This window comes from Bidens hawaiensis, unplaced genomic scaffold, assembly GCF_021521415.1.
Source record: "Bidens hawaiensis isolate Kalapana, Puna unplaced genomic scaffold, B.hawaiensis_p1.1 tig00021522_1, whole genome shotgun sequence".
Taxonomy (NCBI): Eukaryota; Viridiplantae; Streptophyta; class Magnoliopsida; order Asterales; family Asteraceae; genus Bidens; species Bidens hawaiensis.
This window is the reverse complement of record NW_027493350.1, coordinates 1-72,089: the sequence shown is the minus strand read 5'-3', so window position 1 is coordinate 72,089 and position 72,089 is coordinate 1. Positions and strand designations below refer to the sequence as shown.

The 72,089-nt window shown below is 34.4% G+C and overlaps 1 protein-coding gene and 1 pseudogene across 1 annotated transcript; one reads left to right on the top strand and one right to left on the bottom strand.

The window, feature by feature from the left end:
• Window positions 1-27,593: 27,593 nt before the first annotated feature.
• LOC143563779 (glutamate decarboxylase-like) lies at window positions 27,594-35,760 on the bottom strand. Its single transcript, XM_077051243.1, has 7 exons — window positions 35,564-35,760; window positions 35,272-35,476; window positions 29,376-29,576; window positions 29,075-29,289; window positions 28,648-28,901; window positions 28,510-28,562; window positions 27,594-28,135 (listed from the first exon to the last, which is right to left on the bottom strand). Exons 1-7 carry the CDS (start codon window positions 35,650-35,652, stop codon window positions 27,665-27,667), a joined length of 1,488 nt encoding a protein of 495 aa, XP_076907358.1. The 5' UTR covers window positions 35,653-35,760; the 3' UTR covers window positions 27,594-27,664.
• Window positions 35,761-62,811: 27,051 nt separating this feature from the next.
• Window positions 62,812-65,887, top strand: LOC143563776 (protein FAR1-RELATED SEQUENCE 5-like; annotated as a pseudogene).
• Window positions 65,888-72,089: the final 6,202 nt, after the last annotated feature.

Sequence of the window (72,089 nt, the reverse complement as noted above, 5' to 3'; positions counted from 1 at the left end):
GAAGTTTTGCTCCGATAACAACAGATATGAGTTCCTTATCAGTGATCTCTCGGTAATTCACAAGTATAACATCTACTCTGTTATGTCTTTTGATATTCTCAAGAAATATCAAATATACGCAGCCGGGAATCGAAAAGGTGTTCTATCTGATGAAGAGAACTCACTGATGAATGCTATACGAGAGGATATTGTACAACATGATCAACAGGTTCTTCCGGTTGTCAATGTGAGTCAATGGTTTTTTTATCCTTTTCAGAATTTGGTTGTTATAAAGTATGTGAATGGGCAACAGAAGACTGTGAAGCCAAAATCAATATTGCAATCAAATGATCTTTATCTTTTAAGAGATTTGGATTAGTTGAAGCTTTCGAATGAGAGAAAACACAGGGCACATTTTGATTTGGAAGAGGAGGTCGGTGACAAGGTTAAATGGCTTTTAGAGTGTCAAAACTATGAATCCGATTTTGATGATCTTCATAGTTCTTTTGAATCTGATGTTGAAGTTTAAGGTAACAGTTATTCAATAATTTGTTTATTTACTTAATTAGTTTAATTCTTTAGTTTATTTATTGAAATGTTTGTTTGTTTATGTTATTACATTAATTTATAAAAACATACAATAAACTGGTAAAATCGTTTTTTTGGTGTCGTAGGTTGTGATGGCAGTTTGGTTTTTTGTTTGGATTGTTGATGAAGCTGATGGTTGGCAAGTTTACCTCACATGTGTATATCTTCTTTTGTTTTAGAGTTTATGGTTAGTATGATTGTTTCAATAATATGATAGTTTCAAAAGTCTTAAATTTTTATAAACAGTTTTATTCATTTTGTTATTTATATAAACTTGTGTTACATATAAACATTTTTTGTGTGTTACAACAAAAGTATCTACATATTTATGTTTACATAAAGTCTTTATGATATATGTTAGTAACATTTGAGTTAAATAGTTAATTGACTTCCATGTTTTGTTTTTCTTTTTCAGGTTTTAGGTACTGATGATTTTGTTTGAGGTTGCAAATTTTGACTATCATGCTTGTGTTGCAACGTTAACATCTAATTAGTTGTAATGACTTTTATTATAAACTTAAGTTTGTGTAATTATTAACTGTTTATGTAGACTATCTTATTATCTATATCTCCAATATAGATAAATATTATATCTTTTGGGTTGTAAATTTGATTTTATATTATGGTTGTTATATATATATATATATATTATGATATTGTATGGTAGTATTAGATACATTTTGTTACATATCTAATGTCAACCCGTGTGTAACTGATAATAAATGTACATATTATCTTTTATCTATAGGTTAATATTATACTGATTTACATATATATATATATATATATATAAATACATATATATCCGAAATATATGTTATATACATTTATATCTTATCAATTTACTACATTTAATAAATAGGAGAATAGGTTAAATGTTCATCAATAGTTTCTTGAATATAGGGATAATCATGAGTTTTATGGATTCAATAAACCGTCATTTTTATTATTAATTAAATAAAGACTATTTGGAAGATAATAACAATAACCATAAATTATACAATAATAAGTTTCTTAGAAATCTTCATCTCTTCCATCATCTCTTCCATCATCTAAAACAATGACAACAATTATTTCTTGGAAATTTTCATCCGAAACCAATAATTATCAGTTTATCATTAGTGATCGGTCTACAATCCATAAGCCCTATATCGAATCGGTTATGTCGTTTAGCATTCCGTTTAAGTACCAAATAATAGGATACGGAAACCGCAAACAAGTTATCAACGACGAAGAGAGAGAACTATTGAATGTTCTAAATGAAGAGAGTTTACAACATGAACAAGAACAACTTCCTTTTGTCAATGTTAGGGAGTGGTTTTATTATCCTATGCAAAATAATGTTGTTATCAAATATGTGAATGGTCAGCAAAAGACTGTTAATCCGAAGTCCATATTGCAATCGAATGACATTTTTCTTTTAAGAGATTTAGATTTCTTGAAGCTTTCCAACGTTTTTAAAGCAAGAGCACATTTGGATTTGGAGAATGAGGTTGCTGAGAAGGTTAAATGGCTGTTAGATTGTCAAAATTATGAATCCGATTTTGATGATCTTCAAAGCTATTTTGGTTCTTCTTCAGATGTTTAAGGTAAATCAGATCACATATGTAGTTAGATTTTTGATAAATATAATTTTTGACTTTATTTTTGACTTTGCTTTTTTCCTTTATGTTAGTAGTTTACTTCATATACATAGGCTTCTAAAAAAGTACAGTACACACTATAACAGTTTGTTTTTTGTTTTGTCAGGTTGTTATGACAGTTTGCGGTTTTTGGTGAGTTGTGATGTAAGTTCATTTTTGGTAAACTTAAAATCCACATGTTTATATTTTCTTTTAGATTATACCTTTTATGTTTATATTTAGTTTGTGTTAGCATGAAGATTGTATTAACGGTATTAGAATTTTAATTATTTGGTATTTGTGATTACTTTTTATATGTCTTGCTCTCTAATATTATATTTTCAATATACTTTGATTTGTCAAATTGATTAATTTTTTTTTATTTCTGGTTATAAACTTAGGTTATAAAATTGTTTTCTTTTCTTTTGACCTCAACATAGTAGCTACATATTGTAGATATCATCCATTCATTATAATATACATTAACTTTTTGGTTTAATACTTAATAACGTTCCATGGTTTGTTTATATTTTTCAAGTGGTTAAGGTGCATGGTTTTGTTTTGGACGGAAGTTTTCAAGGTCATCCTGTTCAAGTAATGTTAATATCTAATGGTTTAATGTGGTTGATAAGACAATGAATCGTTTGTTTCTATTAGGTGATTATGTAGACAATGGTTTGGTGTACTTCTTTTTGTGGATGTTTATGAATGTTTATATAGCATTATATGTTATTATATTTTGAATGTTTATATATCGTTATATATTATTATATTGTATGTTAGTTTATATACGTTGTTTTATATATCTAATATCAAACCGGTTTTAGGTACTGTTGATTTTGTTTTAGGTTGCAAATTTTAACTATCATTTGGTATAGCAACGTTAACATCTAATTAGTTGTAATGACTGTTATTATAAACTTAAGTTTGTGTAATTATTAACAGTTTATGTAGACTATCTTGTTATCTATATCTCCAATATAGATAAATATTATATCTTTTTAGGTTCTAAATTTAATGATATATTATTGTTGTTTATATATATATATATATATATTATGATATTGTATGGTAGTTTATATACATTTTGTTACATATATAATGTCAACCCGTGTGTAACACGGGTTCTATCCGGTACTATCCTAGTATTCATTATTTTAAGTTAACAAAAATTACAACCAAAAGTTTTATGGATAGCTATTGAGTTATATAAATGAAAAGTATGGTGAATAATTATAAATTTTAACCCATTTGAGAATATGTGAAAAAGGTAATTGATTAAATATTGATTACATAACATATATTTCATTTTAGTTATATTAGGAAGCAACGGGGGGGGGGGGGGGGGGGGGGTGGGGGGGGTTAATGAATGCATTAAACAAGTATCATTCTAAAACTCTAAAAAATTTAATTGGTAAGATAAGTATGCATTAAATATTCAATATATCTTATATAGCTAACATTTAGTATTTTTGTGTGTATATATAAGCATGTACCTTGAACGCATAAGAGAGAGAGAGAGAGAGAGAGAGAGAGATAGATAGAAGAATAAGAATGAAGAATACACAACAAGCTTTGATTTTACTCAAGGTGTTTGTCCTTATTTCATATGGTAACTAAAATCACTTACATTTTTCTTAAATTTCTATGCAAGTCTATCTTTTGTTGCGGTTTTCGCTCATGTTTGGTCTAGTATTTCTTTATTCAATTTATGTATAAATGTATGTGGCCAGGAACAATGGCGATTCAATCAAATGGTCTACGAAGACCATGCAAAGATAAATATCAGTGTGTACCATGGTGCGGAGATTGTGGATATTGTGGCTGTATAAACGGCCAGTGTGCAAGTGATAATTGCCCTCCAGCGTCAAGTACTCTTAATGGATAAAAGTTTGAAAGAGAGCTAATGTATTCAACCATCAATAAGGCTTTTATTTATTATTATATATGAGAATTTATATATTTGATGTTTTCAGACTGATTTATATGTGAAAAAGAATGTTTTGATTCGAGACGAGTAAAATAATATTCGTAATTCTCATTAAATATTTTCCAAACTTCAACATTAAGGCTACTATTAGGGGTGTTTATGGTTCGAATAGAAACCATCCAAACCGGTCATCGGTTTGGTTTCATGATCGGTTATCAAATTTTCAAATCTAACGAACGGTTTGGTTTGCAGTCTATGCCAAAATACCGGACCAGATCAGACCTTGAGATTTGTTTATATTTTAATTTTTAAAACATCCCATGCTAGATATATTTAATTCATTATACTAGACTTTATTAATACTGAGCTTCATTAGTTAACACCCAAATGAGCTAATGCCAATTCTTTTAATGTGACGTGAAGCTAAGTCATAATAGCATTGCATTATATATTTCTAATTGCTAATCTCAATTTTATTTCAATTCTTATTAGCCATGCGTGACTGTAATGCATATTTGGATTTTAATTTGTATGCAGAGTGTAATTTTACATTATGTTTAACTATTCCAAAATATTTTGTATGCATATATAATACACAAACATGCTCATACACATGCATACAAAAGCACACATACAATTGATAAATCCACAGATGTACAATTGTGTCCATTACACAGACGTATGGTTAAGCCATTAGTTTTTATGTTAAACTAGTATTTCACCCGCACGTGTTACGGCACGCTAAACGGTGAAGAAAATTACTTGTTGCAAGGGGATTCCAAAGCGAACTCGAGGCAAATAACAATAATGTTGTTTCAAATAATTGACATAAGCATTAATATACCTACATACATGTTATGTAGAAAATTTTCAAAATATACTTTTCATATAAGAAATATCATTCTTGGAAATCATCTGCTACATGTCTATGTGATGCCATGCGTTTAAACTTGAGACAAAATGTGGCTGAAACATCTACACCGGTGACCAGTAGGGTTGCCGTGGTTTATCCTCTGCTCAGATTCTAGTATTACATAAACGTTTGTCATGGTTCTACTCATTGTGGTGTGACATAAATAAAACATTGGTGCGTTATATCATTAAGATCCATTGCTCCAATAAGCATTCCAATTCTTGTGTAGAAGTAGATCTTCCTGTTTGTATTATACCCAAATCAAATAAAAGAAAAATGAAAGCATTTGCTAGACTTAAAAAGTCAAAATGGCCCACAAGTGAGGTTGAAAGACACTTAAATGACCTGTTAGGAATTTTTAATAGATCTTACATTTGAACATTTTGTTTGACACCTCTTTGTCTGTGGATACGTATCAAAGAGTTGTGTTTTGTACCTGGTGAGAATTAAAATGTACCATAACCTTTCATGGAATGTACTTGTCTGCATTAACTTAATTACGAAAGAACTAAAGTGCAGACAAGTTTTGGATCAACATACCTAATGTAAGCATTCCTAAAATAATTATAAGAGGAATAAGATTACCCTACAGAATGTCACATGCTATACATGAGTATATATAACCTAATTCTCATGCTATACATATGCAAATACAATGTAATTACATTCAACGGTATTTAATAGTCATAGGGTTAATTGTTATTCTATCATAAACTAATTCAGCAGAAAGCAATAAAATACCATTATTGTATTATTATTTCATTTTGAGATTCTGTTGAACACTTGCCGGGCACCAAATAAGCAAAGAAATTAAGTTAACAAAACCCTTTAGCAAACATTATTAAACACAAATACAAAATAAAAGCAGCAAACGAATGTGTGTGAAAGAAATAAAGAAACTACCCAATATATGCATTTGTCGCTAATTAATGGAAAGAAAAAAGTGAAGCATCAACGATTAGAATACGAGCAAAAGCAGAAACTTGAAATAGAAAAAAAGGAAGCGTTTTTTTGGTTTAAGTGTTGTCTAATTTCAGTACAATCGAAGCAACAAAATGAGATTTTAATTAATTGTGCAAGAAAGAAGACGTAGGGAATTGATTGTTTATCTGTAACGCCACAAAAAAGTTGGTATAATAATAATAATAATAATAATAATAATAATAATAATAATAATAATATGCAGTAAACAAACAAACAAATAAATAGTGGTCATTACTTCTTGGGTCTTACTGCTATAAATCATGATTGGGGAGTGGTAATGGTAAATTTAACTAAAACTTTGAAAGTGGTAGAACAATAATAACCAGGAGGTGGGTTTGTTGACAGGAACAAAGAGGGGAAGGAATGAGATCTCCTTTGGCCACCATTGTTGAACCTCCTTCCTTATAATTGTTTTTGGTATTTTGTTGGAAATTAGTCATCTAAAGATGTTAACTTGAGTAGAAAACCCATCATGTTCTATGTTTGCATGTATGTATTTGTTGTCAATTTTTTATTAATAACCCAAACTCATAATGATTTGAATTCTAGGGCTTGTATAAAACTTTGGGTATTTTATGAATATGAGTTACTCCTGTGTTAGATAAGACGAAATAAGAGATAAAGAAACGAGTAGAAAATGATCCACTTTTTAGCAATAAAATCTTTATGTCGTGATAACTTTCTGGACGCTAACAAGCGTCTAGGATCATTAATGATAATTTGTTATAAGTGGTCACTAAATAAATAAATGGTGCAATTGTATAGGAAATCAAGGAATCAAAAAAGTTTCACAACAAGTGGGTTCCTCGTTTACAAGAGGTAAGTTCTTTTACTGATGCAATTTTATAGTTTGAATATGTTATAAGTTATAAGTTGGTGAAAATATTTTGTTTAATTGTACTCCTTTTATGTTGCTTTAATATGATCATTTAGATCATCAAAATGGCAAGTAGGTAAAAGGATAAATAAAAGGGTTGAAAATTTGACTTCTTTTGTTCAACACCAGGGGCGGCGTATGCGACACCCGAACCGGCGTAAGCTTACGTCAACCGCCTAAACAAACTGTCCGGCTCTATGTGATGGCATAGGCTATGCTCACTAGAGCGTAGATGTAACAACTCGGATATTTTTTTTAAAATATTATATTTATCTGTTTACCTGACCCTATGTTGGTGAATAAGATGTCGCGTTATCAAATTTTTGTTTTAATAATATTTGACATTATATTATTATTTATTTAATTGTTTAATATAAAACTACTTTGAAATATATACGTTTTTAACCCAAAACTAAACTTAAACCCTATTTTGTTTCCACACCTAAACTAGAGGGACTAAACTTTAAACTTGCTATATTATAATCCAATAACCCATTACCAAAACCATCTATCCGACCCGTTTTGCAACTTGGATGCCCGTTTAAGTTTCTTGAACCATAATTTTCGTTGTAATTTTGGAATTGATCCGTGATTATTGTTTCTCATACTATATACGACCTCACCGACTGATTTAATTTGGTATCCAATATCTAAAATGATTCGTATTAACTTATTATAAACCCGTTTTAATCGTTTTTAGGGTTTTACTCTAAAGACCATTATAATCAAATTAAACCTACAGTTATCATCTCCCTAACGTCGCCTACCATAACCCTATATCCAATCGAATTATCGCTGTGGTGATATCGCATTCTTGTTAATGTTCTAGCCGGCCCTGTTCTATCTTGTTAACCCTCATCAAATCATCGTTAGAGGTAATATTTTATACCAATGAGTTCGTCGTTTGATCCTCGTCGTTAACCCTAACAGTAATTGAATCATATATTAACGGATTACGCGTTTAAGAATTTTAGGGTTTATATTCAAAGAGGATTTAAGATCTTCTTTTTTAAAAATTAACATTTTGATGTTGTTACAAATTGGTCTGGGGTGTTTGTGTTAATCGTAATGACAGCCATCTGCGCGGGTTCGAGTCCCGGCAGATCCGTTTTTGTTCTTTGTTTTTGATAAAAAATCCTTTAACCCCATATTTTATCATTTAAATCTTATTTTTAATATTATATATAATCGTAAATCAATATCTTTACAAACCCGACACATTTACTAGTTGTTTTTCGAATCTTGGTTATAGACTCTCTCTATATATATATATATATATGTATAATTGATTTCTAATTTTTGTTAAAGGCCTTATATAATGAAGATTTTAAAAAGGCTTATGATTATTATTATTATATATATTTAAAATTTACCATGCTAATTAACATATTAACATATAGTTTAAAGTTCAAGTATTTTATAACGGTATTATTTTATATATTATTTATTACTTATTTATTATTTACATTACTAATTTAAAAGAAATCTGCATACTAATAAAAATGTATATGAACACATTAAGTGCATTTTTCGTTTGAAATAAACAAATCTCTTATTGTAGATTATAAATATCTTTATATATATTTATTTATGTATTTTTAGGCATTCATATAATTAAATCATATTATGAATAATAAAGCTTTGCTAATAAAATTAATAATATATTTAAAGAAATAAGTATCTTTCGCGAGAACCCATTTAAGCATTAAATCCCGAACCTCATCGAATCTCGAACGTCTTTGATTAGCTTTTGTATATTAAGTTCATAGTTACTTCTCGTCATAATTCATACTTAGGATTTTCGTTAGAAAATCTCAAAGAAGTCAAGTTTCGTATCTTTGTTTATCTCGTTTGCTTTCTCGATCAGGTGAGTACCACATTCCCCTATTTTACTTCTTTTTTCACGTTTTGGGGACATGCGTAAATTATATTTCTTATACATACTTATACTCAAAACTGCAACTTTGTCTTATGTGTTAACAACTTATACTTTACTTGTTTATGTGCTTATTTGCTTTGTATGCTTCCGCATTCGGAGAGGTCCAACGTAATCTCATTCTAGTATGATCATCCGCATTCGTTAGCCTTTGTGCTTCTCGACATCTCAGTTATACTTGCTCATTTTGTTAATTTGTTATTCTCATATGACTTGTTGCAGCTACGTATTTTGTTATATATATATATATATATGTATGTATAATTGTTGACAAAATTCTATATGTACAACTAAACTGGTGTGTTGCTCACTCAACATGTGTTGTTGACAAAATTCTATTTTATACGCATATGCAGGTTATCGTAGACATTTAATGCAAGTTGGTGAAGACTTAGTGAAAAATTTAAGTTATGAAAGATACAAAGAATTTAAATTTGTAATTGTTGTTTGTTTAATAAGTTATATTTTGTACTTGAATTATTTGAATTATTGAATCGAATTAAATAGTATTGTCATTTTAATAATGCATGATAGTAACCTTTGAAAAGCTGTGAGCAATCAGTTCGCCCCGACAATTCCGCCGTATGGGTGTGACAGATTACGCCAAACCCAAATTTATGAAGAAAAGTTTTTCTACTTAATACGTTGGATATATATAATTCCTATTTCACATTTATACTAATGTTTTATGTTTTGGTGTTAGGTAAAACTCCGCAATGATCAATGGGCTCAGTATGCTCTCGTACTCGGTTCGGTGGCGAACATCTTTTGGGTTTATAAAGGCTTGTATTGAAATTATAAACCAAACTCTCATATTTTGATGTAATATATTTTGTTAGCATGTTTAAGTCAATGACACTATGTGCTAGTATTCTAGTTTAAATCTTGAATTTTTAAGTATAGTTAAATATCAAGAGTGTTTTTTCAAAGATTTAGTTTGGTCTAATTTGGGACCATGTTTCCACTACTTCTAAAAATACAAAAATATCATGTAAAACAATTATGGAAGCTTAATAACCGTACAAACACTTAACTAGCATGTACAAATCAAATAAGCACATAGCAAACCAACAGTAAAATTCATATACTTGCATTTATCGTTGTCAGTTGTGCATATAATTCAGTTGAAAAAACATGGACGCAAAATTGACAAACGAAGGCTCAAATCTATAGCAAGGTAACTTATTTTTGCCCCAATCGACCATGACTGCAATCGCAGTTGCATATCAATTGCCATTTGGATTGACAAGTCGAGATGCAGATTGGATCTTTAAAGTCTGATTTTACTCAGACTATATCCAATCATCACTGCCTCATAACTGGCAACCCTCTACCCTTAGTGGAATATCACTCGGTTAGCAATCGTCCCCGCCAACGCCGCCAAGGGTTCCCAAACTGAACAAGGAAACCCCAATTACGCCCATCGGGCCACCTCACAGTCACACCGCTGCCGGAAATCCACAATTAAGATCGCCAACAATCCAATTGATTTTTCTAAACCATGAACAACTCATTAGATAAAAAAAACTAATTACGAAAACACATCACCCTACCGGTCCATCGGCGTACAAACATCACCGTTGACATAAGCAATGTACAAACATCACAAAAGCATGGTACAACCCACACTGCACATGCTTAGACGAAAATGCTAATATATAAATGCTTAGATAAGGTTTCATACTTGTCATTAATAAAAGTGTGTGTATACATCTACATAGTGCATAACATCATATTGTGTTGGTGTAAAAAAACAAAAAAAAATCTGGAAGTCAAACTTAAAAGATTAACTCAAATAACTTATGTTACTGCACGGAAATTTAACAATGTGGATACGTTATCCTGACATATGTTCTTGGATCGGTTATCCTTAGACAGATCCTATAAGGATCAGTGGTCCTTAGTACTTGGTATTATTAACAATTGTTTCTTGTGTGTAGGTTGTTATTTAATAAGTATAACGGCTCCAAGACTTATTCCACCGGATATCTCGCTATTGAACTTGTCAAACACGTGGTCAAATGGCTGTAACACGTTTAGTGGGAGAAGTGGTGGATTTATAAGACTTCTTGTTGTGTCACAAATAACTGAGTACTGAGGATATGTTATTCTTGAAGACGTGTCTAGATCAATTATCCTTCTAAAGAGTTCTAGAGCTATGTCAGGATCATGGATCCTCGGTATTTGGTGTTGTTAACAGTTGTTTCTCATATGAATGTTGATATTTATCAACATTAACGGCTCCTAGACTTATTCTTCCACTTATTTCGCTACTGGACTTCTATGGCACGTGGTCAAAGTGATGGGAGTGGCTAGTGGAGGACTTGCGGATTTTTAGGAGTTATTGTTAGTTAGCTATTTTATTTTTCCTTTAAAAATATTTGAGTTGTGATCAACCCTAGGACACACACGGTTCACTAGCTTTACTACTGCAGATTTTAGCTCACAAATTCTCTGTAATCTCACACACACTTAGCTCGTTTGTAATCGTTGATCAACAACTCCACAACACTTGTAACCACCTTTTATTATTAATATAGTTGACGGTGATAGTTTTCACCGTCCGGGGGTTTTTTGTGCCGGAGTTTGCTATAATCACATACTATCCGACCAAAGGTTACCTCGTTGATCCTTGACCAAAGTGATTCGACCAAAGATTATCTTGTTAATCCTTGACCGAAGTCATTTTATAAAAGATTGCCTTGTTAAGTTTTGACCGAAGTAAGATTATCGTAATTAAGGGCTTTTTCCCTCGTGATCAAATCACGGTGTTCATATCTATTTCGTTCATACAATCGTTGTTATCATTTTAGCACTAAACTCACATAACAGATTTGGATACTTGATCCTTAGCAGATTTTTGTCCAAAACAATTTGGCGCCCACCGTGGGGCAATTGGTGCTAAAATCCATATTACTCCTATCAATTCTCATTTTTTCATACCCTATACACTTACAATGGCCTCTCAATCCACCTCTGCATCGTCAACTATGCCGTCTTTGGTTTCTCTCTCCTCAAGGACCTTGCCGCCGATGCCTCCGCCAATCACAGGAGCACAAAAGGCTGCTACTTCTGGAAGCAAGACACAAATACCAGTCTTCCAGAGCTCGAGAACAACCGCTGCTACTTCGGCGGTAAACTCTAACAATGACGTTTCCTCTATGTTTTTGCAGGTGAAAGCATATATGGAACAACAGAACAAGACCAACCAAAGGATCCTGCGTGAGATCGAAGACATCAAAAAGTCTAAGAGGCCAGCAGTGGATTTCACCCCCCTGATGCCTAGGATGCTGGATTTCACCAGTCTAGGGTCCCTAGCTCGGTTCCCGCAAGGATCACCCATCCTTCAACAGGGATCCATGGGTCCTCAGACTCAAGGATCCTCAACCTTTCAGCAAGGATCATCTATCCTTCACCACGGGTCCATGGGTCAACCAACTCAAGGACCCCCAACTTTTCAGCAAGGATCATCTATCCTTCAACAGAGGTCCATGGGTCAACAGACTCAAGGATTCTCGTTGGTTCAGCAAGGATCATCTATCCTTCAACAGAGGTCCATGGGTCAACAGACTTAAGAATTCTCGTTGGTTCAGCCAGGATCATCTATCCTCCAACAAGGGTTCATGGGTCAACAGACTCAAGAACACCCGATCTTCCACCCAGGATCATCTATCCTAGATCCGAGGTCCATGGGTCAGCAGATTCAAGGATCCTCGATCTATCAGCAAGGACCTTCAGTCCTTAATCCAGGATAGATGGGTCAGCAGGTTCAAGGATCCTCCATGTTCCAGGGAGGGTCATCAATCCTTTAACAAGGGTCCTCTGGGGTGTATCACCAAGGATCCTACAACTCTCAACCTCATGGATCCTTCTATCAGGGTCGAGGATCCCTAGGAGTTCAACATCAACGGTCTTCAGAAGTCCATGAAGGAGATATAATCCCCATGCAGACCACAGCTTCTGGTGGACCAACGCCTGTAGCATATGCTTCTTACATCGGCCACTCTTCTGGAATGCTGACGTTCACGCAACAAAAAGGTAACTTGTATGATCCTATATCCTTACATGCTAACCGTGGTTCCATGCAGGATGCAGGTATCAACCAAGCTATGGCTAAGGAACTACAGAAACTAAAGGATATGATATCCAGCGTACCAGGGGTGATTCGTCCAATTCCTGAGATACCAGAAGGAAGCCACAAACTGTCCAGATTTGCTCCACCAATCTGTGACGCAGAGATCCCAAAACGCTTTCGAACCCCCAACATGAAAGTGTACGATGGTACCACTGATCCTGAAGAGCATGTAGCCCAATACAGGGAAAGAATGGAGATCAATCCAATTCCTGTGAGACTCAAGGAGGCTTGTCTATGCAAGGGTTTCGGATCCACACTAACAGGATCTGCACTTAAATGGCTGCTAAGTCTTCCTCCCTATTCTGTTATTTCTTTTTCACATTTAGTTAACTTGTTCAACAACCAGTTTTCTTGTAGTAGGAAATTTGAAAAGTTAACTAGTGATTTATATAGAGTTACCCAACCTTATGATGAGTCCCTTAGGGATTTTGTTACAAGGTTTGGCAGGGAGGCCCTAGAGATTTTTAATCTTGATGTAGCTACAGCTGTTGAAGCATTCAAGATGGGACTTCAAAGGGGCTCCCCATTTTATGACGATCTTGTGATGACTCCATGCAGGACTTTAGATGAAGTCAGAAACAGGGCACTCAGATTTATAAGACTAGAGGATGATAAAAGGATCTAGGAAAGATTGGGTACTTCAACAAAATAGGAGTCACCCGGTAAGAAAACAAGGATCCAGGATCCTGAAGAAGACCCTTAGAAAGCAGCACCACCACCACCAGATGCGCACGTGATCAACTTCGTCTCCAGAGGCGCAGATATATTTCGAAGTTCCTCTCCGACAGCAGAGACCCTCGTTGAGAAGACCGAATTGAATAATGGGGAAAGACCGCTTATCCCCACTACATCAATAACTGACAAAAGAATATTTTTTGATGAAGAAGACAAATCAAGCATCCAGGATCCTCACCAGGACGGTTTATTTATTACTTTATTTATAGCTAACTATTATGTTCGCAGGATCCTAGTTGACGGTGGTAGCTCGGTCAATATCATCCAACATGATGTACTTCAGAAGATGAAGATACCAGATTTAAAAATCATCCCAAGAACATCGGTGCTATTTGGTTTTAGTGGAGAAACCAAGAAAACATTGGGGGACATCAACCTCCCGATATACATCGAAAGGTTAAATTCTTATCAAATATTTTGTGTAATTGGTAACCTTTCTTGTTGCAATGTTATTTTAGACAGGCCTTGGCTACATGGAATGAAAGCAGTGGCTTCTACATACCATCAGTGCATCAAGCTTCCTACCCCATGGGGAGTAATAAGGATAGATGGCGATCAAGTGGAAGCCAAGAACTATTATTCATCATCGATGAAGCCAACAACCAAGCAAACTGTAGCATAGCAACCACAACAACATCTTGGGGACTTTCTGGAAGCTCGGTAGAAAGACGTTAAAAAAAAGTATCCTTGGATCCCGAGGATCCAGATGTAAAAGTGTTCCTAGGATCCAGTTTCCCAGCAAAATTGAGAAGGATATAGTATCCTTACTAGGGCGAAGAAAATCCACCTGTGCCTTTAAGCATTCAGACATGACAGGGGCAACATGTCAAAGACTGGTCAATATGATGTTCAAAGACCAGTTTGGCAAGACCATGGAAGTTTGAATGGACTCAAAAGCATGAAGATGCGCTGAAGGCTCATAAGGATTATCTATCCTCAACATAGTCTTGATGAAGCCAATTTATGGTGAGTCGTTGTCTCTATACTTATACATTTCAGGTAATGCAGTCAGTGCTGTTCTGGCGAAGGATCATGAAGGTCCACATCATCCGGTATATTATGTAAGTAAAAGCCTCTTAGACGAAGAGGTCAGGTATTCTCACATTGAGAATTTAATTCTTGCTTTGATTATTGCCTCAACCAAGTTGAGACATTATTTTTAAACACCATACTATTATTTTGAGAACTAACTATTCTGTTAAGGATGTGCTTAGAAAGACAGAGTTTTCAGAAAGGATGGCCAAGTGGGTTGTGAAGTTGAGTGCATATGACATTCAGTGTGAGCTTAGAACAACCATTAAGTCACGAGACCTTGCAGACTTTGTGGCTGATTTCAGTAGGGACATGCAGAAGGAAGCTGATTTGGAAGTTCAGCAACTAGAAGGAACAAAGAATCCTTGGACCCTCTTCACAGAAGGAGCATCCAACGTAAGAGGAACAGGATTGGGTATCTTACTGAAATCGCCACAGGGGGACATAATACCCCAGTCCATTGCATATGCATTCCAAGCCACCAACAATGAGGCAGAATACAAAGCACTTATCGCAGGCTTACTTTTAGCCAAAAAAATGAGGATCAGGTATCTTCAAGTTTATATAGACTCTTTACTTATAACTAATCGCTTTAACGGTTCTTACACTGTAAAAGGTGAGAATATGGTCAAATATTTAGAAATTATGAAGGAATTAGCAAAATCCTTCGAGTTGTTTAGTATATTACAGGTACCTAGAGAAGAAAATGCTGGGGCAGATGCCTTAGCAAACTTAGCATCATCATTGAAGATCCCGGATGATGTAAAGATACCTATCATTCACATATTGTCTCCGGAAAGTGGAGAACAAAAAGCTGTGGAAGTAACTATGGAATGCACAGAGGAACCTAAGGATCCCTCATCCTTACTAAAAGTAGGATCCTGGATCCTCCTAACCAAGAAATTCCTCCAGGAAGGAGAAATCCCTACCACTAAAAATCCCAAGTCCTTCAAACTCAACGTATCCCAATATATTTTATTAGATGATATGGTACATAGAAAATCTCTTGTAGGTCTATATCTGAGGTGCATCGAGGATCCTGAGATCCAAGAAGTACTCAAGGATTTTCACGAAGGATATTGCGGCAATCACACGGGTGGAAGAGCGTTATTTTCCAGGATACTCAGAACTGGATACTTCTGGCCAACAATGAAGAAGGATGCATTGGAGTATTCAAGGAAATGTGATGCTTGTCAAAGACACGCGAACATCCTTCATCAGCCAGCGGAGCCTCTATATCCTATATCCTCCTCATGGCCTTTCATGAAATGGGGTATGGATATTGTAGGTAAGCTACCAAAAGCACCCGGTGGAAAGGTTTTTATGCTTGCTATGACTGACTACTTCTCCAAATGGATTGAGGCAGAAGCATTTGTACAAGTCCTAGAAAGGGAAGTAATATCTTTTATTAAACGAAATATTATAACTAGATTTGGTATTCCTGCTGAAATTGTTTATGACAATGGTTCCCAGTTTATCGGGAATAGAACCATTAACTTTTGTGACAGTTGGGGCATCAAAATGATTACTTACACTCCGGTTCATCCTCAAGCCAATGGTCAAGCAGAGTCTAGCAACAAGATCATCATCAACAATCTAAAGAAGAAGCTAGGATCGAAGAAGGGAAAATGGACTGAAGAACTTCCTTATGTTCTTTGGGCAGACAGGACTATGCCTAAAAATGCAACAGGACAAACACCCTTCTCATTGGTGTTTGGATCAGAAGCAGTAATTCCCACAGAAATGGTGGTTCCTACAGCAAGAACGAGCATCCGTGATCCTGAAGCCAATGAAGAAATCCTTCTTGAAGACTTGGATACTGTAGAAGAACTCAGAGACCTAGCCAAGATCAGAATGGCAGGTTATCAACAAAGGGTAGCTGGGGCATACAACAAGAATACAAGGATCAGAAGACTTCAAGAAGGAGATCTAGTCTTGAGGAAAGCCTTCCAAAACACAACTAATCCAGCAGATGGAAAGCTAGCACCCAAATGGGAAGGCCCCTACTTGATCGAGTCAGAAGCTGGAAAGGGGGCATGTCACTTTGTAACATCCCGAAATTTCCAAAATGATATGAATTATATTACTTATAATAGAGGGAAAGTTTACTCGGGTTATCGGGAAATAAATAAATAGAGTAGGAGTTGGTATGGGTCGGGCTAGCGTTGGGTAGTAGATATGGGTTTTGGACTTAGATTAATGGAGATGGGTTAAATGAGAATGGGCTTTAGGTCCATGGGATTTAAGGGATATAAATATCCCCTAAAACCCCATACCATCATTCTTTCCATCTATTTTCTAACACACTCCAAAACACACACACCACACACCACCAACACCGCCGGCCGGCCGAGGAGAGGAACGGACAGATCCGAGAGAGAGTGAGGGCTAGTTGTGATTAACAAGTTGAACAAGATCCAAACAAGCTCAAAAAGGTATGATTTTTGATCTTTGAAGTTTAAAGATCCAAGCTTTTTAGTGTATAAACGACCGGAAACGGTTGGGAAACGTAGTGGGTGATGTTAAACCATAGCAAGGGTGTTAAAATCGCCAAAATGATTGATAAAAACCAACACAGCGGCGGAACTGGGCAACTTCGCCTGCATCTGGGCAACTTCGCCTTCAAAGCGATAACTTTGCCTTCAAAGCGATAACTTCGCCTGAGGCCAAGTTCGCCTAATTGATAACTTCGTCTGAGGCCAAGTTCGCCTAAGGTTTAACTTCGCCTGAGGCCAAGTTCGCCTAAGGTTTAACTTCGCCTAAAGCCAAGTTCGCCTAAGGTTTAACTTCGCCTAAAGCTAAGTTCGCCTAAGGTTTAACTTCGCCTAAAGTCAAGTTCGATTAGAAAATAAGTTAAAAACGATAAGTAAAAGTATGCTAATACTAGGCCGCCAGATTTGATCAGGTGAGTATTGATACGTGTAACTTATACAGTCAGCCGAGCTCAGCTAAAGAAGGGATTTACAGCTATCGGAGGAAGAAGCAGGGTTCAGGTGAGTTTCTAGCCCCATTCCTTGTTATGTTTTTCGGGGCTGTGTGCATACTCGATGTGTTGTTAATACATTTATCCTAAGTGATAAGTGTATGCCATATGTGATATATGTGATGGATATGAATGATTACTTGTCGGTACGCGAACGATCTTCGGATATTGGGCGTACTGTCAGGTTAAAAATAAAGATACGAATATTATATATCGAAGATGTATGAACATTACAAATGAATACTTGTCGGGGCGTGAACGATCTTCGGATATTGCACGTATCGACAAGGGGTATGGTTGTTAAATGAATGATGTAAAGAACGCCTAGAGTGTTCTTATGCTATAATGTAATTATTGTATATGTGAAGTATGTGTATACAGGTACACGAATGGTATGTGAGTCCTACGTTCGACATAGTAAGTTAGGGTGGCGAATCCCTCTAACTCCTGTTGGACATAGACTTGGCAGGTGATGGCGTAGTTAAGGACTGCGAGCCTTATACGTGATGTAGATAATAGATGTAAGCATAGGAAAGGACTGTGAACCTTATACGTGCTGATTTTGTAGCATAGGGGAGGACTGCGAACCTCGTACGTGCTATGAATTAGGTTGCAACATAGGGAAGGACTGCGAACCTTGTACGTGTTGTGGATGTATGTCAGCATAGGAAAGGACTGTGAACCTTATACGTGCTGATTTTGTAGCATAGGGGAGGACTGCGAACCTCGTACGTGCTATGAATTAGGTTGCAACATAGGGAAGGACTGTGAACCTTGTACGTGTTGTGGATGTATTATGGTATAGGGAAGGACCGCGAACCTTGTACGTACCATAAATGGTGAACATAGGTAAGGACTGCGAACCTTGTACGTGTTCATAACCTTGAGTACCGGTATAGACGGCGGACTATGAACGTACTCTCGGTAGATTGAGGTTAGTGATTGTAGATATGTATGTATGTATGGCAGCAAGTATGTACGTAGAACAGAAGGGTAACTAATGATGTATGGATATGTATCTACGGATAAGTATGTATGTGTATGTATTGTATGGCGTTCGATTAACTAGAACTCACTCAGCGTAGCTGACTTTTAGTATGCACGCAGGTGAGCTGATTACAGAGCTAGCATGAGGATGACGCATGGCATGGATTGAACGGCTGGCATCTGAAGAAAGAAGTAAAGATGTTTTAAATATAAAGTTTTGTGTTATGGTATCAAAGAAAAGATTTAATGTTTTGTAACAAATGATTGACGTTTTATATTCCGCGAAAAGTTTTAATAAACTCTGATTTGAAGAACTGTGTTTATGAGTAAATCCGACGCTAAATTAGGGCCACCGGGTTCGGGGCCTTACACACTTGCTAACTATGGAAGGCAACAGGTTACCCAGAGCATGGAACGCTATCCATCTCAAAAAGTATTTTTTTTTTTATAGTCAGGATCTAGTATCCTTCGAGAATCAAGCATTCATCTAGGATCAAGGTTCCTAAAATTGGTAATATCTATCTGATCACTTATTCATTTCATATTCTTGTTATTTTAAGGATAATGTATTCTTAACATTTATCTTTTCCAAGTTTTTAAGTAACAATGCAGATTTCAATAAGAGGTTCAATGTCTAAGAGGTTGGCCACCTCTCCCTTATGTTTAAGGTACTTTACTATTTCCCTTGGCCTTGCCCACGATTGGATATGACCCCCGATGGTCATATCCTCTACGGTTTAAAGGTTTTCACCTTTCTCACGATCGCCAGTTGCGCACGCTATCCAACGTATAGTCCGGGGCAGCGGGACCAGTATACGCTTAGTGGCTGACAATTTCGTTGTTTTCGGCTATATGGAGGATCCTACGATTTATGGTAGACGTACCATACCACCGGTTTATAACGTTTTCACGTTATCTCACGTTTGGGCTAAATCCTGGTTTGGGCGAGTCCCCAGTTAACATTCGTATCTTTGGGCTAGTCCCCAGTATGGGCTTGTCCCCAGTTTTTGGGCTTGTCCCTAGTTTAACACCAGTTCACGGGCTTGTCCCCAGATTACACGGGCTTGTCCCCAGTTGCACGGGCTTGTCCCCTGTTTATTTTATGGGCTTGTCCCCAGTTTATTTTATGGGCTTGTCCCCAGTTTGTTGGGCTTGTCCCCATATTATTTTATGGGCCTATCCCCAGTTTGTTGGGCTTGTCCCCAGTTTATTTTATGAGCTTGTGCCCAGCTTAATGGGTTTAATCCTATATAATATCATAAGTTATTTGCATAAGGTATCATAAATTAGATTCTGAGGATCAAAATTCTAAGGATCCCGAATCATAAAGCTACTTTTGTAAGGAACATTAAGAGTTCAATACTTCTAGTAACTTAGGTCTATCTAGACCTTCTGGTATGATCTCTGTTAATTAACTTATGTATCGTATTGGTTGCGATAAATTTGGATATTTCAGTTTAGAGGATTATTCCCTTAAAGTTGTTTTATTACTAAAATTTTTACCTATTTTAAGGATAATCTATCCTAAAATTTGTCCTTCAAGGAAATACTATTATAAAACTTTTATCAACTTTCAAGGATATTTTATCCTACTGTTTATTCTTTAAGGATATTATATCCTAAACAATTTTCATAAGGATCTTTTATCCTAAAAAACTTTTTACTACAGAATATTTCTCAAAACTTTCAACAAGTCTAAAGCTATATCAGACAAACTTTCAAAATAATATACAATCAACAGATAGTTAAAAGATACTATTTATTAAACTTACTTTCAATTTCCAAAATTCTTAACCCGGACTTCACCATTTAAATATGGATCATCCACCCGGGTTAGACATGTGTTACTAGCTGATCATGATTTGCAGGAAAAATAAGAAGTTTTGGATATATAGCTTGAAGGGAAGTTCTCAAACTCTATAGATATATGATAATTATATCTAGCTTGTCAAATCACATTCGTTTTTGCAGGAAGTCTGAATTTAAAGGAAAAATGACAGCTGTGATCTTATCACAACCGCCATTTTGGGGGCAATTGTTAGTGCACGGAAATTTAACACTGTGGATACGTTATCCTGACATACGTTCTTGGATCAGTTATCCTTAGACAGATCCTGTCAGGATCAGTGGTCCTCAGTACTTGGTATTATTAACAATTGTTTCTTGTGTGTAGGTTGTTATTTAATAAGTATAACGGCTCCAAGACTTATTCCACCGGATATCTCGCTATTGAACTTGTCAAACACGTGGTCAAATGGATGTAACACGTTTAGTGGGAGAAGTGGCGGATTTATAGGACTTCTTGTTGTGTCACAAATAACTGAGTACTGAGGATATGTTATTCTTGAAGACGTGTCTGGATCAATTATCCTTCAGAAGAGTTCCAGAGCTATGTCAGGATCATGGATCCTCGGTATTTGGTGTTGTTAACAGTTGTTTCTCATATGAATGTTGATATTTATCAACATTAACAGCTCCTAGACTTATTCTTCCACTTATTTCGCTACTGGACTTCTATGGCACGTGGTCAAAATGATGGGAGTGGCTAGTGGAGGACTTGCGGATTTTTAGGAGTTATTGTTAGTTAGTTATTTTATTTTTCCTTTATAAATATTTGAGTTGTGATCAACCCTAGGACACACACGGTTCACTAGCTTTACTACTGCAGATTTTATCTCACAAATTCTCTGTAATCTCACACACACTTAGCTCGTTTGTAATCGTTAATCAACAACTCCACAACACTTGTAACCACTTTTTATTATTAATATAGTTGACGGTGATAGTTTTCACCGTCCGGGGGTTTTTTGTGCCGGAGGTTACTATAATCACGTACTATCCGACCAAAGGTTACCTCGTTGATCCTTGACCAAAGTGATTCGACCAAAGATTATCTTGTTAATCCTTGATCAAAGTCATTTTATCAAAGATTGCCTTGTTAAGTTTTGACCGAAGTAAGATTATCGTAATTAAGGGCTTTTCCCTCGTGATCAAATCACGGTGTTCATCTCTATTTCGTTCATATAATCGATGTTATCATTTTAGCACTAAACCTCACATAACATATTTGGATACTTGATCCTTAGCAGATTTTTGTCCAAAACAACTTACCAAAGGCAAAACCCATGGGGGTTCAATCGAACCAATGCCACACCATTGGGAAAACAAAGAGCCAAAACCACACCATTGGGAAAACAAATAGGCAAAAATCAAAGTCCATCCCTCGTACCGTACTGTACCACACACCATAGGGGGATCCAGTGTTCGGTCGAGGGGAGCGTTTGCACCCACTCAAGTCCGTTGTTTCCTTTATAAATTTGTAATATATTAGGTCTAAAGACCAAATTGACCTATTCCCCAAACTTAACTTTTTAAATTTTAAGCCAAAATTTTTAAGTTCAAATTTAATTGTGTTATGAACAATAACAATTAAGCCCATATTAGTTTATTGTTCAACTACTTTAATTGAAAATTTGGAATTAGTGGGAGACGAACATATTAGGGTGATGGCGGCTTCACATGTGACATAAGGGGCAGACATACATATAGTTGAGCCGTAGCCTCCGCTACGGCTCAACTTTTTACGGGTATCGTAAATTTTTTTTTGCTGCTTTTCGTGTTTCGTTACGGCTGGAAAAAATAAACGTTACCGCTAAGATTATAAGCCCAACCAAACATATGTTTTAAACCCTATCAAAAGCCAAAGCCCAAACAAAAAACTCATTAACCCAACGAGCTGGAGACACGCGATGGAGTTCTCATCATAGAACAATCACAAGTTTGTTAAAATTATTCCCAGAAGTTGTTGAGGTATTTTAATTTATTAAATTAGATGGAGATAGTGTGCAACAAAAATCTAATGCTAAAGGTATTCTATCATATTTTAAGACTCTTGACTTTGTGTTTTATATACACTTGTTGGACGAAATTTTAGGCCTCACAAATGCTTTATCAAAACATATTCAAAAAAAGAGTCAAGATTTGTTGGAAGCGTCAAAGTTGATAAGCAGGACAAATCGAGCATTGAGTAATCTAAGACAAACCGGATTTACAATATGTTGGCAAAAGTTACATCTTTTTGTGAAGAAAACAAGAGTAAGATGTTAGATATGGAGAAAAGTTATGGTAATCAAAGAAACCGGAAGTATATCATTACTAATCGACATCATTTTGAGGTTGAAGTTTTTAACACGGTCTTGGATATGCAAATTCAAGAACTTGGAAATAGATTTAGTGAGGTCTCAACTACTTTGTTAGAAAATATGTCGGGTTTAAATCCTTGTGATTCGTTCTCCAAGTTTGACGTATCTAAGATAGTGGCTTTTTCAAAGATGTATCCGAATGATTTTACTAACGAAGAAAGAGGGTGTATTCCGGGTGATCTTACGACCTTTTATTACACTTTAAAGGAATATGCTAATTTTGCAAATTTGGGTGGAATGGGTGATCTTGCTCGTGTAATGGTGGAAACCGGAAAACACACAACTTTTCCTTTGGTTTATCGAATATTGAAGCTAGCATTGGTTTTACCGGTTGCAACTGCAACCGTTGAAAGATGTTTCTCTAAAATGAAGCTTATCAAGACGAATTTGCGCAATTGAATGGGTAATGAGTATTTGAACAATGCTTTAGTTTGTGCAGTCGAAAGAGAAACGTTTGATAAAGTAAATGAAGAAGATGTAATGGCTCGTTTTCAAGCTATCAAAAACCGAAGAGGAGATATTTACAGCCCAACCTAGATCCGCCATTGTTGGTTCGTTAATCCGGTTAGTTAATTTATTTGTTGTCGTGTTCTTTATATTTGTTTCGTTAACATTGTATTAAATATGGGGGAAAAAATTTTGAGCGCTACGGCTCGGTTTCGAGTCTAGATCCGCCACTGTGTGATATCTCAGGTTAGATTTATTTTGTAAATTGTGATTTAGAATTCTTGATTTTATTCTAATATAAATCAAACATTCATGATTCATGGTTCATCACTTGTTAATTTATTTCTTTTGTATTTGAATTTTGCAACTGCAAGTCCAGTAACCAATTTCGATATTCTATTTAAAAAAAATAATGCCCTTTTCTTCAAATTCGAAAGGCATGTGATCTTTGTTGTCTTATGTTGAATGATTATTTAGTTTCTAGCATTCTAATTTATTCATTGTATGAGTGTACCGTTGTTATTTTATTTAGAGTTCTACACTATTTAACCGTGTAATCCATTTTATTTGTACAGTAAGAGCTTTTAACTATGAGAACCATGGAAAAGTTTTTGTCTTTGCAACAAAAAACACCACATGTAGAACCAGGTTTAGCTGATCTAGATGATCTTCTTTGGGATCCTGTTGATAGAAAAAGAATTTTATATAATCACCCTAATCAAAGAGACAAGATACTATGAAAGTATTGGCTTAATGGACCTTGCCAACCAGGTGGACATGGTCATGTCTTTCCAAAAAGAAAGAAAGGGTCTACATAGCGACATTTCAGTACGGATTGGTATGATAAATACGGTAATTGGTTAGAGTATATTGTAAAAGCGGACAAAGTATTTTGCTTGTGTTGTTACCAATTTGCATATTATGTTCGGAACCAAGGGGGCATGATGTATTTGTAACATCCTAGGAAAATCCCACACCGGCTGTGGACAAGAGAGATCCTTGTTTCATAAGTAAATGTCCCGCCTCTTAAATCACCAACGCGTTTTGGGCTTAACGATAGCGGACGATATGAGAGATCCAAAAATAAGCGTACTCAGGTGAAAGTAGTACCAGGATGAGTGACTTCCTGGGAAGTCTCCATCTGGGCAACCAAAAACAAATTCGTGAGCTCTTCGTGGGCAAAGAGAACAATATTTGTGGTGCGAGGGGCCAGATGTTACGAGTGGTATCAGAGCCACTCTTATGCCGTTCGGGATTGTGGGGCAAACCTCATCAGAAACGGTGAGTCCTCGTGGGTGCCAGGAAAATCCCACATCCTAGATGGGCTGGTGGGGCAAACCTTGTAACATCACGAAAATATCAGATAAAAAATGCCAAATTTCAAAGTCCAAGGACTAAAATTGAAATTATGTTTTCTTTGTCTGATCGCGATACACGACGCTCAAGACCCAACGTCATCGCGATACATCGCGTACCGCGATGTCGTGGTCTGACAGGAGACACATGCCCCCCCGCCACGTGGCCTCACGTGGCACTGCGTCAGCCACGTGGCAAGGCTACTTGATGATTCATCAAGGCTAGTCGCGATACGCAACGGCCTTTACTTGGACCATCGTGCATCGCGGCGGGCTACCGAACTCAGCCTATAAATATGGGCTCCCAGCCCTTCATTCACTCGCACAACTCAATATTACTCACTTTCTCTCTAAAATACACTCTCTCACTCTACCTCGTAAAACGTGCCACCCACCCTTCTTGATATTCGTGCCAAAAACCCGACATCATACCTCGTAAACCGTGCCGAAGATGTTGTCTTGAAGAATGTGCCACTTAAGAGGCAAACCAACGCCCGCCTCGAAGTGCGTGTCGACGAGTTTGAAGACCGGTGTGCCTCGATTTGTGTGCCAAAGAAGTGTTGATCAAGATTCTTAAGAAAACGAGAAAGCATCGAAGTGATGCTCAAGTGTCTAGAGATTTATAAGCCAACCACTGTAGGGATAATGCCCAAATAAAATATTAATATAAAAAGGCTTAAAACCCTATTCGAGGATATACACGATACCTCGAAATAAATAATAGAAACTATAACAAAGAAATATAAAAGAAAGAGATGTAATTATAAAATGATTCTTTGTTATTTATATAATTTAAGTTATTATTAAATTCTTAAATAATAAGTAAATAAAGTATACGTTTCTTCAAGAAGAAGAAACGTAGTGTTTCGAAAAGTAAAAACAAGTTAAACTAAAGGTTTTAAACTTATAAAAGAAATAAAACTATTTTGAACTAAAGGTTGATAAAGAAAATATAATCGAAGTAAAGATTATACAAAAGAGACTAAAGGTCTTAAGCCAGATTAAAGATCTGGTAATAACAAAAGGTTATACTCGTACTACAGGTCCGAGATGGCTAAAGAAAGACGAACCGATCTGCGAAGTGAAGCTGATCCTTTTAAAGGTGAATACGCCCAACTTTTATAACATGTTTAATCGAGTCAAACAAATTGATTACATGAGATTACGTATCTCTAAAACATTATGAACAAAAGTAATCGCTGACCCTCAGGCTGTCGTGTACGTTTGTTTGGATCCTTACATGTGTGGAAGACGGTGGGCACACCACGCCACACCTGGTTATAAGCCTCCGCCAAGATGAGCCGGGCCTAAGTTACTTCCGAGAGAGGGAAATCATGTGTATACTGAGAGTAGCTAAGTAATCTCGAACGCTGCGGTGTTTGCTGAGCGATTTTGAGTATAGCTTAAGTTTATAATTGTGTTTTGTTTTTAACTGATAGTAGCTAATTAATCACCAGCATGTGTTGCTGACGTATTTTCAAACTGATTTACAGGTAATGAAGGTTAGCCGCATGAAGAATCGAAGTTGACATCTAGGCGATCTGATGGCTCAGATCATATTTGTTAAACATTAAAATATGTAAATGGTGGTTTGATAAACAAGTAATCTTTTGTAAACTTTAAACGGGTATTCTATAATCCCGTCTTTTGATATGTAAATATTATATTTTAAATCCACACAAATATTTCCGCATTAACCCGTAACTCTGACTTAATTACAAAAAAGGGATACCAAGTGATGGTCGCACGCCCAGGCCGTAGATGGGGGTGTGACAAACCTCATCGAGGACGATGAGTCCAAAGGGGGGGGGGGTGTTTCTAACATCCTAGGTAAATCTCACATCGGCCATGGACAAGAGAGATCATTGGTTCATAAGTAAATGTCCGCCTCTTAAATCACTAATGCGTTTTGGGCTTAACAGTAGTGGACGAGAGGAGAGCTCCATAGTTAAGCGTGCTCAGGTGAAAGTAATACCAGGATGGGTGACCTCCTGAGAAGTCTCCACCTGGGCAACAAAACACAAATCCGTTAGCTCTTCGTTGGAAAAATGGACAATATTGGTGGTACGAGGGACCGGATGTTACAATATTTTCGTCAAATGGGTTTAATTCTTGGAATAAGCCGGAAAGACTTGTTAAACATGTTGGTGATGTTGGTAGTGCTCACAATAAAGCACTTGAAAGATGTGAAGATCTATTGTTTACATTTAATGAAATCATGTAGAGATTAATTGTAATAAATTTAAATTTTTTACTCGACCCGTTTCAGTTTGACCCGACCCATTTTGATTTGACTTTTTTTAGTTTGAATTGACGAGTTCTAGGTTGAACTCTTTTTTACACCCACTGGCTAAATTTTCTGGATCCGCCAGTACACCACCACCACCACCACCTAGGGTTCCAAAATCTAACACGGCAACAGTAGGCAATTACTACAATAATCGGCGGAGAACAAATGGCATACACATCACACATGGAGGGAGAGAAAGCAGGTTTGACCGATGGAAAGGAAAAAAAATGGTATGTCAAGAAAGCATGATGAGAAATAAGAAGCATAGACAATTTCCCACCCCACTCACCACATGTATGTATATGTCTATTATGAAATTCGATCTTTTATTTAGCATAGATTGCACTCCCTTCATTTCATCTCTATAATCTTATATTATAAATAATTTCAGCTTTAATTATACTCAAATTATAAACAGTTTTTGAATGGTTGTATTTATTTCTATTTGTATTTTTTAAGATATAAACCTAACTTATAAACAGTAAGATAATTTAAAAAAAAATATTAGAAAATGGTTGCACTCATCCTTCACAACAAAACTAATTATATTAAACTCACAAAAAATAATCCATTAGATGGGTTTAAAATAGTTCAAATAAAAGTATAAAATCATCACACAATTAAAATCCATTATTAAAAGTCTCAAAACAAGATATGAATTAACCAAATCTAACACACGCCATTAGTTTTCTTCTTGTCAGCTACAAACTTCTTCCAAGCATTTGTAAACTTCCTTTGCACATCAAGATCGCCTTTATCGACCACTAGCCCCTTCTCTTCACAAACCTCAATCTTAGCATTGACTCTAGCCGGCAACGTATCAAGCTCGTGAAGCACCTTCTCAATGTCAACCACGAGCCGTTCGGCCAGTGTCCTTGAAAAGTCTTCCCTAATCACAACTCTCAACACTGTGATGTGTTGGGCATCAGGGGGCATTGTGTAAGCTGGCACAATCCACCCAAACCGTCTTAACATGTCTGATATTTCAAACTCATTGTGTTGACTGTGGTCTTTTAGTGAAAACGCTACGAGTGGGACCCCGTCGTCCTTGGAGACGATGTTAAAGCGCCCGGTTTTCTCTAATCCTTCCTTTAGGACTATTGCGTTCTCTCGACAGTTTTCCATTATGTTTTTGTATCCCTAATCATAAGCATATATATTAGTTGTACACATGCTAGTGATATACATTAGAGTCCGATCAGGTTTAATAAATTTTTCGGAACTAGCTTGTTGTAACAAATCTTTAAATTATCCTCCATATGGAATGCTCAGAAGAATTTTAATTTTTTTCTCTCCCATGATGATAAGATAACAAGACATAGTGTTACCCAAAAAGATGCCTTCAACATTATTCACTAAGAACCAACGTTAACAAATTCTTCTAAACTTGTTTATATTCTTTCAAATCTAAAAGCACTTTGAAATTTAGCGAACCTAAAGCGATTCTTTTGTCGTAACACCATAGGTCATCCCTGTTGCGATTAATAAATACTAATAAAGAAAAGAAAACTAACCTCGAAACCCAAGCGAATAAGCTGATAGTACTGAGCAATTATTTGATTAGAACCTGAAAAATAATCAATTAAGGTTATATATGACAACATGATAAACAGTTATACAACACAAATCAAAACATGATTTAAATAATTTACCTTTGGAGAAGTTGAGAGTGAAAGTTGGTTGATCAGCACCAAGGTAGTTAATGTGAAAGATAAGCTCATCAGGCAAGTCTTCTTTGTTTCTCCAAATCACCCACCCGACTCCAGCGTAGACAAGACCATACTTGTGACCGCTAACGTTTATACTCTTTACCAATTGTAAACGGAAATCCCATTCTAATTCAGGGTAAATAAATGGTGCAATAAAACCCCCACTTGCAGCATCCACATGAATTGGAGTATCCCATCTACAATATCATAACAAGTTTCATAAGATACAAATTAATAATTTCAAAAATAGTGTGAACTTAGACTATGTGTTGTGGTTTGGTTAGTTATAGCGCTACATCACTGTCATTGCCATGTAGGCATTGGGGTTTTAACTAATCAACCCTTTAACAAGTCTAACATGCGTATGTACCCGGTCTTGGCATTCTTCTCAACTAAGAGGTCATTTAACTTCTTAACATCTTCAAATTCACCATTAAGGGTGGAACCCAAAATAGCAGCCACACAAATGGTGTTTTCATCAACCATCTCCACAGCCTTTTCAGGGTCCATCACATAGTAACCCTCACTAAGTTTCACTTCCTTCAACTCCACTTCAAAGTACCTAGCAAATTTCTCCCAACAAACCTAATTTCCAAATCATAATGTTATTTAAATTTAATAAAACTAATAACGCTTTAACTAAACAAGAAGCAATTTCTTTTATTAATCACCTGAACATTGGCACCGGTTACAATGTTGGGCTTATCACAAGGTTTGCCAAGAGCTCTCATTTTGTTTTGCCATTTTCTTTTGAATGCAAGTCCAGCCAACATGATTGCCTCCGATGAGCCTACGGTTCCAACCCCGACTGCTGTGTCAGTGTCACCAAGTGGCGCGTTGAAGAGATGTGCTATCATGTTCACACAACGGTTCTGCATTCATAGAACAGACTCAAAACATATATTTACAATATAATAAAATAAATATTATTTTCTTTTGTTTCATTTCATTTCCATTTAATCTATGCTCGATTCCAATATATTTAAAAACCAAACGGCACACTAAAAATTTTCAATCACTACTAACTAGACATTAGGAAGTTTGTGACCATATATAATTTGAATGTAAACACAAAGTTACAAATATCATGTTCTTCATATGTAAATTATTCATATTAACAAAATAGCTTTATAGTGATAATGATGTATAGGAGATTTAGGGTTTAATCCATGTAAATGTAAAGCGTAACATTTAGTTGTTAAAAAAATATATTGTGAACCATGATGTATCATAACGTGTGTCATTATTAATTTTTCTAAGGGACCACGACCTAACGTGATAAATGCATTACTAAGACCATGAGTAGTCATAACTCTCCACCCCTAGGCATTATGCGTCACGTGGCGCCCAGTCAGAGTTATGGTTTTTTACAAAAATAGGCTATAGTCATAACTCTCCACCCTCAGGCATTATGCGCCACGTGGCGCCCAATCACTTTTACACTTTTTGTTTTTTTTTTTAATTTTTAATTAGAATAATCAAATAACAATAACATTTTATTAAATAAATATTACATGAAAAAAAAAACTACTCGTCATCCTCGTCGTTGTCGCGAGCATAATCGCACTCGTAACCGCCTGTTCCTCCGCCACGTCCTCGGCTTGTTGGTCGGGCCCGAGAAACTGTTTATATATAGATGGAGGATCCATTTATATAGTGAATTTTGTGTGAGAAATTATAGAGTTGAAAGAGAATTTTTATAAGTTTGATGAGTTTGATTGGGAATGAGTTGGTTTAATATATAGGAAATAATTTTTTTTTATTCTCCAACGGTAAAACTAACGGCTAGTTTTTGATATTTGAGCCATTTCCAAGCATTTTATACAAAACGTTCACAAAAAAAAGCCAAACCGCCGGGGGGGGGGGGGGGCGGTGTGCCCCCGGCGTTATAGCCTATAACGCACTCCACAACGTGCCAATACGCTTGGTCAAATAGGTTGTCATTGGGTTAACAAAGCAACCTGCCCTAATGACAATAAAGTATTTATAATAATTTGGACGTGATAACAAAGTTGCAATTACCATGCTGTTCATATTTAAAGTATTCATACTGAGAAAAGAGCTATTATATTGAACCATGATGTATCATAGCATGTGTCATCATTAATATTTTAAGGGGCCATGACCTAACATTATTAATGCATTAGCCTTACTAATAGGCTGTGAATGGGCTAACAAAGCAACCTGCCCTAATGACTACTGACCATAAAGTATTTAAGTAATTTACCATACTTTAATCAGATGTAATAGAATATATTTTCAGACATAAAAACTACTATAATTAGTTGTAAGGAATAACACGAATAACTTTTTATTGCATTTTATTTGTTAAACATAAGATCATAATCCTTTTTTTTTTTGTTTTATTTGCTAACGATGAATTTATGTTATCTGTGGGACTTGAACTCCCAACCTTGATGTTTTAAAGCTTTGCAAGCCTTTGTCAATGTATGGGTCACCAACCTATTAATATGATCGATCTTAATTTTGTATATACTCGGATATCCACGTTGTAGACTAAAAAAATCGAATAAATTACAATATACTTGCTCATAATAACTATTATAATTAATTTCAATATATCACCTATGAAAATTTATTTTATTAGTACATTATTTTAAAGGCAAGAAGTTGAACCTTTCAAAATCCAAATGTATTATTGAAGATCAAAAAAGTTTTGCATTTTATTAGTGGTATTAACAACAATCGTCATTAAAAAGGAAAAGAATGTATTATTAAAGATCAAATAAGTTTTGCATCTTATTAGTTTTAAAGGCAATATCCGATTTTAAAACTTTTACATTTCATGTTTTAATTAACACTAATTTATGTAGTTTTTAAAAGTATACGTAAATGAACAGAATTTTAATAAAAGGTCATTTTGTTTACTTTTTTTAGTCTTCTTAATAAATATAAATGCAATTTGAAAAATAAGACTTGGAAGTTATTGGCAAACAAAGAAAAAATCACAAGAAGTTGAACCTTTCAAAATCCAAATGTCTCTGTCGAGACTAATCAAAGTAGAGACTAATTATTAAATGGGAGATGAATACTTTGAGATATAAAAAGAGACATATATGTTATAAACGGTTATACCTTATATTTAAAAGCATTTTTAACAGCTTCTCTATAATTATGTAAGAGAGTTTTTTAAATTTGTTTAAAGAGTTATAAGTGATTGTGAGTGAAAGAGAGAATTTTAAAAAGATGAGTAAATTTGGAAGAATACTTTTTATTCTTTATTATTTATGTTTTAATATATTTAAAAGTAATTGTGAGAGGATGAGAGAGAAAAAATAATGATAAAGATGTAAAATACCGTTATTTATTTGTATATGAGAAAGAATATATATTATTTATTAGTGTAATTATAGAGATAAGAAATCGACCGAAAAAGCTCTAAGAAAAGTAAAACATTTTTCTACGTGAGATCCAATGATCTCTTTATCCAAACTCACATTCAGTGTTTTTAAATCCAAGAAAAATTTGATGTCCATGTGCTTGCTTATAGGTTATCTAATAAAAAATCTTTATAAAAGAATTAGTTAATTATTTCGTACATATTGATATATGGAGCATTCAATAACCTTATTATAATTTGAATGGTTATATCTTTTTTGTGAAACTTTTATGAGATTGAGAAAATAGTATTGGCAAGTACATATTGTTGATTACAAAAAGGATATGATATTAAAGAATTACTTATAACATTCCTAAAAGTTGGCTCTGATTAAAAGTTTTGATTTGTTATTGAAATTACATAAAAAGTCCAACATGTAATGATACATAATTAATGATGCCGCGTATGCTACATTTTTTAATCGAGAGGTTACGAATTAATTATCAATTAACATACATTTTTGTTTCGTTCAAAAGGTTATTTTTCTTTATTGACCAAATACGATATTCAATTCATTTAATCGGCTTTTGGGAATAAAATATTTTAAGGGGCCATGACCTAACATTATTAATGCATTAGCCTTACTAATAGGCTGTGAATGGGCTAACAAAGCAACCTGCCCTAATGACTACTGACCATAAAGTATTTAAGTAATTTACCATACTTTAATCAGATGTAATAGAATATATTTTCAGACATAAAAACTACTATAATTAGTTGTAAGGAATAACACGAATAACTTTTTATTGCATTTTATTTGTTAAACATAAGATCATAATCCTTTTTTTTTTGTTTTATTTGCTAACGATGAATTTATGTTATCTGTGGGACTTGAACTCCCAACCTTGATGTTTTAAAGCTTTGCAGGCCTTTGTCAATGTATGGGTCACCAACCTATTAATATGATCGATCTTAATTTTGTATATACTCGGATATCCACGTTGTAGACTAAAAAAATCGAATAAATTACAATATACTTGCTCATAATAACTATTATAATTAATTTCAATATATCACCTATGAAAATTTATTTTATTAGTACATTATTTTAAAGGCAAGAAGTTGAACCTTTCAAAATCCAAATGTATTATTGAAGATCAAAAAAGTTTTGCATTTTATTAGTGGTATTAACAACAATCGTCATTAAAAAGGAAAAGAATGTATTATTAAAGATCAAATAAGTTTTGCATCTTATTAGTTTTAAAGGCAATATCCGATTTTAAAACTTTTACATTTCATGTTTTAATTAACACTAATTTATGTAGTTTTTAAAAGTATACGTAAATGAACAGAATTTTAATAAAAGGTCATTTTGTTTACTTTTTTTAGTCTTCTTAATAAATATAAATGCAATTTGAAAAATAAGACTTGGAAGTTATTGGCAAACAAAGAAAAAATCGCAAGAAGTTGAACCTTTCAAAATCCAAATGTCTCTGTCGAGACTAATCAAAGTAGAGACTAATTATTAAATGGGAGATGAATACTTTGAGATATAAAAAGAGACATATATGTTATAAACGGTTATACCTTATATTTAAAAGCATTTTTAATAGCTTCTCTATAATTATGTAAGAGAGTTTTTTAAATTTGTTTAAAGAGTTATAAGTGATTGTGAGTGAAAGAGAGAATTTTAAAAAGATGAGTAAATTTGGAAGAATACTTTTTATTCTTTATTATTTATGTTTTAATATATTTAAAAGTAATTGTGAGAGGATGAGAGAGAAAAAATAATGATAAAGATGTAAAATAACGTTATTTATTTGTATATGAGAAAGAATATATATTATTTATTAGTGTAATTATAGAGATAAGAAATCGACCGAAAATGCTCTAAAAAAAGTAAAACATTTTTCTACGTGAGATCCAATGATCTCTTTATCCAAACTCACATTCAGTGTTTTTAAATCCAAGAAAAATTTGATGTCCATGTGCTTGCTTATAGGTTATCTAATAAAAAATCTTTATAAAAGAATTAGTTAATTATTTCGTACATATTGATATATGGAGCATTCAATAACCTTATTATAATTTGAATGGTTATATCTTTTTTGTGAAACTTTTATGAGATTGAGAAAATAGTATTGGCAAGTACATATTGTTGATTACAAAAAGGATATGATATTAAAGAATTACTTATAACATTCCTAAAAGTTGGCTCTGATTAAAAGTTTTGATTTGTTATTGAAATTACATAAAAAGTCCAACATGTAATGATACATAATTAATGATGCCGCGTATGCTACATTTTTTAATCGAGAGGTTACGAATTAATTATCAATTAACATACATTTTTGTTTCGTTCAAAAGGTTATTTTTCTTTATTGACCAAATACGATATTCAATTCATTTAATCGGCTTTTGGGAATAAAATATTGTTTATTTCGTCTCATTAAAAGTATACATATTTTTTATTTGTCTCACTACAAATGTTCATTTTTAAAATTTAATATCCAATTTCTAAGTTTACACCTAAACACACACAACTAACATTAATAAACAATATCGATTGACCCAATTTTCAATGACATTATTGTCATTCGGTAAACAAAAAACCTAATCACTCAACCTACCTTAAACTTTGTGTTTTTCAAACCATGACACTTTTAATGAAACAGAGAGAGTAATATTCTCCTATTTGCAATTTCTTACAGTATAATTATAATCTATAACTAATTAGAATAGTTAACGATGTGAGAGAGTTCTCAAATGCACATTTTTGTTTTGAGTAGCCTTGAAGCAAACGTCAAAATCTTTTAAAACAGTAAACTCGATCAAGAAATTAACTATTAAGGATTAAAAGATTGTCAAGTTACTCTCATGCTTGTCTCCCTTATCTTAACAAGCTAAAATGTTAAAGTTCAAGCTTGACTTGTAGAAAGCTTGATCCGTTCTTGAGTTGTTGAGCTAGTTAATTTATTTAAAAAAATAAATTTATACTTTACACATATTAATTTAATACTTTTAACATATACACGATGCATAATATAACAAGCTATCAAAATTATATTTTATATATATTGAGTGTTAAATGTCTGGCTTGTCAAATATATGGTACCGTATAATACATATAAATGTATAGCTTGTTAAACAAGTAATTACATAATTGCCGTTTTTATAAAAAAGTTCGTTTTGCTAGTAGGAAAATAATAAAGGTAACATGACAATACCTGGAGTTCAGTGGTGACCGGATATTCATCCATATCAACGTAATTCTTATTGATCGCAGCCATCATTAGCTTATCACATTCGGGCTCCATCCACGTCGTCACAAACGACGCCAGATTCAGCCTCGGGTTGCCGTCCAACATCAACTCATCGTTTATTATCTGATACGCAGCCTCCTTTGGGATCGATTCCTCTGGTATCTTAAACCTACAATATTCACCATAATAATTAATCAACCAATTAATCTCTAAACAAACTTCACATAAAAGTTTACAACAAATATATTAGATCTACCTAGGGAGAGAAGTGCGAACATATCTCGAAGCAAATGTTGAGTGTAAGGAGTCATTAGAATCCGAATGAACGGTTCTTGAAAGGACCATGGTTGCAATTTCAGAGTGTGTTTGAATGAGAGAGTGTCAAGGAGATATGGACAGTTGGATGAACTTGGAAGGTGAATAAGCGACGTGCATTTATAAAGCCAAGGACGCGGGGTGAATAATATACAAAGTTATAAAACAAGGGCTCTTGTTTGAAAATTATTCTATTGTAATCAAGTCTTTATTTAGGACCATATGAAGAAGACGTTTAGCTTTCACATTGGTTGATTTTTATTTTTGAGTATTTGTTACAGAATTAGATATTGTTTTGGTCCTTTTGGAAATTGTATATTTTTTTTATTTGAAAATTATAATTGACATATATAATAATCACCACCGCACCTGCCACAATTATAGGTTGGAAACAATATGTCAACGCAAAATTTATAGCTGTTAGAAGGATGTTAAGTGTTAACAATTCATCTTATGTCAACTCTTTGGTCTTTGTCACCAAGAGGAATTTTTTTTTTCATTAAAACACGTCTTTTAGTGATATAGAATAAGGTGGTGATTATATCATTCGTCTCATTAAGGTTAGATCACCAACAGGATTTCCCTAATCACTCTTTGGTTGGGATCGTTAACTACTTGTCTCTAGTCATTGACTCAATGTGGAGATTACATTTACAAGTTTCGACAAAGTTGGTCGCGAGATAGGTTACAACGTAAATGTTGAAAAGAATATTATGTGGAGAACATTCAACGATTATCATCTTGCTAAATTAATGATCATTCTTCTAATATGAAATGCGTCGAAAGAGGATCACATCTAAGTATCTAACAAAATTCGAAGTCTTAAGTTATGTGCTTCTTTAATCTCCGCCAAGCCTCCATGACTGAAAGTCGTCGCATGCTATTATTTTTTTTATATATTTTTCTTTATTAACAAGGTATATTATATTCAAAACATTGCATGTAATTTGTGGTGTAAGGCCCCGTTACCGGTAGCCCTACTTTCGTGTTGGATTTACTCATAAACGCAGTTCTAAATATCAGAGTTAATTAAAACATTCGCGGAACATTAAAAACTTTCATAAAACATTTCGTAACAATCCAAAACTTGTCTTAAACAAACAACTTGTCTTTCAAAAACAAAGTGATTAAAACATATCACGTCTTGAGCCTTCCGATGCCAGCCTCTTATTCAATGCCACGTGTCTCCTCAAGCGAGCTGCCTCATCCTACTCACCGCGTGCATACTAAAAGTCAGCTACGCTGAGTGAGTTCTAGTTAATCATACATTATACAATACACATAAACTTATATTCTTTCAATCATACTTTCATACTTTCTTTTGTACTAACTTGCTTTCATATCTTACGTTATAAAGAGCATTACGCCCTACATTCCTCGAGTATTATTAGGGCTCGGTACCCTCCTTCCTCGAGTATTATTAGGTCTCGGTACCCTCTTTTCTCGAGTATTATTAGGGCTCGGTACCCTCTTTCCTCGAATATTAGTAGGGTTCGGTTCCCTAGTTCTCGAATATTAGTAGGGTTCGATTCCCTCTTCGTTACCATACAACCATACATCATACCTCGAGTATTATTAGGGCTCGGTACCCTTTTCGTAACCATACAACCATCCTTTCCTTCTTTTATTAACCTTATCACGTTCATACACATAAGCATACATATCATACTTACCTTATATATAGTGTTACAACCTGACAGTACGTGCAATATCCGAAGATCGTTCACGTACCTTCAAGCAATCATTCATACATTTCACATTATTCACATAAGGCATACACTTATCTCTTAGGATAAGCGTATTAACAAACATATTGAGTATGCACACAGCCCCGAAAACATAACACATAAATGGGGCTAGGAACTCACCTGAATCCTATTACGCTCTCCGTTAATCGTTATTCCCTTCTTGAGCTGTGCACGGCTAACTGTATAATATTTACATGTATCAATTAACTACTACTACTCATGTTGTATTTCTATCTTTATATAACCCACAACGAACGGGGGTCCGGGGGCAGCGCCCCTGGCAGCGGGGTCTAGGGGCGGCAGCCCCTAGCAGGGTCCAAGGGGCAGGGCCCCTGGCTGGGGTCGAGCTGCCAGGTCAGCTTGAAAAAATTTTATTTCCATTAACTGTCTTAACACATTTTCCATTAGCATTTTGAATCATTGAATAATATGTTACTTAAAAGTTCAAGGGATGAATTGTAATTAATTCATTCTTTTTCTAAGTCCAGGGATTGTTCTGTCATTTTATTAAACTTTCTAGTTCGTTATTCAGTCTTTAACGAATTGACTTATCTTAGCGAACTGGTCATTTGTAACGAACTGAACCCTCTAACGAACTGGACCTCTGACGAATCCGTCCTTGTACGAACCAGTCCACATAGCGAATCAGTTCAAGTAACGAATTGGACCTTCTAATTCGTTATCTCCTTTAACGAATGGCTATAACAAAATGGGGGGGGGGGGTTAATTCGTTATCTTTTCCTTAACGAATCAGGACACGAACTAAGGCTAGTTCGTTTTCTTTTCCTTAACGAATCAGGACACGAACTAAGGCTAGTTCGTTATCTTTCCTCGGCGAATCTACTTAACGAATCACCCTTAATTCGCTAAATTCCCGTTAGCGAACTAGGGTTAGGTCAGGGAATGTCAGAACATTCCCGTAACCTCGTATTACTTTTTCGGCGCCGCCTTTCCGGCGCCATCATTGCCGGAAAGCCGCCGGAAAAACGCGAACTCACCGGAAAAACGATTTTTAACTCGTTTTTCACCGTTTTTCGCCCCGTTCGATCCAGATCTGAGCTAGGGTGATCCCTAAGCTCATCATAGGTTCGGTTGATACCCGATTCCACCCGGATCTCGTGATTTAAACGGTTTAACGGTGTCGGCTCGTTGTTTCGCAACTTTATCTAACGGGTTAAGCTCATACAATATTAAACTATCGTTACCTCGGATCGGTGCTCGGTTTCCTTCTTGATTTCGGCTAGAGATAAGGAAGAATTAGAGAGAAATCTTAAGTGTGTGTTTTGGGTGGTGTATGGAATATGTGTGAACGAAGATTAAATGGATATTAAAGGTTTATATATTTATGGATCATGGTCTTAAGCCCACGGTCTTTCCTTCTTTCTTTCCTAACCCAAGTCCATAACCCATATTCATTTACCCAGCACTGGCCCAACTCGTATTCTATTTATCTAAACCGATAACGACCCACTATGAAATAACGAAATTTATTTTTTTATTATAATAACCGAAAGTAGGATGTTACATGTGGTGTGTGAAAATTAGAGTTTGTCAAGATTGTTACATGTTTTAATTTCCCTTTTTTTTCTAATTTATGATCGTTTCTATAGGTTTATTAAAGCATCGTATTATATCAACCAACCATGACATATGTTTCACGATGTAAAATATCATGTAGCGGAAATGCTAAAGTCATTGTTCTAGTTTGTTCGATCGTAACATAAAGGTTCCTTTCCAACATACTAATTATGTTTATTTATTCAAAAAAGGTGAGTTGGTCCGTTTTTCTAAAATTCTGTTCATTTTGCATTTTGTTACGATTTCCCTCAAAAAGTAATTTGAAGGGTCTCGTGGCATGGTATTTTATTTCCCCTTTATAGGGGTCTTTTCCAGGCTTTGAAACTTTCTCACAGTACTTGAGGTGAGATTCTTTGGAAGAGATTAGATGAATTTTTGACAAAACTAGCTTGTGACAGATGATTGAAAACTAGAGGTTGTAGCTTTTAAAATATATTAGGTGTTTAGCAGAGTAGTTTGAGCTTTTAATAAAACGATCAAAATGAGTATAACTAAAAAAAACATAATACCAAATGTATATATCTTAGAAGGTTATTTAAGTAATTTTAAATACTAAAAGTTTATAACTTATTTTAACAATGCTTATATATCATGGGTGTAGACGTCCTTTCTGCGGTGCTGTCCCTACAAGTCCCCCTTAGTCAGTCGATGCGAGGCTTTAATCATAGGTCGCCTGACTAATTAATGTGAAGCTTCTTCTCGCTGGTTTTTGTGGGCCCTTCGACTTTTGTCCTTGTTTGTTTCTCACTAATATCCCTGGCTCTATATTTCCGGCTGTCTTGTAGATCTGCCTAAAGGGTCGCTATCTAATGTCAATGCGGTGTTGTCAGCTTGGTTATGCCAATTCAATGCTGTTGGCTTGATCATGTTGATGCGGTGTTGACGGCTTTGTTATTTGGGGTGTTACCCTACACAACTCATAGGTTACAACGTAAATGTTGAAAAGATATTATGTGAAGAACATTCAATGTTTCTTCTCTTGCTAATCCATGACCATTATTCATATATGAAACGTGTCTAAAGAGTTAGAGATCGCATCTGACTGAATTCAAAGTCATTGGTTTAGTGTGCAAGAGGGTATTTCAAATTGGGAAGAATTTTCTTCTTTAGTATGTAAAAAATGGAATCAAATAAGTTAAATTAAATTAAATTCTTTTATAGTATATAGAAAGGGAATCAAATCAATTAAATTCTGGAAAGTAAACTGCTTCTTTTGATATTATAAACTACTATTTATTCATACTGACTTTTGAGAAATAGCCCCAAGTTATGTGATTCTCCATCAAAGGGGTCTAACATTGAGAAATCTTCACATGTCATATTTTTCTTTATAAAATGGGTGTATTGTTTTCAAAACAGTTTTGGGTTTAAATGCATACTTTTAAAACAAGGAAGTTGTAGATAAGGTAACTAACGAATTCTTATCGAACTCAAACTTGCAGCATTGGAATCGTCTCGTTCAACTTTACAATATTAGATTTTAGGTTTTCCTTTTTCAAGGTCTAGTGTGTAGATTTTGAAATTTTTGTTCATACCATTGTGTATTTTTATTTATCATTGTGTTTTTGGTTTATTTTCCTCATTGTGTCTTTCTTTTCTCGACATTTTGTATTTTTCTCCAGCATTGTGTTATATTACTCAGTATTGTATTGTATTTTGTCTGATATTGTGTTATATTTTACGATTTAATATGTATTTGTACCCTTCCTAGATTTAGAAACCGTGTAGGATAAGTTAACCCTTCGAAACACTATGTATTTCCCTCTTTCATTTTCATATCTTACAAAAGTTGTTTTTCCTAAATTTTTAAATATATCGTTAAAATCAGCGATCGATGCATGAAAATGAGAGTTTGTCAAGATTTGTTTTTCCTGTTTTTCTACTCTACGGTCGTTTCGATAGTTTTGTTAAAGCACCATAGTATAGCAAGCTACCATGACATATGTTTCTTGGTGTAAAATATCAAGCAGTGGAAATGTTGAAGTCATTGTTATATTTTGTTCGTTACTTAAGGTTCATCTTAAATATGAATTTATTCTAAAAATGTGAATTGGTCCTTTTATAAAATTCGATTAATTTGATTTTTATTACGATTTTCCAAAAGAAAGAAACAAAAAAACAAAAAGAGGTGACTTTTATAAAATATATAAAACACCAACATTTTATTATTATATGACTTTTAATATTTTTGTTATTAGCTTATTTTTTTTATAAAATTATTTCACGCACTCTCTAACTCAACTTTAAATTACAAAATATTTTTCCAACCACACTTGTCTTACGTCGTCGCCTTTTTTTAAACTTCAATAAAACACAGTTCATTTGTTTTTCTTTTACTATTAATACTCTAAAATAAAAACTTACAACAAAAGTACAGATGCATTTAAAATAATTACTTTCCAACAACAAACTTAATTATCTTGTCTTTTTCTTTTTTTGCTTCCTAAATTCTTACATAAATTACTCAATCGATTTAAGTAACGATACAGTCACGTTTTCATATATTAAGTTTTAACATTAAACATGCATGTCAACTTACGAACATGTCGTGTTGATACGGATATGACCCATTAGTTAAATCCGTTCATGGGTTCTGTAGGTAGCTAAACGACCCTGTTTTAAGTTTTGACAACACCTAAACCTGTTAATTAATATCTCAAATATTGCATCATTGACGTGAGACACATGCATCACCTATACCTAAACCAGTATTTGAATTATCTTTTGGCCGTCCCAAGGAAAGTAAAGAAGTTTCCGAAACAACGACAACTTGATTCATCTTTATTTCAATTGTTCAATTATGACCAATTTGGTCAATAGAGTTAGAATAGTCAACTTATTTTGTTTTAGGGACCATCGCGTATTTTCCACAACATCATATAATGAGTCATAATGAATTCGGATGATATTTTTAAGGACTATTTAGTCCTATAAAAATCTTACTTTCTTAAAGTTATATAGCATCGTTGAATGTTTATATTTATTTACAAGTAATTTATCCCATGTGAGATAAAAACTCCCAAGAATATATATTTGGATTTATATTATAAATCGTGCCTACACTTTATTCATAAATCATGGTATCATCTATACAGTTTACTAAAGGGGATATGTCAAGGTATCCGAGTTTTGTAACTAATAAACAAAAAACGTGCGTACCATTCGTTTTCATATGTCTATCCTTTTATTTACGTTTTATATACTTGACTATTTTATGCATTTACGTTTTATATACTTGACTACTTTTCTCATAATAATGCATTATCAAATAAAATATGTAACCGTAAATAGAGTTGTTCATGAGCTTATTTGAACCGAGCCAGGGTAAGCTCGGGCTCAGCTTAGTTTTAAACCGAGCTGGCTCGACTTTGTTCTATTAGCTCAGTTTTTTTCATCATGTGGGAATTAGAATTGGATAACGTTTGATATGAAAGAATGAAAGATGAAATGTAATTAGTCATTTCAAATAAATGAAATAAAACATGTTTTGTTATCATTTCATGCATGAATGAAATGGATCATTTCATAAGAAATAAAACTCCTATAAGGATTTTCATTCTTTTAAATATAGATGTTTTTTTTGTTCCTTCGAGAAATAAAAAAAACTCAAAGAGTCAACAATTATTATTATTAATATTATAATTATCATACTTTTTATTATTATATTATTATCATAATTATATTATGATTATTATTTTATATTTATAATTATTATTATATTACAATTACTATATTGTTATAACTATTTGTCTATTATAATATAATACTATGTAAACGATCCGTCGCGTTGCGGCGATGCAACAACTCAAATTCAGTTGATATCGGTTAAGTTCGTTATAACACTAACACTAATAAAAAATAAAGTGTAATTGTCGAAAATAACATTGGCATACGTACAATTTATGATCAAAACGAAACGAACTTGGCTACGATACCGGCACTCTTATAGCTTATGATACAAGTAACATATTTAAAAAGATGTTTACTCAATCGTTAAAATACGGGCATTACGACGATGAGTTTATCTGAATTTGATCGGTATCGAAGTTGTTTATTATGGTTTTAAAAATAAAGCCAGATAATAAACTCTTGAAGTTAAAATATTAAAACAAATAGAATGATAAAAATTGTATAGATCTATGTATAGATAAAACAAATACAAAAAATGGATCCATGCTCCTCCAAAACTCATCAAATAAAAAAGTAATATTGCTTTATAAAAATGTAATCATACAAATGACGGGTTTGAGCAAAACCATCATAGCATAAAGCTAACATATTGTCAACAACCATCAGGCAACAATATGCTTATTGTGTATAAAAACCAAAATGATATAACTAAATATTATTTCTAAACTAATAAGCTATTCAAACAAAACTTTTGTGGCACCGACAATTAAACTTTTATCTATATATATAATTTACTAGTTTGAGGCCCGTGTATTACACGGGTAATTGTTGAAAATTTTAAACTTTGACCATTAAGTGAAATACATTTAAGAAATTGATTATATATTGTTAATACAATTACAATTAAATTAAAATTACATAAATTACATAACTAAGATTACACAAATATATTACAAATAGGTAAAGACTTCCTTTAACACTACATTTGTGATTGTATTAGCAGGTATACATTGTTTATCAAAAATCAAAATCTTTAGTCCATGTCTGCTTGTAGCTATTAATAAAGTAACATATAGGCCTGCTTATAACTCTTGATATAGCCATATATAGTTGTCCGTGTGACAAAAAAGGTTCTCTAAGTACATACCAACTCTAGATAAATGATAATATATATCTATGATACTAATATAAAAATATTCATACACATAAAATATCATGTCATTTGAGAATATCTGCTCATGTTTATAAAAAAAAACATGATTATCTCAAAAACCATATACCTGAACTTTGATGACATAATCATCCTTAGAATCTTTACGATTTGAAATAGATTGATCATGATAAAGTTGTTGTTATTAATATTCTGTGTATGACAAATGTTTTAATTAACTTTATATTTTACAATTAATAATTGTATAATCAAGCAAAATAAAAACCGGAAATTTAAATATAACAAAATGATTTGTTTGTTTCATATGAATGTAATTGCCAGGATAATGAAAAATACATAATAACGTTAAAACCATGTTCAAATAATAATGATTATTCTGAGTTAGAAGAATATTATAAGATTTAAAGTTGCATAAAGTGAATGTAGTGATTCTTATATATAATCGTTGAAAGTAGGGCTGTCACTTTTACCCGTAACATGAAACCCAACCCAAGAAAACCCGTACCTGAACCCAAACTAACCCGACCCGAGAAACTCGAACCCAAGAAAATACTAACCAGAACTTGAAACGAAGTAATTCAGGTTGGTTCTTGGGTCCGAGTTCTAGGTTTCGGGTCAACCTGAAAACTTTTATTTTTAAAATCATACGTATTTTTAGGTATTAAAGGCTAAGTTTTAGCCGCTGACGTTATCAGAATTTAGTCTAAGTTGGTTGTTCTCATTCCACATATTATGAATCGAATTTTTATTGTTTATTATTTTGAATATAAACCATAATAAACACTAATGACTAATCGTCTCTTGTCAATCCATATGAAGAATACTTATTATATATAGTAACGAATTTAGTTGTAATAAACCTATAATTTTAATGTTATATATTGAAATAACTTAAAAGATAAGGACCATATATGAAAATTGGTTAAAAAAAGGTGAAGATGGCTATGGTATTGACAAGTGGCAAAAGTGGTAGGCTTTTATTAGAAGAGATAGATTAGTATATTATAAGTGTTACTACATTATCAATATTATTATTTTAAATTTAACGAGTTAACAATTCACAACACGCGTATGTGATTAAGATTGTTACGACTATTATTTTTCGGTTTAGCAATCTTGTTGTAGTGCGAGGGTCTTAAAATTATTTATTATGAATATTTATTATTATTATTATTATTACTAATAATAATAATAATAATAATAATAATAATAATAATAATAATAGAAAAGTGGTGAATCATTCAATTCCTATATTATAACCAAACACGACAATGAAACGGTAATGATTCGTTTCATTCCGTTGTCAATTCTATTACTATGTCCATTCAATTCCCTCATCTATACCACTACCGCATACCAACCCACCTCTAGCCATGTGGGGGAGGAAATAAGCATTTACACTCAGCCACAAATTTTATGTACACGACCGGGGGGGTTCTATTTTTCTCTTAATGGGGGTTTCGGTTCATAACGAGCTCAACCGAATACAAAAATAAATTAAAAACAATACATCATCGAATAAAACAATAAAATCTTTAGCATCTGAACTAACCAACAACAACAATAATGCAAACACGGGTTTTCAACAACTTGTTTGTATTAGGAATTTAGATTTGAGAGAGATCCCCCCCTCCCCGACCCTTTTGTTTTTTTATTTTACGTTTTTAATAATATGTTGTATGGATTTAGGTAAAAAAAATTGTGCTAAACCGAACTGAGCTAACGATCGAGCCAAACCAAGCGTATCCGGCTTGTTCAAACCAAGCCGAACTAAGCTCGCTTTCTAATCGAATCGGGCTAGCTCAGCTCAGTTTCAAACCGAGCCATACCGGGCAAGCTTTTTTCAAACTAAATCCGAGCAAGCTTCGAATGAGTTCCGAGCCACGAGCTCTTAACAGTGCTAACTGCAAAGATATAAAAACATATTGATCAGACCAAGATGTGTGGAATCTAAGATAAAAGAAATACAATATTAGTATTAACGGATTTTGAACATCTAGTATGGATGGGCCGAAAGTTACGAGTCCCAATTTTTTTTCCTGTTTCGAAGTTTCGGGTCGGCAATATGGTTCGGGTCAAGTCAAACAATAAAAACTTTATATTCAGTCATTTAACAAGAACACCAATTCATTAATTCAGCTTATCGTATTACACATAAAAAACAATTTTTAAACAAAAAGACAATATATGAAGGGAAAGATGAGTCCTTGAAAAAGAATCACAACTTAGCACGATGACCTTTAAACTCATCAATTACAGATGTCAAATCAAAATTTTACCAAGTTCTCTTTTCATACAAATCATCAGTTTTCCCAAGATAATTAACCTAACGCATACAAATCATCAGTTTTCCCAAGATAATTAACCTAACACATATCACCAGACCAACCAAAATTTTTTTATAACTTTCACACATATAACGTCATAAATTAATAAAGAAAAAAAAAGCATAACCCACAACTTTTAAGTTTTAATAAAAAATTAAATACATCAAATCCACATTCAAATACCGAATTCACATAATCAAAGCACACGTATCCTTAATTCATGAATGGAGACCGAAGTCAATCACCAATAATTCCAAACCCTAATATACCAAATTAAGAAAAAAAAAACAATAAAAAACACTGAATTTGTCGTTTGGCTAAATTTTGAATTATGACTTGTGAGCACTCGTGATTGACCCTGGTCTAGTGGTTCGAGCCTTTTTCGAATGGCCTGCTTCTGATTATCTTCGATTTAAATTTAAATACATGTAACATCGTGTAAATATTGGGTCAAATACCAAGTTTCAAAGTTAGGATCAAAAATGAAAATTTTGTTTTCCTGTCTCGTCGCGATACGCGACGGATCAGAAGACAAGCCCATCGCGTATCACGAAGGGCATGTTTACAAACCCAAGAAATGGGCGGTGAGCGATACGCGACTGCCCAAGCCCCAACGTCATCGCGTATCGCGATGACGTGGTCTGACAGGCACGACACGTGTCCCGCCACGTGTCACCACGTCGCACAACGTCCGCCACGTGGCAAACCTACTGGCGAGCCATCAACCCTACGTCACGATACGCGATGGGGTACTCATCAAGCCGTCGCGTATCGCGATGGGTTTGTTGATCAGCCTATAAATTGAGGCCTTCATCCCTCATTCTCACTCACCCACACTTCACAGCTACTTTCTCTCTCTAAAACGCAAACATCTATCTACCTCGAAGTACGTGCAAATGCTCCTCGTTCCGTGCCTAAACCGAAGTTATCTTGAAGTGCGTGCCACCCGCCGACAACATTATATTGAAGGACGAGCCATCCCAAGACGACCTGACAACCCGCCTCGGTAAGCGTGCCGACGAGTCTTGAAGATTGGCGTAATTCGATTTGCGTACCAAGAAAGGTGTTGATCAAGGAGCTCGAAAGAATTAAAGGCGTTGAAGTGCTGCCCAAGTACTAGCGTTTGATAAGCAAAAGCAAGGTAGACATAATGCCCGAATAAAATAATAATAAAATATTAAAGGCTTAAAACCCTAAGTCGATGATATATGCTCGATACCTCGAAAATAAACAAAAAAGAAAACATAACAAAGAAATATAAAAGGAAGAGATATAAATATAATGTGATTCTTTGTTATATTATTTAAGTTTATTATTATTATTATTATTATTCTTAAATAATAAGTAAGTAAAGTATACGTTTCGTCAAGAAAAATAAAACGTAGTGTTTAAGAAAAGTAAAACAAGTAAAACTAGAGGTTTAACTTGTAAAAAGAAAAGAAATAATATTTAAACTAAAGGTTTAAGAAGAAAATATAATCGAGTTAAAAATTATACAAAAAGAGACTAAAGGTTTTAAGCGAGATTAAAGATCTGGTATTAACAAAAGGTTATACTCGTACTATAGGTGCGAGATAACAAGGAAGAACCGGTCAGTGTATTGAAGCTGATCATTTCAAAAGAAAGGTAAATACGCGCAACTTTATAAACTTGTATTAAACGTGTCAAACAAATTGATTACATGAGATTACGTATCTCTAAAACATTATAAACAAAGGTAATCGCTAGCCATCAGGCTGTCGTGTACGTTTGTTTGGATCTTTACATATGTGGTTAAAAGTCGGTGGGCACACCGCGCCACTTGTCACGAGCCTCCGCCACGATGGACCGGACCTAAGTTACGTCCAAGTGAGGGTGATTATGTGTATACTAATAGTAGCCAAGTAATGTCGAACGTTGCGGTGTTTGCTGAGTGATTTGTGTAGATCTTCAATTTATAATTGTGTTTTGTTTTTAAACTTGATTATTCCTAAGCCACGATGGGCCGGACCAAAGGTATGTCTCGAGGGGTAATCAAGTAAAGAAAATATTTTATGCGTCAGCTTATTCATCAACATGTGTTGCTGACGTATTTTCTAAAAAATTTTCAGGTAAAGAAGATTAGCCGCTTGGAAAAGACGAAGTGACATCTAGGCGATTTGATGGCTCAGATCATTTTGTTAATATTAAAATATAAATGGTGGTTTTTATATGAACAAGTCTTTGTAAACAATTAACGGGTATTTTATAATCTCGTCTTTTGTAATGTAAATATAATATTTTAATCGATGCAAATATATTTTCCGCTTTAATCCGCTAACTCTGATTTATTTACAAATGTGGTACCAACTGTTGGTCGCACGCATATGCCTAAGATGGGGGTGTGACAACACCTAAGCACCCAGAAAAAAACTCTTCTGCTTCGAATGCTTGATCAGGATTGGGAGTGTGGACTTATTAATTTTTTTTTCCTTAAAAATCTTTTATACTTAGGCCTTTTGTTTTAAAGAAAGAAAAATGGGCCTATGAGGCTTTCTTTACGTTTATCAGGTAAACGGTTTCATGTTCTTCGACTTAAAACGAAATTTGGTTAAAGAAAAATAAAGCGTGGCCGGACATAAATAATATGGATGAGCCGACAATTTGAGAAAAAATTACCCTGCTAAATAAAAAAACTGAATGTGCCGAGCCCGTCTTAACCCTTTATAAGATCCGTCCCCGAATATTAGACTAGGTAATTTCAATTTGTAACAAATATCTAATTTTCAATTTTCAAATAAAACTATACTATAAATATCAGCCAGAAAATTGCAACCACACCTCCATCATGCATTCAATTATTCAACAAGTTGCGTACACTTGCCGGGAAAAATGAAAGAAAGAAACATGCACGTCTATATCTACATTTAGTTTAGTGAAAAGCATTTGTGAACACCTACTTATGACTAATTAACCCTCTGCCATAAATATCACTAAATCTTTTAATACACCAACAAGAACGGTTCATCGTGAAATAAAAAAAGTCGTTAATGTTATGATTACATACATAAAAATGATTCTTATGTCTAGATGTTCAACTATCATTAAAATATGATACTGAAATGTGACAAACAGGAAGAAAGAGAGAAAGGAAACACGTAATCGAAGTTTAAACCGCTCAATAAGCTAGTTAATTTGATTTATTTTAACATTAAGCATATACAAAAATTACCCTCTGAAGAGGTATGTACCCGCCTTAGCATCGAGCGGGGCGGGTCAACCCACAAGATATAGACAAGAGGCTTGAAATCAAGATATCATGAAGGCACAAAGCCAAAACCTATGCGCACGGCGCATATCATATATGCTCACGCATCACATATGCTCACGCGTATCACATGCTCGCGCACCATATATGCTCACGCATATCACATTTGCGCGTGGCGCATATCGCATGCTCACGCATCATATATGCTCACGCATATCACATCTGCGCGTGGCGTATATTACATATGCTTGCGCATATCACATCTGCGCATGAAACATCTGCGCGTGAGAATAAAGAGAAGACTTCGCGCATCCTCAGGATAGGCGCATATCACACGTGCACATAATCAACCTCGTCCTTATCCAAATCAGGATAAGGACAACCTTGATTGTGCTCGTCAGCAAACCTTCCAGAAGGTATCCTTTAAGGAATAAGAATATGCTGATGTTGACAGCTACCAATGAAAGGTGGACAACTTAGCAAAACCCATGTGCTACCACGTGATTGCACATGGGTCAGGTGAAATACCTGGGTCAGAGAATAATCAATGAAAAAGCACCAGGTGTCCTAAGGACACGTGGCGCAAAGCAACAGGAGGAGGCCAAAAAGGCCCTAATGGGATCTGAGCCCAATGATTGGAAACCCTAACACTATAAATACCACACCACCTCCACAAGGGGAGGTAAGCAAGAAAATACATTCCAATTCCTTACTCACTCTCAGATTATTATTATCTTCTCCTACAATCTCTTATTCTCACACCGGAGGGTTACCCCAAAGAGGACCCCTCTGTCCCTTTCTGAGGGGTAAGTTCACGGTGCTGCTCGTTTTGTAGGTGGAAGAACTCATACTCCGGAGAACCATCGGTGAAATAGCATACTCATACCCGAGGAAAGTTGATCGTCTACTAGTGAGCCGATCCACGTTTCTTCACCCTCGTTTATGGATAGATTAATTATTACTACACACCAGGTATACTACATTAAAGATATATGGTGGTACTATACACATTTCATCGTGTACTCCGTAATTGATCAGTCGTATAGCAAATGACAACTTGCTAAATCTATCTTCTGTTGACCCTATAGCTCATGTGTACCCTCATCTTTGTGAAAGATTTTAGCTTCATTATTATATACCGATGGTAGAATAACTCATTATCAATTTAAAATTCAAATAAATATATTTGATGACATAAAACGACTATTTGTAATACATTTTTTTACATAATATAATAAGACTTAATTATATTTTTTTATTTGTTTTAAATTATTCACTGTAATTCATACATTAATATATCAAGTGTAACACACGGGTTTCTAAAGCTAGTTATATAAATATCCAAAAGAATAAAAAGAATATCCATGAAATATCAACAAAGTCACATCTACAGTCTACTTGCCCTTAATCGCTATCTTCGTTTGGAGAAACATTTAGCAGCCACGGATAATGCAAGCAAAAGACGCAAAATTTGTATTAATTACACGATAAGGTCGAATTAGAACATTAATGAATGTTGAAGAAACACTAAGTGAACCGTGGACAGATTATAGATAATCTGGGGGTTAAGTAATGTTTCCCACGGATGAGATCTAGCTGAGAAGGTTGTTCTTCAGGAGACCTGCAAAACAGACACCGTAAGCTCGTCACTGAGAAGGGGGGGGTTCCTCCTTGTGACCACCCTCCGGCGTGAGAATCAGACTAGGTTGCTCTGAATATAAGAGTATATTAAGAGATTGCTAGATAAGATTGAGATATCAGATGATCTTACCATTCCAAGATGTTGGAGTATTTATAGCCGAAGGTAGGTTTCCTAGAAGGTACAGCCGGCTGAATAGTATTCCTGTTCTACCAACAGTGGACTATGCACAGGCCATACTGGTTGGTGGATAGGTTACGGCCAACAGTAACAAAGTCGGCTGCACTATTCCACCAACTGTAGATTATGCACGTCCCACCTACTGTGGATTATACGCAGGCCAAGCTGGTTGGTGAATAGGTTACGGCCAACAGTAACACTATTCTACCAACTGTAGGCTGCGCATGCCCCTCAGTAAGAGTTTGTGAGTAGGCAGCGGCTAATAGTGACAAACAGTACTAGAGGGTGCTCCTCCTTGTACTGTTGTCGGTGAGCTGTCACCCTGTGATTGGCTCATGGGCTGTTCTGGTCAGATTGTCTGTCCTATCCATACCTTGGTAGGTATAGTACAAAAGATCTTTCAGAATCATACGGACTGGCTCATTTTGGCGGGATTGTTCCCGCCTTGCTCATTCCTTCATGTGACTACTGAAGTAGCTATTGTCTTGTGCGTGTAGCCCTGCTGTCTGCGGGTAGCCTTCCCTGATGGCTTGTATCCGCAACTGCGGGAACAGGCGGGGTACTTCACCATTGGGAGGCTTTCCCTGCTTGTACAGCTTGCGTACTGCGCGTAAGGTTCTCTGAGCATGGTGGGTCCTGCGGGAGCAGATGGCCTTTGCGCAGACGTCCCTGTTCAAGGTGAGTCTTGCGGGACCAACTGGGCTCTGCTGGGACCTACCTCTTCAAATGTCTTTATTATATGAACTAGTGTTAGATTTTAGAACCCGTATATTACCGGAGATAGTCCAAATAATTAAATTACAAATAAAGTTAAGCAATAAATACATAATTTATATATGTAGAAAAATGTATAGCTTTTATACATCTATCTATTAGTGAAGTTACAACACTATTTCCCAAATACTAATTAGGCCCTTGAAATCGATATTAGTGGAACCAGTAAACAAACAAAACTTGGAAATACTAGAATGTCCCTAAATGTAGAATCTGACGTACATATATTAGCAACGAATGACTCGAGTAAAAAATGAAAACAAAGTCTAAAACCTAGTTTGTATAGCTATATGATCACATGAATAAGGAAGTCCTGAAAATCACATGATTATTGTAGGTCTTCTTTGGATGGATCTAAAAACTTTACTCGGATCAATCCGTGTTATTAGCTAGCAGAAATCACTAACAACACTCGGATCTCGGATCTTAGTTTGTATAAACAAAAGAAAGATAGAAAGTGGAGTGTTTGGCGAGAGAGAAAACTTTCTCTTTTATTTCCTTGAAAGTGTTTTGCTCGCGACATTAAATATTATCTTGACCATAAATATATAACGGGTTTCGTCATTTGATATCGCAAGTCGCTTGAATTGGCCTTTACAACTATAATAATAATAAAAACACAATTGAAAATATGAAACTTTGGGGGAAAGTTCAAATCAAAGGCTTAATCGAAGGAATTTGGGCAGGATATCAGTGCAAGCTGCAAACCAATAATACGATAGTCGTTTGAGCCACGTTCAGTCGAGATTTTACATCACAACTCCAAAAAGCTATACTTTAGCGAATTTTAAATTTTATTTGATGTGCTAAATATAATGGATTTTGCATATATATATATATATATGAGTAAAATTAGTTACAATAATGTAAATTATGTAATATTAAAAAAACAAAAATAAATGAGATCAAACACATCGTGAAAGACGCATTGGAGGTTAACAGGTCGTGAAAGACGCGTTTGGTAGCCAAACATATTAAGAAAGGCGCGTTGAGACCAAACATATCTTGAAAGGCGCGTTGTGACCAAATATATCTTGAAAGACGCGCTGAGACCAGACATATCGTCAAAGACGTGTTTATAGGGGATATTCTGGAAACTTTTTATTTATGGGTAAAAAAATGAAATCTCTCTCAATTAATAAGACATTTTAAGAATTTTCACTTAAAATACACGACTTAAGAAGACCAGTGACAAGTTTATTTGATTTATTATACTTGATAAAACTTTCTCTTACTAAATTATTTAGATTTGGGAAATACTGTTAATCTTTTTATTATTACTATTATTTTAAACAAAGCTCTTTCTCTAATTTCTTTAAACTTGTTACCAAGAAAAAAACCGTAAACGCATAGCCTATACTTGTCTTTTAGGTTGGTCAAATACTTGTGGATGTGCTCAAAAATGTTTTTGCTGTCTCTAGAGGGGGAAATAGTGGTCATAACTCAGAAGAATGTGCTCATGGGTTACGAAAAGTTTAACCAAAAGTCTTTAGTAATAATTATTATTGTTTTTAAAATTGAAGACTAAAGCTCTCCTAAGGATTGATCACATTTTCTACTTAAATTCATTTTTTTTTCATGTTTTCCTAAAATAATATGTTTGTTAACCTTTTCTATTAAATTTGACATTTTTATATAATCAAAATCAAGAAAACAATATATATCCATAAAAAAAATAGATGTTCACCTTCGTAGAATTAATCAAAGCATGTGCATGTCCTACACTCATAGATCAGTTTTGTCATGTCATGTAATTGATACGTAATAGATTATCGTCTTTGTACCCTGTTTATTGGCACTCTATTAATATAGGTATAGCGATATTTATGTACGAAATTATGCATCTAACACTTTGTATGATAGGTAACATCAATCCAATTCAATGGCACCAATTTTCATGCAAGAAGGCCCATCTATAAGGCTGAGGGGTGTGGGGGGCTCCAACGGGGGCGCGAGTGGGGGCTCCAGCCAATAATATTGTGACGTGTGGCAGAGAGAGAAACTGGATAAGGTGGGTGTTGGAGCCCCCGCTGGAGCCCCTGGCCCTGGTGTGGAGGGGCTCCAGCAGGGGCTCCAGCGGATTTTTTTTTTATTTTTTTATAAATATATTCAAAAAACGTATTATTAAAAAAACTCATAAATTATTAAAAAAAACACACATTAAAAAAAAACACATTAATATCTAAAAATAAAAAAAAAATTAAAGTACTAAAAAAACATTATTCTTATTCTTCGGCTTGGTCTTCTTCGATCAACCTCTTTCGGATACGTTCCTTTTGCTTTTCCATCAGCATTTGATCGACCGGATTTAGGTTACTGAAGTCTCTTGTAAGGAAGTCCAAATCTCTCATTCGACTTTTTTCCTTTTTGTCATTAGAGACCACCTCCATGGTTTAGTTGAATTTATTGAGGGATTCAACAAGATCGACGATGTTTACGGCTCCCCCCTCAGCCGGTTTTTTCCCCTTGGCGTCCCGTCCTAATGGCCGCCTCCTCGGCGGTGAAGACGTTTCCTCCCCCGCAATGTTTAGGTCGAATCCAACGCGGCAATCCGACGCGGCAGAAGTGCTATACGCTCCAGACGAACTAGTTTTAGTCCGTTTCGGCCCTACTTCCGCATCATGGTCCGGCGCCACCAGCTCAACCCACTTGGAACACCTTTTCAACCTCTCCCACAACTTTACATCGTCCCACGTCTTCACCGTTCCATACCTCCGCAAACACTCCTGCTTCCACTCTTCGACAGTGAAATTGTAAACCGCCAAATCATCACTGCCACTTTGTCTCATACGACCGGCGTTCCTGTTGAAAAGATTAGTAAACAAGCCGACAAATTTTCTGATTTCGGACCACCGACCCGAAATCATATCGGCGTTTCGCTCTGTACTCCCAACGAGCGTATAGAACGTCTCCCTAACCTTTGTCCAAAAAACCTTGCTTTTTTGGTAGTCGGCTGCAAAATGAATAATTAAATTAGATTTCCGGTTAACTTTTTTATTTAACTTTTTTATTAAAAATCATTTTTAAAAACGTTAAAACAATTACCGCAACGCCGATCCTCAGAAATGACTATCCAAGCCCGACACAAGGCTTCCTTCTCATCCGATGACCACGGAGTGGTTTTCCGTTTCATCCTCGGAGTCGAAGCCGGTCCCGGCCCGTCCGTTGCAAGTTGTTTTTTCCGGTGGACGCGTCTCCTTGCTCCCGTAGCATCACCGTGTGATTCTTGTGTCTCCGGAACAACAAAGTTAGGAGACGGTTGTATGTTGGATGGTTAAAAGCCGGATGTTTCTTGCGACCCCGAAAAAAACATCGATTGGTCTGGTGACGACCATAAATCGTCGTAACTATAACCTGAATCTAGGTTTGGGTACCAATTTCCAGCCATGTTTTTAAAAAAAGGTTTGGAAGATGGGTTGATTTTGGGTTTTTTTTGAAGTTGTGGTAATTGTTTTATGTGATTTTGGGTGTGGTATGTGATTTTGGGTGTGGTAATTGGTTTAGGTTTATATATAGGAAAAACAGATTTTTTTTAATAAAATTAAAGAGCCCAACGGCTCATTTCTCATCCCAACGGCTCTTTCACGCATTCCCATGTCCCTTTACGCCTCTTCCTTCACGCGAACAGGCTTGCGCCTGTTTTGAAAGCCGTGCTCGCGCCCCTCTCGCGCCCCTCTCGCGCCTCGGTGGTGTGGTGCTCGCGCCTGCGCTCTCGCGCCCCCGCTGAAGCCCCACACCCCTCAGCCTAACTCCATGGTCTCCTCCTTACTATGATAAGGAGTTAGAATTGATTAAAATGGGTCGAAAGCCAACACTTGAGTGGGAGAACGCGTCACAAAATTGAAGGGGCATCTAATAGAAATTGTGACTGCGCTCTGCACATGTCCACTGCCGGCTTTGAAATGGAGTGGGAAGGGCGACCGCTTCTAGCCCGATTACCCGGTAGGCTTGAATTTTTAATAATTTTTTGGATATATATATATATATTTATATATATATATATAGGATGAGTATCATTACAGAACTGTTAAATTATTTAAGAACTTGAATGAACCCTTGAAAACTAACGTTTTTTATAAAAATTTTTGTATGTTAACGTTTTTTGATAGTAGTTTTATCATTTTTAATATCTATATCTACGATTACAATTTTGAAAATTAGTTTTTAAACATATCTATGTTTTGTTTTACACCTATGTAAATTTGTTAGTACATAAATTTTACATATATGTAAACTTGTGATTAATATATGTAATCAAATTTTTTATATAAAACATGATAAAACTACTCTTAAATAATGTTAATATATAAAAAAATTAAAAATTGTTTGGTTTTTAAGGGTTCTTAAGAGTTCTTAACTTTTTTAGAGTTCTTAATGATATCAACCATATATATATATATATATATGGGTTATAATAAAAAGAGATAGTTTCTTAGGAAGAGTAAGAATAAATCTAAGCCCTTGGATCTATGATCTAGTGGTTGAGATTGGTAGTTTTTAAACTACCAAATAGTTTCATAGAATTTTGGATTTAGGCTACATAGTTTCCTAACTCTAAATTTTATGTCATTCCTACTCTTCCTACAAAACTATGTCTTTTTATTTTAACCATTTTTCTATATATATATATGATGAGTATCATTACAGAACTGTTAAATTATTTAAGAACTTGAAGGAACCCTTAAACACTAACGTTTTTTATAATTTTTTTTGTATGTTAATGTTCTTTGCGAGTAGTTTTATCATTATGTATGTCTATATCTACGATTATAGTTTTGAAAATTAGTTTTTATACATATCTATGTTTTATTTTACACCTATGTAAATTTGTTAGTATATAAATTTTACATATATGTAAACTTGTGATTAATATATGTAATCAAAATTTTTTATATAAAATATGTTAAAACTACTCTTAAATAATGCTAATATATAAAAAAACTTAAAAAATTGTTTGGTTGTTAAGGGTTCTTTATTTTTTTAGAGTTCTTAAATGATATCAACCATATATATATATATATATATCGTTTGAAAAGATATGTAATTTTAATGTTAAAACTCAAATCATAACCCAATAGGCCATTTAAAAACATAATTGCTTCCCCCCCCCCCCCACCCCCCCCAAAAAAAAACTTCATTTTAGTTAAGACCCAATTTTTTTCTCGTATTCAGTGTAAAAATTGTTATCGATTATTAGGACGGCCCTACTCATGCCAACCCTCATATATCTTCCTTTCTTCAAACCGAAAACGGGTTGTCTGTTAATTCTTTGGGCTACCAAACAAACGGCGTTGTAAGTTGAAACCATTTACATTCCTCCCTACCAAACACCCGTAATTACTTTTCAAATACTTTAGGCAAATTATGTCATACAAATAAAACCTACTCTAGACCAGTGTTGCTTTTAAGGAAAGATACTTTGAAAACAAATATTATAACGAGTATTTAACCTATAAACTTCTAAGAACAAATATTCAAGATGTGAAAAATTAGTAACCAGTTTATACATAACTTTGATAAACTATTATATGACGGTTTTGATTTAGTCCGTATGAGGCCTTAATTTGACGTGTCATGTGCATAAAAAAGTCTTTCTTTATAAATTAGTAAATCAAATCTCCCTGATTCGGTTAATCAACTATCCCACGACAACAAAAACTAAATATTAATTTATTATTTCGTATTTTACGTTTATGTTTTCTTTTTTTCCCATGCGAGATGATGTATTTTTTTTATTACCATGTACTGTTTTGAAGTTTTTTGTTAATATAAATCTCATCTTTATAATATTTTTAGTTAGTAATTGTTTTAATTAATAAGTACTAGATGCATTAACAAGCTGTATAATATAGTTTGAAAAAAGAGGTGAACGATGGAGGATGGTGGTTATAGGACGTTGAGATAACATACAATGAAGAAAGATGTGTATAGTCATTACTCCTGAACTTTGGTCAGATTAGATACGTCATAATAAAGTCAATATCAGTGGCGAAGCAAGGATATTTTTCATATGGTGTCAATACCTTTTAGTACTCAAATTTATAATAACCTAACGTTAGAATTTTCAGATTAGTTCGGATCATGTAATAAAAGAAGTCGTCTTAATAAAAATACATTTTCACTGGAAATGACTACACGAAGATCATTGGTCTGAGGTCGATCACCGGTCAACTTCAATAATTCAATTGAATTTTTATTTTGTTGAGTATTTAGCTTAAAACAATTGGGAAATTGTGTTAGTATTTGTTATGTAATTGAATGGATTCATGGACTATAAATTTAAAAATAAGCGGGCTCAATTACACAAATGGGCTGCAACAATAGTTGGGCTGCACGCAAACTTAGCCCGTCGAGATTGTAGTGGAACGACATGATTAAGGATATATTGGATATTGCTTGGATTTTTCTACCACTTTCATACACAATTTTGTCATCCAAATCATCTACATGCATCATATGTTGTTTAAACGGAAGATTGATGATATGGATTCTCGGAAACAGAACTTGAATGCGATTAAGGCCGACGGTGGAACTTTAGAGATGTTAATACTATATACAATAACGTGAAAAAAAACCTGAAAGAGAATGAGAGAACTCATTTCATCTTGATTATTCATTCTATCAATCATTACAAGGTATATATGAAAGAGAATAATTAAGAGAGAAAATAGAGGAAATATATGGTTGTTAAGTGACTTAATTATAATTTATAACAATCTTAGCTTTTACTTTAGTTCCAAATTAAAATCAACATATGTTTAGTTTCGAATCTAACTCAATTACTCACACATTTTAACTTTCTACAAACATTGTGTGACATTCGTCATTTTCCGATTCGATTCGTTTTTGCCATCGTATTGTAAACCGACCCGATTTGTATCCCGAACCATTTGATATTATTAAAATGATAGATTTTATGTTTCATAATCATCTCACGCTTGTTGGATCACGAAAACACCTCTTTATGACTAAAAACGACTTAAAATGAACTTCGGGGGCATAAATCGTCAGTTATCAAAAGCTGGAGCCAACCCCCCCCCCCCCCTCCTAGGGGCGCCGCGCCACGCGACTACCCCTTTCATGGTGGCCGCGCAGCGCCTAGCTGCGTCTGCAGTCACCAACTCGTTTTTGTTTGTTGTTTTGTGCATTGTTGGACCATTATTACCTATCACATACAATTTTACCTTTTATTAATGAACCATATTTCTACCACTATAAAAACAATGTCTCATACACCATTTTGGTGGCTCTTCTTCTCCAAAATCTCTCTCAAACAAAGTTCTAAGCTTCAACCTTCAAGTTCCTTCTTGTTTGATTTCTAAGAGTTAGGGTTGTCACTTTTACCCGAAACCCAACCCGAAAAAACACGTACCCGAACCCGAACTAACCCGACCCGAAAAACCCGAACCCGAGAAAAGGCTAACCCGAACCCGAACCGAAGTAATTCGGGTTGGTTCTCGGGTTTGATTTATAAGTTTCGGGTCAACTCGAATAAACTTTTAGATTTGAAATTAAATATATATTTTTAGGTATAACTGGATTAGTCTTAGCCACTAACATTATTAGAATCTGGTCATAATCGATTGTTGTCATTACAATTATTAAAGATCGATTGTTTATTGTTAATTTATGTTTTTCATTTATTACTGATAGCAACCGTAATTGAAAAACCAAATCATGCCCGATTGAATACGATTAAGGTTCGCGTTAATTTTACTCTTCTTTATCAAGTTATGTTGGTTTTTTATTTGATTATTTGTTTACAAGCAAAGAATAATTGTTGTTTTAATTTTAGCATTATAGTTTATTTTATTTTATTTTTGTTTTTTGGTTTGTTTTCTCGGATACCCGAAACCTGATTAACCCAACCCGAAAAAACCCGAACCCGAATTACCCGAACCCCAAAAACCCATGAGAGATTTGGGTTGGGTTTCGGGTCAAGATTTAAAACTTTGAAACCCGAATAACCCGACCCGAAAAACCCGAAATCCGAAAAACGATCCCGAAGAAGACCCCTACTAAGAGTCAAACAATAACCATTCTTTGTTTCTAACTAACTCCATATAATTAAATAATGTTATTACAACATATATCCCTTGGTTCCTCCAGCTTTCACTTCTCCGGTCACGGTCGGTTGAAGTGTTGTGCTACAAGACAAGGTTACATGGAGGACTATTATAGTCCTTGATTTATGTTTTAATTCATACGTTAGTTTATGTTTTAATTTTGTTTATGCTTATCAATATTGTTTAGTCCTTACTTACATTTAGTTTCCAAATCATTTTTTTAATAGTTCAATGGTATTGGGTATGTGGCCACCATTTTCGGTTTCATCCTGAGTCAAGAGCCGAACCAAAACCGAACTTTTGTTTAATACTTTATTGTTAACATATTGTATGAAAAATTTGAGTACTATTATTTTTAAGTTTATCTTAATGAGTTCTATAGTATTGGATATGTGGCAACCATCCTCGGTTTATTCCGAGTCAAGGACCGAACCAAAACCGAACTCTTGTTTAAATGCTTTATATTTAAAATGATTTATTTATATATTGCAAGCAAGATTTGTGTATTATAAATTCTAAGTTCATTTTAATAAGTTTTATGGTATTGGGTATGTGGCAATCATCCTCGGTCTTATTCCGAGTCAAGGACCGAACCAAGACCGAACTAAACCGAGTTCACTCTCTTAAGACACACTAGTGTGTTTTGAGCCACCAAATCTCACATTTTCTCTAAAACTATTTTTTAAACTAATTTAAATGTTTTCTTAAAATACTTGGTATGTCGGATCCAACTTGATCTTATAACAAGGTTGGACAGACAAAGCCAAACACTCGCTTAACGGACGTTGAGGTTCTTCATAATAGAACTACACACTTGGTTAAGTTTCTTTTAATTTTATTGAGTTATATCATGACATGCATCACTTTGGAATGTCGGGTTCGGACGTGACTATTTATCAAGACCCGAACCGACTAACCAAACACTCGTTAAAATTCCGTTTTGGTATATCTAACAAGGGGTCGTGCACTATTGCATTAAACCAATCCCCATATATTTACTTAACAAAGGTTAAGTAAAACTAATGAATAGAATACCGAGACCCGATTTCGAGCAAATTTACTTTTCAAAAACCATTACTTTAATTTCTTATGTATTTACACTTTAACCCTCAAACTTTAATTATTTATTTTTACTTGTCATGTTATTTTACTCTAAGTCTTTCAAGACCATCTTCTAAACCAAAACCCTTTTAACCTAGACCTCGCTCGTCGAACTTATTATCTCGGTGTATCACAAACAAGCCTTCAAGTTATTTATTTCATGTGAGTAATCACACTCCCCCTTTTTACACTTTTATAGTTTCGAGGGTGGCATGCATATCATATTCAAACTTACTTGTTTTATGATCTCATTATCAAATTCACAATCCAACATTATGTGTTTGTACGAATACTTGCTAGATATTTGTTTATGCCTTAATTTGATTATGTGCACGAGTGCTTATTTTTATGTTGTTGTTGGAACGAAATAAGTATGATCATACGCACCCCTAACTACTTAGCCTTGTGAAAGTAGCATAGGGCACTGTCACACCCCGACCAAAGGCGGCGGAACATGTCAGGGTGCAACGGATTGCCCAAAAACACAAGACACTATTTAAAGTGACAATATTTAAGCAACTCATTTAAATTCATAAAATCATAAAACGTCACATAAATTGTTCATACAATAACTGAATTTAAACATAGCAAATAATATATTGTTCGTTTCGCTAATATCCTAATAGTCTTGACAACGTTTTTCTTCAAATTCTCGAGTCAACCTAAATTCAAACCTGTAACATTGCATAAAATAGAATTTGTCAACACAAAGGTTGGTGAGCAATTTCATAGTTTTGAACAATAAGTATATAACATGAAATTCCACAACTTGTATACAAAACAATAAATAATAGCAACAATTTAGATAATGAAATCGTTAATAAGAATACATTAACGACACCCTTACCAAATAGTCTAGTATTTATATGAAATCGTTAATAAGAATATATTAACGACACATTGCTATAAGAATAGCAAATAGTCTAGGATTTATATGAAATCGTTAATAAGAATACATTAACGACACCTTGCTATAAGAGAATACCAAATAGTCTAGGATTTATATGAAATCGTTAATAAGAATATATTAACGACATCTTGCTATAATGGGATGCCAAATAGTCTAGGATTTATGAATCAACCAACCAAAAGCGGTAAACACATTAGCATTTAGCATGTAAGCATATAACACCAAATCGAGCATTTATTTAAGTAAAGTATACAATAAAGTTTGTGGTTTAAGACTCAAGTATAAAACATTTAGTTTGAATAAGTATGCAATATCACCCCCAAAACGAAAGATGGAAAACGGGGGATGAAAGTACTCACATTCAAGTAATAAACTTGATCGGTAAAATGACGTGTAACCGGATGGATGAGGATTAACGAGCAAAGTCTAGATGGAAGGAAGTCTCATATTAGAAACGTTGTATATGAAGTCTTTAAATAAAATAAATGATAATAAATGCAAACAATTTAAAGTTTAAGGTTTAAAATGTAAATATTTAAGAAATTATAATAGGAGATAGTGAGTATGGGGCTGTCATATACCTAAGTTAGATGCAAAACTATATCAAAACTACGTAGTTTTGATTAAATCTTATTAAATCCCTTATTTTCCATATTTCCTTTTATCATTCTAACCCTAGTTATTCCTCCATCGATGCTTCTTCTACACAGTGGCCATCTTCTTCTTTCTTTGATCCTCTAGTGAAGTATATGATTAAGGTTAGTGAAAAACGAATCCTAAAATAATTTACAGAATTACGAAACTGTTTTGCTGATTTGCATGTGAATAGGGTTTGCAAAACATCTTTTATGTTCACTAATGTATGTGAATAGGGTTTGCAAAACATCTTTTATGTTTACTACTGTATCAATTTTATGTGTGCTTTTCATCATTATTATCAATTTTAATTCATATTCACTTTCTTGTTTCTAGTTAGATCGTGAAGAATATGTTTCTTCAATTTGAAATATCAATTTTCTTTGTTTACTTTTGTTCATATTAGTAATTTGTTTGACATTAATTAAATATGAATTGATGTATGACAGATATACCAATGGATTTAGAACTCCATGATGAAGCTTTTGAAACAAATCTAATAGATCGTATTGATTCAGAAGGGCTTTTGGTTGTTAATAGTGATTCAGATGTTGAAATAGATATTGATTCTAGGTATGAGAAAGAGGCTAATGATATAAAGGGAAAGGTATTTGATACTCCCGATGATGCTTATGATTTCTACAACCACTACGCGTTTTCACATGGATTTGGAATACGTATTCATACGGCTCATAAAAATAAGACAACAAATGAGCATTACCAAAAATACTATGTATGCAACAAAGAAGGTTTTAAAGATTTGAAGCGTAAAAATTCCATAGAAGATGTTAAAAAACGTCGTAGAGATTTAAGGACCGGATGCAAAGCATCTATTCGGATTTCAAAACGTAAAGATGGGAAATGGTTCGTGGATATTTTTAATGATTCACACAATCATGAACTGACTGTTACTCCCACTAAAGTAATGAAACACCAGTCTCATGGGAAGTTTCACCGCTCATTGGCTTGCAAATCTCTAATGGCTGAACTGAGTCAATCTGGGTTGAAACCTTGTCAAATCAAGAAAGTCATAAATACCATGAAAATGATGTTACATCAAAGCAATGTTCCGACGTCTTAGCTGATCAAAGAAAACAATACAAAGGTAAGGAGTTTTACGGGCTCATTAAATTACTAGAAGATCCTAACCTTTACTTTGTTGTGGATTTATTTGATGATGGGTCTCCACGAAATATTTTTTAGGCTGACGGGAGATCAAGAGACTCTTATATAAAATTTAAGGACGTTGTGGTTTTTGATGTCACGTACATGACTAACAAATTTAAGATGCCATTTGCACTATTTTTCGGGGTTAATCATCATGGCAAGTTTGGTGGTGCACTATTGGAGAACGAAAAGCAAGATACTTTTGAATGGTTATTTCAAACTTTCATAAAGTGCATGTTTGATAAGCATCCATCAGCGATAATTACAGATCAAGATAAAGCTATTTGCAATGCAATCAAAACAGTTTTTCCAAACACTCGACATCGTTATTGTTCATGGCATATTAAGAAACATGAGACCGAACATCTTCGAGGTCTTAAATTTCATTACAGTGACTTTGAGTAGGATCACAATCAATGGAAAAAAAGTGATACAATTGAAGAATTTGAAACTCGTTGGGAGTCTTTATGTGCTAAATATAATTTTGAAAGTGGAAGTTGGATAACAGAGATGTATAAGCAACGCAAATTATGGGCTAAAGCCTTCTTGAAAGATTGTTTTTTTTGCTGGCATGACATCAAGCGGAAGAAGCGAGAGCATTCATTCTTTTTTTGACGGATATGTGAATTCAAATACCATGTTGAATGAGTTTGTAGTACAATATGATAAAGCTGTTGAGGCTCGAAGGGCCGCCGAAGAAGATGAAGACTTTAGATGCATGAATTCGAAGCCGAATTTTTCTTCTGTGAATCCGATAGAGGCAAAAGCAGGTTCACGTTACACTAAACGACTTTTTAAAGTATTCATGAATGAATGGACCCAAGCTACCTTCAATTTAACTCATGAGACAATAAGCAAGAGTTTAGAAGAGGTCAGCTATAAGGTTGGACAATTGAATATTGATAAAATATATTGGAGAAATGTTAAGTTACGTCTCTCAGATAAATTAGATGTTACTTGCTCATGTTCAAAGTTTGAAACAAATGGGATGTTATGCAAGCATAACTTATATGTATTGAAGAAAAAAAATGTCCAAACCCTCCCTGATCATTATATTTTACCTAGGTGGACACTTGATACTAGATATAAGTTGACCGATTGCACTATTGGTGTCGAAGAGATACATAGTGGGAATGAGGTCAGTGCATTAACTTTATGGTCTGTTCAATCAAATTTTAGAAAAGCGACCGAACAAGCAAGAGACTCTTTATCTGAGAGAAGGAAACTAAATACCATGTTGTTGAAATTTTTAGAAGAACAAGGCATTCGAGCAAAGTCAAAACAGTCTGAGATTGCTTCACTAGATTCTAATGTGGGAAGTTCACAAGTAAACTTGATACCTCAAATTTCTGTTCGTGATCCACTAGTTAATAATAAAACCAAAGGTCATCCTAAAACTGCAACCAGACTCAAATCTTCCCTCGAAGATTCCAATGTGGGAAGTTCGCAAGTGAATACGATGCCTCAAGTTTCTGTTCGTGATCCACCAGTTAATAATAAAACTAAAGGTCGTCCCAAAAATGCAACTAGAATCAAATCTTCCCTAGAAGCACCAAAAAAGAGAAAATGTTCTTACTGCAAGGAACTAGGCCATTACATTAGCGGATGCCCGAAAAGGAAGGTAAGATCTATATTTGTTAATAATTAGTGACCAATTTTTTTAGTTGATATAATTCAAGTAATTTATTTTTTCTTTCAGGAGAAGGAGTCTTTACTAGAACGAGAAGGATGATTTATGGATAGACTGGAAAATACATCTAACGTTTATGGTTATTTGAGTACTCTATTGTTTAATTATAAGTTGAGTAGATTCTAATATTTTGTTTTTTTTTTTTCATTATGTATTCAGATGGTGGATATATTTTTATTTATAACTTCCAGAAAAATATCTATTTTATATTTTTGAAGTCTTTTAGTCTTTAAAAGCCGGCCCGTTCGTCGGTTTTGACGAAACAATAATTTTAAACTTGCAAACGGGCCCTGTTTCTAAATACACTTATCCTTAACATTTTGCAGCTAACTTATGCCCATTTTGACTCATAAGTTTATTTCCTAATATCATATTTTCAGAATTTCAGTTTTTAAGAAATAATTGATTTCCAAAAATGCCCTTTCGTTATAATTTTAACAAAAACGCACTTTTGGTTATCTAACTTGTTAATACCTGCTATAATACATAAAAATAGGTTGTTTTGGTATTTCTTGGGTTTTAAAAATATGTTCATGGCTGCGTTTTCGCTAACAGGCCCGGTTTTGGCTCTTTCGAGTCTCAGTTCAGTTTTATAAACAATAAGATATGCAGATTCATCCTTTTTTTTGCCATTTCGGTCTTAATCTCATTAAGTTATCCCTTTCTTTTTGTGAGACTAAACAATTATGCTAAAGAACTTGTAATTGACTTCTCTAAGCTGTACATGGTAATGGGCTATTTTTTAAGGTATTTAATTTATGGTGTTTGTGTAAAAAGATGTTACTAATATCAATGTAGCCCAGTTGAACATTGTCTGCGCTCGTCTCATTTTGAGTCGAGTCTTTTTTTTTAGCTCAGCTCGTTAGGATAATTGGTTATGTTTTTCATGGTTGTATTAATTATTGTTGTTGTCATGTCCTTGGGCATTGAGTTATAAAAGAAGTCATTCTTCCATACCAGTTCGTTATAACAATACAAAAACAGAACAAAACATAACACGAAGTATATTAATGGTGCATTAAAAGTTAAAATCATTAAGTATGCCAATGTAAGAAAAACAAAGTTATAACATTTCTAATCAAATTCTAGTCTCCCATCAGGTTTGACTTAAGAAAAAAAAGAAGTAAATTTCGACTTTTTATCCACATTCCACTTTAGCTATCGCCGAACTTAACTCATTAGACCCAACCCAAACAACGATACTGCAAACAAACAGGTGGTAGATTTTCTTCTGCCATCCATGGCTTTATGTTTTGATCTCTGAAACTAAATAACTTTCAACTTTGGCATAATTTGTCTTCCATCAGCTGCTACAACAACAATTCGAAGAAACAAAAATAAGCTCCAATTTCAATCTAAACAAGTAGCAAACAAACAATTAAATAAACAAAACCTTAAATAAAAAACTTTGAAGTGGATAATAAAATAAAAAAGAGCTTTGAATTAATTCAGAAATTAGAGACGACCTCCCTTCTATCCTAATATAAAGCCTACCCTGATTGAATCAATTTACGGATGCCCGACGAACATGATGCACTTGCCTTGGTAGAACAGGATGTAGGTGATAGGAAAGAGGACCTTAGAGGATCGATTTTGATGGAGGGGAATAAGGGAAATAAGGGTTTAGTAATTATTTTAGGATTCGTTTTTCACTAACCTTAATCATATACTTCACTGGAGGGTCAAAGAAAGAAGAAGATGGCCACTGTGTAGAAGAAGCATCGATGGAGGAATAACTAGGGTTAGAATGATAAAAGGAAATATGGAAAATTAGGGATTTAATAAGATTTAATCAAAACTACGTAGTTTTGATATAGTTTTGCATCTAACTTAGGTATATGACAGCCCCATACTCACTATCCCCATTATAATAATAGTCATTTGAAAATATAAGTTTGCTCGAAACCGCGTTAAAGTATCTAGCCCTTAATATTTACTCAACCTATGTTAAGTAATAAGGTGGGTAAAAATGCAAGGATGCAAGTCCCTTTATAATATAGATACTAAAACGGGTTTTATCGAGTGTTCGGGTTGTTGGTTCGGGTCTTGGTCATTGGTCAAACCTAAAGTCAACTTTTCAAACTAAGGAATGTTATGAGATAACTCAATAAAATTTAAGAAGACTTAACCAAGTATGTAGTTATATTGTTTTAGAACTAACAACGTCCGTTAAGCGAATGTTTGGTTTCGTCGGTCCAAAATTTGTTATAAGATTAAGTTGGATTCAACATTCCAAGTACTTTAGGAAAATAATTAAAATCAGTTTATAAAATATTTTTAAAGAAATATACAAATCTTGATAGCTAGAAACACACTTGTGTGTCTTAAGCGAGTGAAATCGGTTTAGTTTGGTTTGGTTTCCATCTTGGAAGAAGATCAAGAATGATTACTACATGCCCAAAAATCAAGGAACTTGTATAATAATTTATAAATGATGATACTTTAGTTTTAAAACCAAAAAGTCAACAATAAAGTCTTTAAACAAAAGTTCGGTTTTCGGTTCGGATCTTGTTTCGGGTTAAGACCGAGGTTAGATTCTATAAACCCATAACCATCAAACTTATAAAAATGATTTTAGAAACTTAAATCTAACATAAAGCATGTTTATACAATTATTTAACAAAACTAGTAAACAAAGTTCGGTTTACGGTTTAGAGCTATTTACGGTTAAACCGAGGCTAGTCTCTACAAACCCATAACCATGGAACTTCATAAATATGATATACAATCTAAAATGAGCAGAAGTTAAGCATGACTAATATGTATAAACAAGTTATATAATTATATATATATCAAGGACTACGAAAGTCCTCCATGAAGCTTTGCCTTACGAGGCCCGACACTCCACCGACCGAGACCGGGGAAGTGACCACCAAAGGTAACAAGGGTTGTATATTATATATATGTTGTATATCCATCTTCAAGTATTAATAAGAGTTAACAAGTTGATTAAAATGAAAGACTACGGTCAGTTTGACTTTTGAAAGTCAAACTGCCAAGAACATGAAGAACAACCTTGAAATCCTTTGAATTTGAGAGAGAAAATGACGTGTGAGCTAGGATTAATGGAGAAGAGGGCCTTGTATATATATGATAAGATTGAAGGGGTTATGCATGAGGTTTGTTATGTAAAAATCGGATTTGGATAATAGAGTGTAAAGCATAAACAACAAACAAACATGAATCTGATCTGATGGTCATAAAGATACGCGATGGGGATTTGGCCACACCCATCGCGTATCGCAATGGGGTGGGTGGCCAGATCTCCAAACTTTGCAAAAATGGCATTTTTGGCCCCTGGAGTTGTTTTAAAGCGTTTTAAGGCATTTTAAGAACCGAAAAGGATGTTTTTGATACTCGACGAGTATAAAACACTATTTTAACATAAAATACATCATTTTGATTATATCGAAGGTTTCGGTTTACAAAACGGGTCGGTTTACATGATAAACAAATTCAAAACGAATATACGATTGACCTGAAATTGACGAATGCCACATGCATCATTATCCGAGTATGTTGGTTGTTACCAATTAGAAAGGATCCTCATTCTCCGAGTATTTTGGTTGTTATCAAATAGAAAGGAGACACAGTTATGAATTGTGATTTTTACCTCGTTATATACATACGTCAAAACTAGTGTATTGCACACCAACATTCGTGTTGATCAAATCTATTTTTATGTATGTTACAGGTTTACTATTTGATTGCTAGTGAAGATTGAAGACTTATCACTTAGATCATACCTTTAGGATACCTTAACGAATGTTGTGTTGACACAATTGTTTTTATTTTATTGTGAATAAGTTGTATTTGTGATTATTGAATGAAATAAACAAGTTGAGTAAATGTTGTCACTTTAGTAGTGTCATCACGTTCTTGAGCAATCCGTTGCACCTCGGCATGTTCCGCCGCCTTTGGTCGGGGTGTGACACATTGGTAATAATGCATCATAGTTGTAACCCAAAAGTTAGATTTTGCTTGTTCTCGATTAAATATTAATTATAATTGATATCGGTAAGAACAATCAATAATTTGAGTAGTGCTGTCAATATATACACGAGACACGAATACACGATACGTATCTACACGACTTTAACAGGTAACAAGTAAGGCCTTAACATGTTTCGTGTACTAAACAAGTAAACACGAAATTACATGTTAATTTTCGTGTTGATATGCATAGAAATATACATCTTTTCGGCATCAAATAATCTCTAAAAACTACAATTTCTATCCAATAACATAGCATAAAAGGCTACTTATCATAATAAAACATAATTTTAGGTGAAACAAACCCCAAACGAAGAAACAAGCAAAAAGACGAAGAAAACAGAAGATAACACAAGAAAAGAAAGAAACACGCCCCCGTGTCTCAAGAAACACGCCCCCATGCTTCTGACACAAGAAAATACAATATCTGAGAAACAAAAACACGGGGCCGTGCTCAGCATGCACGGGGTCGTGGACGGAAATGCAGAAAAGACAAAGAAAAATTAAGCACATGTCACTAAAAACCACGGGGCCGTTGCCACCTCACACAAAAGACAAAACAAATCTGGCACATGTCATAAATGTACACGGGGCCGTGCTCATCATGCACGGGGCCGTGCCTCATCATCCAGATTGCCTATAAATAGTGGCTCATGTTGCATTCATCAAGTGTGCCTTGAAAAGAATCCTCTCCGGTTTTCACTTATAAAAACACACACTAACACTCACCTTGAAGATCTAGTGAAGAGTTTGAAGGTTTGGAGGTCATCACCACTAATCATCATCATCAACCATCATTACCATCATTAAGAAGAAAGATTCATCTACATTTGGTTAGATTGTTCCAAGTTTAATCATGTATTTGTTATTATCAATCATCTTAATATTTATCATTATGCTCATTATGAGCTAAACTCCTTTTACCATCTAAAATCTATGAAGAAGCTTTGTTTTACTTGATAATTAATCAAGACATGTGATGTAGTCTAGTAAAGTACATGGTTATATTACAATTATCTTTTGTTGAGAAATGTTTCACCATCTTAAATCACTAATTCAAAGTTGGTGGTTGTCAATCTCATTGGCAATCGTTCATGATCGATTCATGTTCTTGAAAGATAGAAATACTTTGATACATTATCGAAACATGGATCCTTATATTGTACTTAGAAAAATGATGAGATATAAGTTATGGTGTATTTTTCTAAACCTTGGTAATCCGAAAATGGCTTTGCTTAGGATATCAAATTAGTTAAAGAAACCATATGTTAACGGAATGTGTAATTATAACCTACTTAAATCAACCAAGGGGAGGTTGTGTGATGAACTACAACCACCCGAAGTTGTTAGAATTGATATTCGAGAAATTGAAGTCAATCCTAATCTTTCTACTTTACGAAACTACTTGCCAACTTAAATTGACATTATTGAGATGGTATGACATTAGGAAAGTGTGGACTTTAAAATGCGCATACCATCTCCTTAGTGCCAAAGATGCTCACTTAAGGTTAAGGAGCTATCTATCATATATTACTACGACAAGTTTATCACATGTCTACATATTAATTATCAATGCTAAAATGGAGTGGATTCTTGATCTTAGATGGTAACCTTCGCATAACTGAACAACTTGTTTGGAATTTCTTGTCTTGGTCACCTATATATTATATATATAAGTATTTACATTTTATAAAAAGGTCAAAAAATTAACCCCGAAATGACTAAAACCTCCGATTGAAGTAAAATAACGATTTATTATTAGAAACATTTGTGTCCACCAGAATCGATACTTGGTTCTTACAAATACTATTCTACATATACGATAGGTACACTTGCCTATTTTGTTTGTGTTTAGTCTTTGTAGAAATCACTTTTATAAATTTAAAACACGATCTTGTGCAAAAGCAAATAATTCCATCCATCATATTTTATACTACTACACGCGCACACGCATTAAAGTTTTTGGCGCCGTTGCCGGGGACACGGTACGTTTCTAAGAACGATCCAAGTTTTAATTTAATCATTATCTATAATTGTACAAAGTTTTAACTTTTATTTTATTTTGTTTTACCTTTATTTTTTATTAAATACTAAAATATATAATTTTTCGGCTAGCCTACTTTTTATCTTTATTTACCTTACCTTAGCTTAATTAATTTAAACCTTAGTTTAGTTTAGTTTAAAATAGCGTAGCATAACTTGTAGTTTAACTTAGACTAACTTAGACTAAATTTAGCAAACTTTTACTTTAGTGTTTACTTTTGATTTATTCCCATGTATGTCCTCTACTTCTGAGCCTGAGCTTGTTTCTCCAATTTCTGAACCGGAACGACTCTTTCGTCGACGAACTCGTAAAAGGACAGCAGAAACCGCATAAGCAATCAATGACGAATCAATAAACGCCACCACATCAGGAGAAAATCAAACCGAAGAAATGATGGCGGCTTAGAACAATGAGCCGAACATGAGCCAGTATGCCAAGCCATCTCTCGAAGGCTACGGCAATGGAGTGGCTCCACCCGAAATCACCGAAAATTTCGAAATCAAATCTAGCACCATTCATATGGTGGAAAATTCAGTTCAATTTCATGGTCTCCTCGATGATGACCCTCTTTCTCACATATCTCGATT

Excerpts from the sequence above, each read along its gene's own strand:
- LOC143563779 (XM_077051243.1), bottom strand. The coding sequence starts at position 35,652 with ATGGTCCTTTCAAGAACCGTTCATTCGGATTCTAATGACTCCTTACAC. Across the intron at positions 28,563-28,647 it reads CACTCTCAACTTCTCCAAAG|GTTCTAATCAAATAATTGCT; the intron begins GTAAATTATTTA and ends ATTATTTTTCAG. Across the intron at positions 28,136-28,509 it reads TTATTCGCTTGGGTTTCGAG|GGATACAAAAACATAATGGA; the intron begins GTTAGTTTTCTT and ends GCTTATGATTAG.